Raw genomic sequence first — 72,089 nt, 5'->3', positions numbered from 1 at the left:
TCTTCGGAGGGAGTGATGACTTGAAGGTGCGAGGGTATAGTGACGCCAGCTTTCAGACCGACAGGGACAACTACCGTTCGCAGTCGGGCTGGTCTTTACCCTAAATGGAGGAGCAGTAACTTGGAAAAGTTCCAAGCAGGAAACCGTAGTTGATTCAACGCGCGAATCAGAGTACATTGTAGCGAGCGAAGCGTCGAAGGAGGCAATATGGTTAAAGAACGTCATCGTTGATCTTGGAGTTGTACCTGCCATAAAGGAGCCCATGGAGATTTTCTGTGATAATGAAGGAGCGGTTGCCTTGACCAAGGAACCGAGGGATCATGGTAGATCTAGACATATCGATAGAAAATATCACTTTATTAGACATCGTGTAGAAGAAGGACAACTCGTAGTGAAGAGGATATCATCAGAAGATAACCCAGCGGATCCGCTTACGAAGGGACTGAGTAGGGTTAAGCACTTGCAGCATGGTAGGAGTATTGGGCTGAAGGATGATATTAGTATGGATTAGATAGTAGTAGAAACGTGTAATAGATAAATGTAATTAACATTTGATGATTAAATAAAAGAGTATTATTTATGAGTAAAGTTACCGTCTTATGTTAATTGTTTAACTATTGTTTCATTTTGCATGTTTTGACTTCCAGAATAATTGATTTTATTAAGAATAATCGAATTGTTCAAATTGTCCACAATCGTTCATATGTTGGAAGTAGGTATGAATGAAGATTGTCATGAATTGGTGTGTAGATTGTCTAAATGGTATTAGACATAGCAAAAGTTTGTTGCAACGTTCATGAGTGCTTATGAACTAGTTTTGAGCATTGGAACAAACCCCCGCTTGCTGGAATCACCTTATGGAATGTGATAAAAGGGGTGATCGCAAGACGATAATATAATATAGTCTTAAAACCAAGATATATGGTTTGTTATTTGTTGATTGGTTGTACATAGATAATGCGAAACCGCATCAGTAACTTGATGTTATAAAACGCATTGTTGTGGATGGCTGATTAATGAATAAATAATGCATATAAGTCGAAGTTTATCTGTTACTTTTATCCCAAGAGGGTAAAAGCGATATCTCGGCCGCTCGATGATTTGATTTGTCTTATGTGCCGGGCCCGGTCAGAACTGAATTGATGTGTTCGATTAAGTTCTATGTCAAATGAATCGGAGATTGAGAAACCAAATGCTAGACAAATTGTTCCATAGAATTGTCAGCATGATATCTAATTGGGAGACTGTTGGAATAGTGTCTAAGGCTACAACTATATTAGGCAAGTATTTGACCCGGTTGAGCATGGTCCTTTTGGGTTGCCTTCACCATAGCAACTTGACAAGATGATTTGTAATGAGAGAAGGAATATTATTAATATATTATAAGAATAATATAAGGAATAATAATATTATTATTTGATTAATATAAGTCATAAATTAATTAGGAATTAATTTGGTGACTTAAAGAGATTAATTAAATAAAAGGGTATAAACTGTCAATTCTTTGATAGTTGCACTTTGGGCTATATATCCTTTATGGATAAGGGGTGGACGATTTCTAGGGCTAAGGATAGCCATAAAATCGTCCAAGGCTTATCACGGAAAGGATTTGGATTGCTTTGCGCTTAAGTTATCCAATTAGGGTTTAAGGGTGAAACCCTAGGAGGCTTACAAGTATAAATAGACCCCAAGGGCTAAGGAATTTCGGCACTTGTGCTTAGAGAAGAAACCCTGGCCGAATTCCTCTTCCCTCTTCTCTCTCAAATCATCCTCCTTGCTAGTTGGTGTTTGTAAGCCATTAGAGGAGTGACAATTGTGACTCTAAAGCCTCAAGGACAACAAGATCAAGCAAGTGATTCAAGGTAAAGTTCTAATCTCTGATTTCATATTATTGTTATTGTATATTAGCCATTAGAAGTCTTGGATTCAATGTATGTTCAATTAGAGAAACCTAGATCCAAGCATTAGGGTTGCATGTGCACATAGGAATGTTCATATGGCCAAAACCCATCAAGTTGGTGCAGAGAGACCGAGATCGATTGATGAGGTTATGATAGTGCGGATGTTCCCAGAGGAGTTTCCGGGTGTGCCTCCTGAGAGACACGTAGAGTTTCGTATAGATTTGGTTCCGGGGGAAGTGCCCTATCGCCTTGTGCCTCCAGAGATGCAGGAGTTATCCTCGCAACTTCAGGAGCTGCTGGGAAAGGGATTTATTCAGCCGAGTAGCTAGTCATGGGGAGCACCGTTCCTTTTCGTCAAGAAATAGGATGGTTCACTCCAGATGTGCATCGATTACCAGGAGTTGAACAAGTTGACGGTCAAGAACCGTTACCCCTTGTCGAGGATCGATGATTTGTTTGATCAGTTACTGGGAGTGTCTTGGTTTTCCAAGATTGATCTGAGATCCGGATATCATTAGATGAGAGTGTGCGAGGAGGATATCTAGAAGACAACATTCAGGACTCGACATTACGAGTTCGTGGTGATGCCTTTCGGGCTCACCAATGCACCGGCAGCATTCATGGATCTCATGAACAGAGTGTGCAGGCCAATGCTGGATCATACAGTGATCATGTTCATTGATGATATATTGGTGTATTTGGGGTCCAGAGAGCAGCATGAGGAGCATTTGAGGGAGATCCTCAGAGTTCTGAGATCGGAGAGGCTTTATGCAAAATTCTCCAAATGCGATTTCTGGTTACGAGAAGTCCAGTTTCTGGGGTATCTCGTTAACCAAAATGGGATTGTGGTCAATCCGGCCAAGATCGAGGCAGTGATGAGTTGGGAAGTGTCGAGATCCCCTACTGAGATCAGGAGTTTTCTGGGGTTGGCCAGCTATTATCGAAGATTTATTAAGGACTTCTCCAAGATCGCTGTTCCTCTCACCAGATTGACCCGGAAGGGTGTGGCTTTTAGTTGGGGCCCAAAGCAGCAAGCTTCCTTCAGGACACTTCGCCAGAGATGAAGCGAAGCTCCGGTGTTAGCCCTTCCAGAAGGGATGGAGGATTTTGTGGTTTATTGTGATGCGTCGATATCGGGACTGGGGGCGGTGCTAATGCAGAGGGGGCATGTAATAGCATACGCATCGAGGCAGCTAAATCCTCATGAGACTAGATACCCCACTCACGATCTGGAGTTGGGGGCGGTGGTGCTCACCCTCAAGATATGGTGCCACTATTTGTATGGAGTTCGGTGTACCATATACACAGATCACAAGATCTTGAAGTATTTAATGGATCAGCCCAACCTGAATATGCGCCAGAGAAGATGGTTAGATATGGTAAAGGATTATGAGTGCAAGATCCTGTACCACCCGGGCAAGGCTGCCGTTGTAGCCGACGGTTTGAGTCGTAGAGCGGAGAGTGCCCCAATTCGCGATGTTTGTTTGAGATTGAAGGTGATGACTTTGGTATTGGATACGATTCAGGCGACCCAGGTAGAGGCCATGAGACCAGAGAACCGCAAGAGAGAGCGGGTAGTCGGGTAGGTGTTTGAGTTCATTGCTGATAGCCGAGGACTCATGACTTTCCAGGGTCGGGTATGGGTACCGTTTGAGGGTGGGGCACGTTCCATTATGATGGAGGAGGCACATAGATTGAGGTTCTAGATCCATCCCGGGGGCATTAAGATGTACTTAGATTTGAAAAGAGACTATTGGTGGCCCTGTATGAAGAGGGATGTTGCATGGTTCGTTGAAAGGTGCGTGACCTGTCGCAAGGTTAAGGCCGAGCACCAGTGTCCGCATGGTAAGTTGCAGCCACTCGAGGTTCCCGAGTGGAAGTGGGAGTAGATTTCCATTGATTTTATCACCAAATTGCCGAGGAATGTGAGTGGTGTCGATGCAATTTGGGTGATAGTGGACTCGTTGACGAAGATCGCTCATTTCCTAGCTATCAGTGAGAGCTCTTCTGCTGAGAGACTGGCGGAGTTGTATGTGAGAGAGGTGGTATCATGGCATGGGGTGCCGATCTCGATTGTGTCAGATCGAGATGTGCATTTCACTTCCAGATTCTGGAAGAAATTCCATGAGGAGTTGGGCACGAGATTGCATTTTAGTACCGCATACCACCCACAGATGGACGGTCAGAGTGAGCGGTCTATTCAGACGCTCGAGGATATGCTTCGGGCATGTGTGTTGGACTTCGGAGGAAGTTAGGAAACGTATTTTCCATTGGCTGAGTTTTCCTATAACAACAGCCACCATTCTAGTATCGGTATGCCTCCCTTCAAGTTGTTGTATGGGAGGAGATGTCGGACTCCCATATGTTGGGGAGAAGTAGGGCAGCGAGTGATGGGCAGTACTGAGATAGTGCTTCAGATGACAGAGCAGATACAACAGGTCATACAAAGGTTGTTGACAGCTCAGAGTCGCCAGAAGAGTTACGCGGATAGGCGATGGTCCGAACTTGAGTTTCAGGTAGGAGATTTTGTACTCCTGAAGGTATCTCCTTGGAAAGGAGTGATTCTATTCAGGAAGGGGGGCAAGCTGGTGCCCCGATACATCTGTCCTTTAGGTTGACTGCTATGGTGGGCAGGGTAGCATATCGTTTGGAGCTACCTGCGGAGCTAAGCTAGATTCATGATACTTTCCATGTGCCTCAGCTGAGGAGTGCATAGCCGACAAGTTGGCGGTGGTGCCATTGGAGGATATTCAGGTGGATGCGAGCCTGAATTATGTTGAGACGCCAATTGCGATTGTGGATAGGAGGATCAAGATTCTGAGGAACAAGGAGGTGCCCCTAGTGCAGGTCTAGTGGAAACATCGGAGGGGGTCCGAGCTGACTTGGGATTCGGAGTTAGAAATGCAGGAGCAGCATCCGGAATTGTTTTCAGCATGAGACTTCGAGGGCGAAGTCTGGTTCTAGTGGGGGAGAATTGTAACATCCCAAAATTCAGGTATAACTATTTAACCCTTCTCTTTTGTCAAGTAGTCAAGATTAGCCGTTGAGTGGAAAATGTTGCAAATGAGTACGCTGGGCGCACTGGAGAGTATGCTGAGCGTACTGATGCACTTAAGTTGGACGCGGACTCGCCTAGGTACGCTGGGCGTACCTAGGGTTACGTTGGGCATAGCGGGCCCATATGCAAACCCTAAATTATGACTTGTGCACTATAAAAGGAATGCTAAGGCCTTGTCCTCAGCCACCGTTTTGGAGAGTGAAACCCAAAGAGAGCATTTCCTTCGTCCTAAAGCTTGTGTGTGAGTGTTTTGAGCTAAAGGTACCTTTGTGTGTTAGTAAAGAAGAAGGAGAGGAGCTTGTGAAGGCTAGGGTTTGAAGTTTAAGCTTGGATCTGAGTACTTCAGAGGAAGGAGCTTCACTTTGAGGTAAAAAGCTTAGAAGTTTCCTCTTTATTTTGGTTTCGTTATTTATGGTCCATTTCTAGGGTTTAAGTCCCAAAGGTAGAGACTTTATGAGCATGAGGGGCTCCATGGACCTAGATTTATCCCATTTCAGTGTTATGAGTGTCGTTGATCCATAAAAATCCCAATTTGGTCGTTGTTATGGAGTCATGCTTGAGTTATGATCTTTTAAATGTTCGAAATAAAATGTTATGGGTGTTGGTGACCTTTACAGCCATGCAAAGGCTTAAAGTCACCAACTTTATGGATTAAGAGGCTTAGGGGTTGTCAGATCTGAAAATTGGACGTGTGTCTTAACCTTTTAAGACCCCAAAAGCTAAGGAGTCTGAAACTGGGAGTTACGCGAGGCATAATCCCAGTACACGCAGCGTAGGGGGTCACATTCCCCGTTTCTGTAAGGTTGTCGAGTACACCCAGCGTAAAGGTTTGGTACGCGCAGCATAAATCTGAGAGTTGACTTTTGTTGACTTTTAGGGTTTGGTCAATGTTAGGGTCTTTGAGCCATGAGAAGGGTAAAATGGTCTTTTACCCTTATGAGAATGCTAAGAGAGGTATTAGTCTAGCCTTGAGAGTTGTATTGATTAGGGAGCTTATTCCATGTGATTAGGCGAAGGCTAGACCAGATTTTTACCGAGTTACTTGAGGTGAGTTTTCTCCCTATATACTTTACCTTGAGTGGTAACCAGAGTGATGTAACTGTGTATCATGTATTCTATGTATGTGATATGTAGCACTGCATTATTACTATGTGATTATGCTATGTGTATACCAGAATTTATAGAGTTAGGACCAGAAGGTCGACAGAGTAAGAACCAGAGGGTCCATAGAGAGGGCCCGTAGAGTTATAGCGTCGAGTGGCTAATATGGGTTGCATGTGGTATTTTGGGGAACTCAACAAGCATTTATGCTTACATTGTTTTGTGTTATGTGTTTCAGGTACTAGTGAGGATAGCGGAAAGGCGTCCGCATGATCAATACACACACACAAGGAGATTTTATACATTTCGATCTTGGGCTGTAATTATGAATTGATATGTGAACAATGAGATTTTATAATATTAATGAATTAAAACATGTTTTAAAAAGGCGAAAAATTGTTTTAAAATTTACGATGTTACAAACGAATTCCACTACAAGGTGTTACCCATTGAGTTGAAGCGTTTCGACATTGTATTGGGGTTGGATTGGCTTAGCGCCAATGATGTCGTGATACTGTGCAAGAAAAAGATAGTGGGGGTAAACCCGCCTGGAAAAGAGTCATTTATGGTGTACAGAGACAAGTGCAGAGTGAATTCTGGAATGATTTCGCTGATGAAGGCCAGAAAATGTTTTTCTAAAGAATACACATCATACTTGGCATTCGTGATCGATGCTAAGAAGGAGAAGAAGGAAATGCAAAGCATACCAGTGGTGTGTGACTATCCGAAAGTCTTTCCCGAAAATCTTCCTAGATTGCCCCTTGATACACAAGTGGAGTTTAGAATAGACTCGTTACCAGGAACAACACCAATAGCAAAAGCACCATATCGATTAGCACCGACAGAGATGAAGGAGCTTATGACACAAATTCAAGAGTTGTTGGATAACGGTTCCAATAGACCTAGTTCATCACCCTGGAGATCTCCGGTGTTATTCTTAAATGAGAAAGATGGGAGCATGAGAATGTATATAGATTATAGAGAGCTGAACAAGGCAACAATAAAGAACAAGTACCCGTTGCCAAGGATTGATGACCTATTCGATCAGCTGCAAGGTTCGAGCTATTTCTCGAAGATCGATCTTAGGTCAGGATATCATCAGTAAAGGTGAGAGAGCAGGATATTAAGAAGACTGGATTCAGAACAAGATATGGACACTATGAATTCTTGGTTATGTCATTTGGACTAACCAATTCTCCAGCAACATTCATGGATTTGATGAACAAGGTTTCTAAACCATTCCTCGATAAATCCGTGATAGTGTTCATAGATGATATTTTGATTTATTCAAAAAGAAAGCAAGAGCATGACAAGCATTTACAAGAAGTGTTAGAAGTTCTAAAAAAGGAGAAGCTGTATGCAAAGTTCTCCAAATGGTTTTTGGATTCAAGAAGTCCAATTTTTTGGGTCATGTGGTTAACCAAGAAGGGATAATGGTTGACCCATTTAAGATTGAAGCTATAATAAAGTGGGAATGTAACGACCCAAAAATCAACGTTAAAAATTTCATTTTTAATATAGCTAAAATATTGATACCATTTATTCTAAACAGTTCAAATCATCATTAGGTAAAGCATTTATAAGAGTTCATCCTAAAATCATTCATTGCAGAAATCATCGGTTTGTGCACTGCGATCAATCCGAGCCCTTCCTTTCCAAAACAATGATACTTGAAACTCTAAACAAACCTGTAAGCACGAAGCTTAGTGAATTTCCCAGAGCATACCACACACACAATCCACATATCATATGTCCTGCTAGCTAATAAAGCCACACACATATCACATAGGCCATGCATACATAAAACCTGTAAGAACGACATAGGTTACCCTACATGGTTTGTACCTAGGAATACCATGGGATACCCCACATGGTCTTACATCCAATGCCATGGGTTACCCTACATGGTCTTTACCTACGAATGTAATGGGCTAACCTACATGGTCTTACAGCCAATGCCACAGGCTCCCCCCAAGGTCTTCCTCGACAATATCATATATAATCAAATAGCATATCATGTATCACAGAAATATCTACACATAACACATACATAAACCTGTAAGGATGCCGTGGGCTACCCCTAGGGTCTTATACCATTGTGCCATGGGCTACCCCACATGGTCTTGCATGCAAGTATCATGAAGACAACTAGCATACTATGTATCATATAATTACTAACATACCACCAAACATAAAGCTTGCTATCGTACCACCTAACATAAAATGGGCCGGCCTTGGTGCCTTAGACCAATTAGTATGGTGAGAAGACTCACATTGAATGCAGAAGCTTCCAGAAGAAATCCTTAGTTGCTTCCATGTCCACTTCTCGAGCTTCATCAATACCAACAAGTATACCCAATTAGCAATTGGGTCCCATACGATAATGCTTACTCCATGCATGGAGTAAAATGACCATTTTACCCCTGGCCCAATATGATCCAAAACTAAGGCCCAACCCAAAACAAAAGCCCAACATTATATGTCCCTAAAATCATCAACGGCCTAATTATCCAAATTGGGCCCAGACCTTTCTAATGGACCTTATACTAAAGCCCAATATTCTCCTTAGTCAATAATCCTAGCCCAATTGACCCACGAAGCCCCATAAAAAACTTGTCCAAGAATTGGCCCAAACCGAGGCCCATAATGCGAAGTTCATTTCTATATTGGGCCACAAAGGCCCAATATGCCCAACTATTCCATTATTGGCCCAAGGATACATTCATGCCCAACAATCAGCAAATCCAGGCCCAAAACCATTAGGGACTAAATGTCCGAATTCCACAAAGGTCCAAGTCCTCCTAAGAACGTACGCCCATCGTACTTCTTCTGTACGCTTAGCGTACTGAGCAAATGGACTGTACGCGCAGCGTACTACATAGTACGCCCAACATACAGAAAAGTCATGCACAATATCCATTAAGTGCTTAATACTTGATCCAATAAGTCCAAATCATAGATCTGAGCTATACTTAACGTCTAAACCCATAAAGTCACTGACTTGGTGACTTTGCATGTCCCAAAAAAACCCAAACTCCAAAAATGGATTTCTACTTCCATATAGGTGACCCTAACTCTAGCATGAACCCATTAAGACTATCAAGATGGCAACTTTCTACATTAGGGACTCAAATAGCATCAATGGTGGCAACCCCAAGCTTCAAAACGGATTTGGAACCATAAAGCTCCATTCTTGGGACCAAAAGATCCAAAAAATCAACATGATAGATCTAAACATTCAATGGTCAAGTTCAGAGCTTTATACCTTCATCAAGCAAGAAATGAGTCACAAAAGCCAGATCCATAAGCTTCTTCTTGATCTCCATTTGTGCATCCAACTCCACCTTCTTGAAAATGAGCCAAACACACCAAAAATGGGCTCTATAAGCTGAAAATGCCACCATGAATGGTATAATACGATTTCCAGGGTTTAGAGGGGTGGAGGCTGAAGATGTGAGGGTTTGGTTATGAGATAAGGAGTTTAAATAGTGTCCAAGACCCTAAAATAGGGTTCTGATCTGACTGGTGTATGTCTAACGTACATATGGTACACCCGACGTACTCCAGGTAACATTCGCGACCATCCTGGTCATTACGCCCAACGTACTCCAATGTACGCCCAGTGTACTACCTTCTACACTAATACGCCCACCATACTCTTTGAGTATGCCTCGTGTACTCGGCTAAGCCTGAAAACCACGAAACTTCCGAAGGCCATAACTTCTTCGTTATAAGCCCGATTCTGATGATCCTTATATCCACGCAAAGGTGACAAGAATATCTACACTTCTAACAACTTAAACCTTTCTTAAGACCTTCCAAAAAAAGCCATTTTCCACAAAAGCTGGAACTGCCACTTTACCGAAATACCCCAAGGCTCCAAAACACGAACCGAACACCCGAATCACTTCTAATGCATCACCCGCACCTAAATGGGCCTAGGTATTACCTTCCCAAAATCCATAATCCTTATAATGACTGACCTTCGAGCCACAGCCTCAGACTAGAAGTCAATTTGGATCAGAGCATTACAAATCTCCCTCACTTAAATTAGATTTCGTCCTCGAAATCATGCATTACTATCCTGACATACGAGACAACCTGAGCAACACCACCACAAACCCGAGAATACCAGAACTTCACAAGGAAAATAAAATTAACCCTCGTAGGGTTCTAGAACCTGAAGATGAACGAATTCCTTGCAACCTGATCACATTTGCTCCATCTGAAATCTGAAGTTTTGAGATGGTCTATCTCCCTGACAGACTGCTCACATCGAATCATCATCGAACTAATTCTATAAGAAAATCAACCTAAATGGAACACTTTCCACCCGTAGTACCCTGAGGCTTCCAAATGGATAAAATCATCGGTCAACTGCGGCTACCGAAAACCAGACAAGCCACACACATACACCAAATCACTTAAGTTGCTCCAACTCCTCTTCCTGAGACATAACTACTTTCCTGAAGAACCATCAGGACCTCCCTGGTCATAACTGGTTTGCTAATTCTCTGGAACACTGGACACCTGCCTGATTGTTGAACCGACTAGCAACCACACACTCGACCCATGTGACCTCCGATGCGACCTCGTCTAGCAGTAGTCGCGCTACCGCCACTCATGGCTCCGTCAATCCTTCTGACACATCCATTCATCGTAACTGGAAAACCTGTTGCCACTATTTCCAATATAATAGGTCACGCTACCCGAATACCGTAATCTTGTGTCATTCCCCTTCTCCCTGGTCCTGCCATTTCTCGATTCCAACATGTTCTAGCCTTATTACTGATGGAACCAGCCCGAGTCACATTATGATGGCTTAAGCTACCATAGAACCCAACGCATTTATTACCCTAGTACCCTACATTTGATGCCCTTGGCATCCTTATGGTCCCAAATCTCATCTCATCGAACAAAATCCCGTACTGAACATGCACGAACCCCGATTCGGAATCCTTTCTGAAACGAGTCGATACCCCAATACTATCCCGAGATTCATAATACACCATAACTTCCGACGTCCCCTTCCTGACCGGTAAATAGACACCCTTAGTCGATCCCCAAGACTACAAGTCTCGCACCTGGTCCAACCACCTAGTTCCTGAGAAGTCACTATCAGGACTACCCAACCGCAACACTACTATGTTATGTACCACTTTCCCACAAGATCCTACAAAGAAAGATCCAAACCCTTGACTCAACAGTCTCTACCAGTTCCATTCCGCGTTAACATAACCATTCGGGCTCGCCTACGAATAGTCGATCGAATACTCACCTATGATCCTGATTCTACTTAAGTTGTGGCTTCCCCACAACCTCGCGAACTAGTCTACCATAGTTCCAATCACTCGAAGAAATCGTGAAAGCTATGGCTACCCCGTAGTCTCACAACACTTCCCACACTATCTGATCATTAGTGAATGCTATGGCTCCCCCGTAGTCTTACCACACCTTAACCTTAACAGTCCATTAGTGAATGTTACGGCTCCCCTGTAGTCTTACAACACTTACATACTACATGATCGCTGCCCATGTCCCTACTGCTCACCTATCAATCCATACACATCTCATCGTTGAGCTCCCATGCAGTCTGTCCTCCTAATTGAACTCAAACACTGACTGGTACTCTACCTGGTTCCCTCCCCCAACGACTGCTATATGACGCCAGAAAGACGCGGTCCAGATGTTAGGGAGTTTTCCGAACTCCCATCCCACAATATCTTGTATTTAGTCAACCCCTAAGGTCGCCTCCCCCCCCCAATGAGGATGTGAAAGGCATCCTCATCTCACACTCGCTTCCATCCTGGATATCTGAATGAATCTCCCCCACTTAGATTCAAATAAGTCTGCTCAGCATATGAGAACTGAATGATTCCCAAACCCTCTCTCATCCTGGATATCTGTTGACGGCCGGTGCTTAATAGAGCTTGAACACCATGAATAACCCTTCCAAAACAACACGATTCCCAAGAACCAGCTAACACTTCTTCGATCCCAACAATGCCAAAGACTCCAACTGCCTATACAGATATCGCACTCAGGTCTCGAAGTCCAAAGGTCGATGTTCAAATCAAAACTTCAGCAATAACTATCTCTTCCCTTGACAACCTCGGAAGCCTTTCCAAACATGATAGCTAAGGTTACTAGGATCTAGTCATAATTCCCTCGTACAAGCCCTTGTACCAATCCCGGCCATACCCAAAATGACACGCACGTACTAAAAACTCCGCGATATGTGAAGAGACGACCTTGCACTATCCCACCAAAACCCATGGCATGTTGATGGCATATAACGCTTCTTGAAGGTACGCATGGAACTCAACCCCAACCAAAGATAAAAACAATTGATACACTAACTAATGTTGATGAAAAACTAGCCGCTACTAAATACAGTCAAAGCTGGTAGGGAGGCAAAAAGGTACATACCTCGCACCCTTGCTTGTTGAAGTTCTGACCTCTCTTGTCTGATCCTACAAATGTGGGGCTCCTATCTGCTCGGGCTCTGGCTCTACCCTCTCATCCGTTGGTGATCGTCAAAATAGTAGGAACATATGCACTCACTGCTTCTCTCTGATCATCAGACAATCGACTTCCTTGTCACCCACCTACCCATGACGACAAGATGACAGACTCCCCCCCCCATGGCCAGTACCTGTAGACGTGGCCAAACCTGCTACAACTGTAGCAACCCAGATCATCGAACAGCCTTCGACAACGTCTCGGAGCAATCATGGTATATGCGGAACCCACTCCGCGAGATGCGTCCGTCTAAAGATTCCTCAAAGATTCCTCGGCATGCTGACGACCCGAGATCCAACTTGTCATCCTTCCAAAATGATACAAGTCCTTGATATCCACCCGAAGAAATCTAGACCACCTCCTCCCGTGTTACCTGGTCTTCCCTGAGGGCATGGTGTAACCCTTTTTTCTGATCCCAATGAAAATCCAAACCCTTGGAACGAACCTCGATCGTGCAGTTTCCACAAGCGTTGCACTGAATTCGGCCCTACTGGCCTCTCAAAAGCTGATCCCAACTCCTAGACCTCTTCCCGAGATGCTCCACCGTAGGCACCCGATCCGGTCCTCTGTTCCCTTGGGTATCAAATCAATCCCTACTCTCGAGCTCTAGAAATCATATCATTTAGGGTTTTGCACCCTGGCACACTCAACAGCTCAATCGTCCACAGCTGAACTCTAGTAGCTGAAGCAATCTCTGCCATATACCGGCTACCAACTACCCCCAAGATAAAATCTCTAGCTCCGAAAGTGCAATAGATCGTACCATCAATCCTTGTCATCTGATACAAGAGATCCAAGGCGAGCTCAAAATCCTGGCAGTCCTTCCGCTAACTGGATCTCCACCGGACCGGGGACCAAGCCATGGTCTATCCCCTTGCATGCTCATCCGCATTTTGCACAACAACTATCCACCATGGCCCTATCATAACCCAGCATTCTCCTTCCCGTAAGCTTCTCAGATTCTCCAAGACTCTCACCAATTCGAGTACAGTTCCTATGCTTTCAGAAATACGGGCCCAATACTACCTTCCACACCTACACATACTTTCCTCAGCAATCCTCCTGAATCCTCTAAGCCACTTACTACATCGGTATACTAAGCATTTGCTAAATAACAAGATAATCTCTACTGTAGCACCTGGTAGGTTCCTCCTAGGTTCCCAACTTCACTGAACTGCCCCACTAAGGTCACTGGAGCATATCTTAGGCTTTCCTATGTTCCCAACCTCGCCCTTCCATCAGCTGCTGAGGAACTCCCCATGTTGCCAGCCATCCACCGCCTGGATATCGTCGTATCCATTTAGTAACTGACTCCCATCACTAAAGATTTCCACAAAGCACAAAGCAAGCAGCATTCATGCAGTACCACTCTGATCCAAAGAGCAGACATAGAACATTCCGCCCACATATTGCAACTTGTGCTATCCACATCCATCCATCCTCACTATCGGCTTCCTTATGCATGCAAATTATACACAAAAAAGGATCTAACAGACTGTCGAATAATCGAATCTACCCTAGGACCACAAACAGACGAGGAACAGGAAATAAGGCTAAATCAATTATTCTAAGGCTAAAAGATCCTAACCGTATACAATTTTCAAAATATACACATTGCATTTACAAATACCAATTATCATTCTCATTCCAGCATGACATCCAATATCCTCATGGCTACAAACTCCACATATCAGGCCAACCTATTGCTAACTACTCAGCACTAGCATGCAAGTCTACCAGCTCATAGAACATATACAGTTATCTCCCCTAGCCCTAACTAGCTTGCGATTCACAGATTCATAATCAAGTCATAACAGATAACACATGTGGGTATTCTAAGGAAACTTACTCGAGCTTGACTGATTGCATGCACCACACCTTTTCTTGTCTTAGAAATTCTCCACTTAAAACATTTTTCTTTTGAAAGCTTTACAGATCCTCAGTCTGAGTTCAGACACACCCGAAAGTATGTCTGAATCCCACAAACCAAGGCTCTGATACCAACTTGTAACGACCCAAAAATCAACGGTAAAAATTTCATTTTTAATGTAGCTAAAACATTGATACCATTTATTCTAAACAATTGAAATCATCATTAGGTAAAAATTTCATTTTTAATATAACTAAAACATTGATACCATTTATTCTAAACAATTCAAATCATCATTAGGTAAAACATTTATCAGATTTCATCCCAAAATCATTCATTGCAAAAATCATAGGTGTCTGCACTACGATCAATCCGAACCCTTCCTTTCCAAAACGATGATACCTGAAACCATAAACAAACCTACAAGCATGAAGCTTAGTGAGTTTCCCAGAGCATACCACACACACAATCCACATATCTCATATCCTGTTAGCTATTAAAGCTACACACATATCACATAGGTCATGTATACAAAAAACCTGTAAGAATGCCATAGGCTACCCCCACATGGTCTTTACCTAAGAATGCTATGGGGCTACCCCATGTGGTATTACATCCAAGGTCATGAGCCACCCCACATGGTATTTACCTAGGAATGCCATGGGCTACCCCAATATCATATAATCAAATAGCATATCATGTATCACAGAAATATCTACACATAACACATACATAAACCTGTAAGGATGCCGTGGGCTCCCCACAAGGTCTTATACCATTGTGCCATGGGCTACCCCACATGGTCTTCCATGCAAGTATTACAAAGACAACTAGAATGCCACATATCATATAATTATTAGCATACCACCTAACATAAAGCTAGCTATCATACCACATAACATAAAATAGGCTGGCCTTGTTGCCTTAGAACCATTGGTATGCTGAGAAGACTCACCTTGAATGCAGAAGCTTCCTAAAGAAATCCTTAGTTGCTGCCATGTCCACTTCTCGAGCTTCATCAATACAAACCAGTATACCCAATTAGGAATTGGTTCCCATACCATAATCCTTACCCAATTACCTCTGGACCAATATGATCCAAAACTAAGGCCCAACCCAAAACAAAAGCCCGACGTTATATGTCCCTAAAATCATTAACGGCTTAATTCTCCAAATTGGGCCCAGACCTTTCTAATAGACCTTATACTAAAGCCAAGTATTCTCCTTAGTCAATAATCCTAACCCAATTGACCCACGAAGGCCCATAAAAAACTGGTCCAAGAATTGGCCCAAACCGAGGCCCATAATGCGAAGTTCATTTCTATGTTGGGCCACAAGGCCCAATATGCCCAACTATTCCATTATTGGCCCAAGGATGCATTCAAGCCCAACTATCAGCAAATCTAGGCCCAAAACCATTAGGGACTAAATGTCCGTAGTCCACAAAGGTCCAAGTCCTCCTAAGAGCGTACGCCCATCGTACCTCTTCTGTACGCTTAGCGTACTGAGCAAATGGACTGTACACGCAGCGTACTACATAGTACGCCCAACATATAGACAGCTTATGCACAATATCCATTAGGTGCTTAATACTTTTTCCAATAAGTCCAAATCACAGATCTGAGCTATACTTAACGTCTAAACCCATAAAGTCACTGACTTGGTGACTTTGCATGTCCCAAAAAAACCCAAACTCCAAAATGGCTTTCTACTTCCATAAAAGTGACTCTAACTCAAGCATGAACCCATTAAGACTATCAAGATGGCAACTTTCTACCTTAGGGACTCAAATAGCATTAAGGGTGGTAACCCCAAGCCTTAAAACGGATTTGGAACCATAAAGCACCATTCTTGGGACCAAAAGATCCAAAAACTCAACATGATAGATCTAAACATTCAATGGTCAAGTTCAGAGCTTTATACCTTCATAAGGCAGGAATCGAGTCACAAAAGCCAGATCCATAAGCTTCTTCTTGATCTCCATTTGTGCATCCAAGTCCACCTTCTTGAAAATGAGCCAAACACTCCAAAAATGGGTTGTATATGCTGAAAATGCCACCATGAATGGTATAATACAATTTCTAGGGTTTACAGGGGTGGTGGCTGAAGTTGTTAGGGTTTAGTTTTGAGATAAGGAGTTTAAATAGTGTCTAAGACCCTAAAATAGGGTTCTGATCTGACTAGAGTGTGTCCATCATACTTCGGGGAACATTCGCGACCATCCTAGTCAGTACGCCCATCGTACTCCAATGTACAGCCAGCGTACTACCTTCTGCACTAGTAAGCCCAACGTACTCTTTGAGTACGCCCCGTGTACTCAGCTAAGCCTAAAAACCACGAAACTTCCAAAGGCCATAAGTTCTTCGTTATAAGCCTGACTCCGACGATCCTTATATCCACACAGAGGTGAAGAGAAAGCTCTACACTTATAACAACTCAAACCTTTCTTAATACCTTCAGAACAAAAATCCATTTTCCACAAAAGCCCGAACTGCCACTTTACCGAATTACCCCTAGCCTCCAAAACACGAACCGAACACCCGGATCACTTCTAATACATCACCCACACCCAAATAGGCCTAGGTATTACCTTCCCAAAAGCCATAATCCTTACAATGACCGACCTTCGAGCCACAGCCTCAGATTAGAAGTCAATTCGGATAAGAGTGTTACAGGGAATAACCAAAGAGTCCCACAGAGATCCAAAGCTTTCTGGGATTATGTCACACCTCGAAACCGAAGGCGGAAACATCTCGGGGCGGAGGTGGCTTCATGTGAATATCATAACCAATGTACATAGTAAGCGAAGTAAAACACAAAACATTACATTACATAGATTTCATTACATCAGTTGAAAAGTTAAGTAGTACAAGTTTTATAGATACATAAGTTTAAACAAAAGAAAGACGTGACTTCCATTCGCTCCGTCTTCAGCAAAAGGACGCGGGGTACCTGTCTAAGGAGAACCTAAGAATACAAGCAGTTTGAAAATCAGCACAAAGCTAGTGAGTTCATAAGCGGTTTGTTTTGTGAAAAGAACGAGTTCCTTTAGTTTCCTGAAAAAGTGGTTAACCAAGAAAATCCCATATTTTCTTAAATACAAGACCGATTGAATATCACAGAGTATAGGTTAATACACAAAACTATATATTGAGAATCATGGGATTACTATCCCGAATTAGATATAAAATACTTTGATATACGTGAATTGTAGATGGAAAGTAGTTTGAAAACCATGGGACTAACATCCCGTACTAGATACAAGATAGTTTGATATACATGAAAATATAGATTGAATACCATGGGACTACCATCCCGAAGTAGATACAAGATAGTTTGATATACATGAAAATATATATTGAATACCATGGGACTACCATCCCGGACTAGATACAAGATAGTTTGATATACATGAAAATATAGATTGAAAACCATGATTGTTCTTGTGAATTGTAAAGTTTAGCTATCTGAATTGTTACCTGTTTCTGGTTACATACTACCGTTACCCAGGAATATCCTATATTTTCCTACTTGTGTGTGTGTGTGATTTGTCTCCTAAAAGTCTGATTATCCTTAAATGTACATTAGTTTTATTACGTACATAAAACTAATAATTAAGTGCAAAGTGTTCCTAATCTTGATTGCGAGTCCTTAACCATACTTCGGACTAGATATGACTCGGGCCAGGGCCAGTATCCTTTTTATGACTTTCGTCACCCTTGAACCTTTCGGTTCGGCTGTAGCTAGCAGCCAGGTGCGAGATTGTCAGTCCCGTATAGATCTATACACTCAAGTCATGTTCTCCCTCCTGGAGATTCTGGTTACAGGGTTAGTCCTCCACTCTCTTGTGCCAAGGAAGTGTTACAGAGGATGTGTCTCTAATCTTAAGATTACTCATTACTTCTCGTGCCTAAGGGAAGTAGTATCTATGACTAACTAAGTTCTAATGGTGCCTGTCCTTTACACTCGAGCCTAGGTGTTTTATTAAGGACATTACATATGTTTTATGTTTTCTAATGGTGTCTGTCTTTTACACTCGAGCTTAGGGTGTTTTATTACAGGCATTTCAAATGTTTTATGATCTCTATCAATATAAGTTTGAACAATCAATTGTGAAGTATACAACGTAACAGTATATAATAAGAATTAAAAATCGGTTTGAACAAATAACTCTGCAAGCTAAAACAATTTGTAAATAAGTTTTTAATTATTAAAAGGGTATGAATTATGAAACCATTTAATTGAAATTGTGAGTTTAAGTACAAGATATTCTTGTACTTTTTCTTGTATTCCCCCCCCCCCCCCTAAAAACATTGAAAAACCATTGAAAAAAGGGTAGGGGTATGAACTCACCGAACGCGGAATGTGACTACTAGGATGCTAAACATCGAATCGAGGCTTGTATACGAGAGAGGTTCCTATGTAATATTAAATAATACAAAAATATATCTAATTAGATTTAAATTCACTGATTAGATACACTTAAACATTCCAAGACGCGAAAACACTCCATATCGAGTGTTTGGAGTGACCCGGGTGACGTTTCTGGACATGAATGGCTAGGATATGCAGTTTATTCTTCTAGAGTAAACTCTAAGGAGTGTTCACGGCCCTATACACCCATCCCCATGAGTTTACGGCCGTAAACTCATGGTGGGTGTTCTTATGAGCTAAATGGCCTTAAATCAAATGAGGGGTGTTGCTAGGTTTAGTTCTAGGGCATTTGAAAGGGGCTAAATCAAATATATGGACTAATTGATGAGTTTACGGCAGTAAACTAAGTGTTTATGGCCGTAAACTCTCACCCACATCATTCTTAGGTGTTTTGAAGGCCAATGATTTATCACAAATGATTCTACTCAATATTACAAGCCAAGGGGTGAGTTTAGGTCATCAAATGACACATATTTAGGAGTTTACGGCCCTTGAGCATATGCTATGGCCGTAAACTCTCAAATGAAGGGTTTTGGTTATGTTTAAGGCCCCCAAATAATTTTTGGTTGGTTCTAGGATTTATTCCAAGGCTTATGAGGTGTGTAAGATGCATTTTAACACCCAAAAAGGAGTTTACTCCCCATGAAATGGTGTTTACGGCCCAAGCTTGTTCTCTGGCAGTAAACTCATGTTTACTCCTCAAATGTTGAGTTTAAGGTGTTGTAAGTCCATTCCAATAAGTCCTTAATCCATATCTAAGCTCCAATGGTGATTTGGATGGGTTTTAAGGCTAAAAAACCCCATTTACATGTGTTCACGGCCTAAGGATGTTCCAGGGCCGTAAACACATGTTTATGGTCCTATTCTATGATTTGAACATGAAAATGAAAGCTAAGGATGTTATACTAGGAGCTAGGATGATTACCTTGGTGTTTTGAGGCTTGAAATGGATGATTTTGGATCAACAAGTTGGATTTCAGGAGAGAGGTTAGAGAGAGAGAGTGAAAAGGCTCCAAATGAGTCTTAATTCACTTTAAATATGGTTTGAATTTGATACACGGTGGAATTCTACTCGATACCGACGTTAACCGATGCTTTGGGTTGCACCCGAATAAGTTGTTACCCGATATGGTCGAAACTATAATTTTTCTAATTACTAGTTTGGGACGTTTTCACATGTTTCCAACATGTTTGGATACTTACAAGGTCAAAATAAAAGTTTTAACTTAATTGACCTAGTTCGAAGACGGAATCGGAACAACTCGCTTAAGACGAGTTTTATTAACGAAACGGTTACGGCGAGGGAACAAAATTTCGGGTTGTTACATTATCCCCCCGTTAGAGGGAATTTCGTCGCGAAATTCAAGAATTAAGATACAAGTTATGGAAAAGGATGCGGATGTGTCTGCTGTATCGGGTCTTCGCACTCCCAAGTGAATTCAGATTCTCGCTTGGAACCTTCACTAACGGGACGCGACTCGGTTTCATACGCTTGATTACTTGGTCTATGATCTTAGTTTGCTCGCCCAGAAAGTTTGGGTATATCATGGTTCTCGGTCACACTAGAAGGGATTTCTATGGTTTTATCAGACAGGTATTCACTAAGAATAGAGGTGCTAGGTATGGGGTGAACGTTGCTAAATACTAAAAGTACTCGGAGTTTGAAAGCTATGGAATCAGTCCTAACGGGAATCTCGAAGGGTCTAATGTATCATGAGTTAAGTTTTCCGTGCTTCACAAAGTGCATCATGTCTTTCCAGGGTGAGATCATTAACAAGACATGATCTCCAGCCTGGAATTTCAGAGGTTTATGTTGTATATAGGCATAACTCTTCTATCGATCTAGTGAAGCTTTCTATGGGTGTCTTCGGTGCCGAACAATTCTCTATTGTTTCGATCTTAAGAGGATCCATGTGTATGTCTTCGTCGCCTACTACATGACCGGGGAAAATGGTTTAACCGAAAGGTATCAATAAGAACTCTTAGTGATTATATCGAGTCCTGAATGCTGTCTTTGAAACATGAACTCGTAGCTGATGGTGTCTTGACCTAAGGTATATCTTCGAAAAGTAGCTGCTCCCTGAAATTATTGAAGAAGTCATCTATTCGGGAAAGAGGATATGGGTTTTGACGGTCAACTCATTAAGCTGATTGAATAACTCCTGCATTTCCGCTGGGGCAAAAACGATACGGAGGTTTAGCTACGGGGTAGTTTCAGGGATTAAGTTGATACGAGACTCAACTTGGCGTTCGGGAGGAATTCTCTGAATCTATTCGGAAAGATATCCGGAATATTACAGTCTTCGGAGACGCTCTCGGGGTCTTTATTTTCTTGTTTCTTGCTGATTACATGAACTAGGAATACCTAACACTCCTTTCGCAGAAAGCTTTCGAGCTTTGATGTAGGGAATGATATGAAAATTTGGGTTAAACTTGCCACCATAAATCATGAGGGTCTGATCAGAGGGGAGATTGAGACGAATAGCTTTCCATAACGAGGTATATCAACACAATCGGGGCTCAATCGATACATACTAAAGATAACATCAAAGCTCTTTATTGAAAGTGACATCAGGTTAATGAGAAATGAATGATTACTCAAAGTAAGGACACAACGTAGAGATAAGTCGTTAACGCACTCATTCTCATGGATAACTATTTTAACGGTAAATGTTTCGGTCATTAGATGAGGATTATGTTTACGAGGATATAGGAATGAACAACTAACAGAACTTTCTTGACACTAGATTCGAAAAGGAATGCGAGCATAAGGATTGCCGAAAAGAAATGTACCCGCAATGTTGGTAGGATCAGTGGATGCCTCCTCTTGCTTCATAGCTAAAACCATTTCAGTGTTGATGACGTTGTTGGCGGTTACGGCTTTTGGGCAGTTTCGCTTGAAATGCCCGATTTCTCCACAACTATAACATGCCTGCACGACACTCGATCCGGAACCTTGACCGATTATTTGAATTGGCGTTTTGCAGTTTCGAGCGAGGTGGCCCTTCATGCCAGACCTGATGCAAACCTTCTCACGGCATGGGCCGGGAATACGATGATGATAACTACACCTTTTGCACCAAGGGAGATTAGCAGCATACCTAGTGGTAGGTGCTGGAGCTGTAGACACAGCAACAGGAGCAGTGGTAGCTTGAACTATAGGAACAGCGGCAGGATTGATGGCAACTTGGACTGCCACAGTTTTGAGCTTCTTGGAGGGTCCTTGGGAACTTTGAACCTTTCGCTTTCTCCAGAAAACTTTCTTCTTTCTCTGATTACTCTCATTTTGGTGTCCTTGATTTTCCTTATGGTTTTGAGGGTACATGCCACTTCCTGAACCACTGGACTTGCCAGGGTTCAAAATCGTCATTGCAGCCGTCACTGCAGCAGTAACAACTGTTCGAATCAGGACGAAGTCGAGCGAATATGAGTGTGACGGCGGAGAGTTGTTCTTCCTTGAGCTGGGTTCTTTCTTTGAAGACATTTCGATCTAAAAAGATTAGGAAAAAGAGGATGATAAGTCCTCTGAATTAAATCAAGAGATATGAAACAAAGGATATCTCTTTATGACAGACATATAGTTCTATTAAGCGAATAAGCAGGAATGAATTATCAAAGAAGACGTCTATCACTAAAGGAATGATCGAGAGGCAACGCTTGAATGAGGATTCTCTACAACGAAGTTGGATCTAGAAATACTCCCATAGTATTTCATGTTTCACCGCGACGACGACTCGTTGTTTGTGGTATTTGGGTAAGTTTTAGGTATGCCGCATTCCACAGTCACTCCCAAGCACATGTTGGCCGTGTCTCGAATGAATATAGTTGATCAGGCTATATTGATCCTAGACACGACTACATAACTGCTCAGGTTTAACTACAGCATACAACACCCATTTACTTATGTTCTGTTCTACTTATAGATACAATTCTCAACGGTTAGGTATACTTGTATACTTTTTGAAAATACTTATATTTTGAGGTATACTTTTAGTTTAGAGCACTTACGACCCTTAGTGTTTATAGTCTTATACCATGTAATGTTTGGTATACTTAGTTCACTATAAACATGGGCCCTGATACCAATCTGTCACACCCCGAAACCGAAGGCGAAAACGTCTCGGGGCGGAGGTGACTTCATGTGAATATCATAACCAATGTACATAGTAAGCGAAGTAAAACACAAAACATTACATTACATAGATTTCATTACATCAGTTGAAAAGTTAAGTAGTACAAGTTTTATAGATACATAAGTTTAAACAAAAGAAAGACGTGACTTCCATTCGCTCCGTCTTCAGTAAAAGGACGTGGGGTACCTGTCTAAGGAGAACTTGAGAATACAAGCAGTTTGAAAATCAACATAAAACTGGTGAGTTCATAAGCGGATTGTTTTGTGAAAAGAACGAGTTCCTTTAGTTTCCTGATATTACCAAAGTTTTATCCAAGGCTTTTCTTCAATAGCTGCTCCATTGACAGCTTTGACCCACAAGGAAGCTACTTGTACTTGGAGTGACAAGCATAAGGAAGCATTCGAGATGCTAAAGAAGAAATTTTGTGAAGCACCAATTCTTTCTTTGCCTAATGGAGTTGAAGACTTCGTAGTTTATAGCGATGCATCTGGAGTTAGGTTAGGTTGTGTTCTGACCCAAAGAGATAAGGTGATATCATATGAATTGATATAATTGAAAGAACATGAAAAGAACTACCCCACTCATGATTTGGAGTTGGCAGCGGTAGTATTCACCCTAAAGATATGGAGGTATTATATTTATGGCACAAGGTACAAAGTTTTCACTATCATAAGTGTCTTCAATATCTCTATAATCCGAAGGAATTCAACATGAGACACGGCGCTGGCTAGAGTTGCTTAAGGATTACGACTGTGAAATACTTTACCACCCTGGTAAAGAAAATGTTGTAGCTGACGCTTTAAGAAGAAAAATGACCCTTGAAAGGAAAAGGCCAAGAGCATTAAGAATCGAAGTTGTCTCAACAATTGTAGAAAGCATCAAGAAAGCTCTGGAAGAAGCTTTAGAGAAAAATGACTAAAAGGAAGAACGTTTGGGCAAAATGTTAGAGTTCGGTACAAACTGTCAAGGACTGAACGTATTCCAAGATAGGATTTGGGTACCTAAGACGGGAGGAATAAGAGATCTTCTGATAGAAGAAGCTCACAAGACCATGTACTCGATTCATCCCAGCAGCACAAAAATATATAGGCATCTGAAACCCAACTACTGGTGGTCGACTATGAAGCACGATGTTGAAAAGTATATGGTTGAGTGGGTGACATGTGCGAGGGTTAAGGAACATCATCAGAAACCGTATGGGAGTTTGGAACCTTTAACTGTACCCATGGGTAAATGGGAAGACATCACCATGGATTTTGTAACTAAACTACCCAGAACGAAGAGCGCTCACGACATGATTTGGGTGGTCGTTGATCGGTTTAATAAAAGTGCACAATTCATAGCAGCCAATGAAAAATGGTCTATGGATAAACTTGCAAATGCTTACATGAAGGAGATAGTAAGACTTCATGGTGTTCCTTTAACGATTGTATCAGATCGTGATAGTCGTTTCACGTCAAGGTTTTGGAGAAGTCTACAAGAGGAATTGGGTATGAAATTGTGTCTAAGTACAGCTTACCATCCGCAAAATGATGGTCAAAGCGAACGAACGATTCAAACATTATAGGATATGCTCAGAGCATGTACCCGGGAATTCCAAGGTAACTAGGATGAACATTTACCTTTGGTATAATTTTCTTACAATAATAGTTTCCACTCCAACATCAAGATGGTACCTTATCACGCTTTGTATGGAAAAAAGTGTCGAACCCGTCATGTTGGCTTGAAGCTGGAGAAAAGAAGTTTATGGGACCCGAAATAGTCCATCAGACTGCTGAAAAGCTGAAAGTGATTAGAGAAAGGATGTTAGCAGCTCATGATCATCAAAAGAGCTATGCTGACAAGAAAAGACAACCGATAAGATTCAAAGTTGGAGATTCAATTTTACTTAAAGTCTCACCGTGGAAGGGACTTATAAGATTTTGTAAAAGAGGAAAGTTGAGTCCAAGGTTTATTGGACCATTTAAAGTTTTTCAGAAGATTGGGTACCGAGCTTACAAGCTAAAACTACCAGAAGAACTAGATGGTATTCATAACACTTTCCACTTGTGTTATTTGAGGAACTTCACGGGAGAAGTTCCCGACATAATTCCAATTTTTGAAGTAAGGTTGGATGAAAGTAAGAGGTTAATTGAAGAACCAGAGACACTCGTTGACCGCAAGAGTAAAAAGTTACGATGCAAGATGGTCGATTTAGTGCTTATGAGATGGAAACATACGAATCTGTTAAACCTCACTTGGGAAATGACGAGTGACATGATGAGTCGCTATCCAAATTTTTTTGATAATGTATGTTTACGGGGACAAAATCATCCTAAGGCGGAGAGAATTGTAGCGCCCGTGTTTCTGGGCTAAAGCATTAAAGATGATATAATAGTCTAGGTCAACCTTTGTAACTTGTTTTGAAGTAATAAAAAAATATTATTTTAGTATTATGTGTTTTCTACTTAATTATCATGATTTAATAAATTAAGGATAAAAATAAGCGGCAAAAATAAATTTTAGATAAAGCCGATATCTATGAAGAAAGTTGTGGTGGTTGGAACAAGGATTCTGGAGATATAAAGAATACCGAAATCCGAGTTATAACGAAAAAATTTATGACCTATCGAAGTTTCGCTATAGAACCGACACAACGCTGTATGACGTAAAAAGTGAGTTTATGATAAAGTGCTTTTTAGCCTTAATGATCTAAATGAAAGTCATAGTACACGTTAAACCGAGAGTGTGCATATAAAGAATGTCCAAATCTGACTTTGTATGAGGAAGTTAAGAATTTTATAAGATTTGGCATTGCAGTATGCAGCCCAGAACTCAAATTTTTCGATCGAGCAATTTCTAGCCAACATAACCTAAATGAGAATCGAAGATCTTGTTGATTAGAGTTCAATGGTAAAAAGACAGACAAAAACAAATGTCGGATGAAGAAGTTATGATTTTTTATCGGACTTATCCTGTCCCAACCTATTAAAAATATAACTTAAAAAATAAATTCAAAATTAGCCGACGGAGTCTAAACGAAAGTTTTATAGTATAATCTCACCCAAGCGTGGATATAAATAACATCAAAAACGGATATTGTATACGAAAGTTACCAATTGATGAAGTTTAGAAAATAAACTCGTGAAGGACTATGCTCCACGTACAAACGAGTACGCCCAGCGTACTCGCACTAGCTCTGATACATGTTAGTAACTTTAGCACGTCTAAAGCCCAGATACCAAACAGAAGGCATGTACCCATTACGCCCAGCGTACGAGGTCTATACGCCCAGCGTACTTATATTTGCTCGGTCCAGAAGTGCCCACGACACAACCTTCACATACTGGATAGGTTGATGAACACGTCCGAAGTAATCCACTCTTACGCCCAACAAAGAACTTTGCAAGGAAGTACACCCCGCGTACCAGGAAGTTACGCCCAATGTAATGCTAGGCTTCAGCCACTATAAATAGAATGTGAGGCATTTCGAAAATTATTTACAAAATTTACACCTTTACACCTTTTTTTTTATGCTGCAATAACCCCCCCCCCCCCCAAGAATAGAATACCTCCCTAGCACCATAAGCAAGCCATGGAGCACCCAAAGGTCCCGAGAAAAGAGTTTTTTTAGTTGAAACTCTGGCCGCATGACGCCTGGTTTTTGAGTAAACATCCCGGTTTCATCGAAAAAGACTGTTTTAAGGGACGAAGTGCTGTCCAATCACCGTCTTATCAAGTGAGTGTGTAGTCACTTTCTACTTAAACATAGATATGAAGTATTTTCTATAAAATATGTGCTATGTGTATATATATTGTTTGTTTATTTGATATGGGTGTTGAATGGATGTTTTATTCAGGTTTTAAACTGTATATATATATATATATATATATATATATATATATATATTTATCTACAAATATGTTGGGTAAACACATGGGTAGATGAAATAGTTGATTTGTGATAAATTAATGAGAGTGCTCGATGTTGTTGTTGTTCTAGTCATATAGCGGAGTATAGATGATGACCCCAGACCTTTCTACACAGTCCAGTGGAGCACTAGCACGCTCGCAACCTATAGTTGTTTGTGAACGATGTGTTCACCGGTGTACTCCATCCCCATCACGGTTGCCTTATGGACATATATGGCTGAGGAATCCCCTTAGCAGTATTTTCCATCCCCATGATGATCCTTAGGCTAGGTCCCTTATGATAAGTTTTTAGGGACGTAAACCGAGGATAACGGAAACGGGTAATCAGGGTTATTGTTGGTTAATGAAATTAATAAATATATTGTTGGTTGATGAAATTAATAAATTTATTTATTGTGGGTTGAAAACCATATATGCTCAGCAGGCTCCCAAGCCTGACCCACTTAATTTTTTATATTACAAGGAGTGGAACAAGAGCATAGTTGGATGGTGACGAAGGATTTGGATTATATGCCAGTAAATGTAAATAACGCTTTGATAAATTTTTATCATATTTTGTTTAGGGGACAAATTCCACAACACCTTTTGAAAGATTACTCTCATTTTATTTTAAAAGCATAAACGAAACGGTCTTTTGTGGCTGTGAAAAATATGGATGTCACACTAACGTTGGAGTGATAACTGTTGTTGTAGGAGAACTCTTCAAGGGGTAGGTGGGAATCCCAACTCCCACCAAAGTCAACAACGCAGGCCCTCAACATGTCCTCAAGGGTCTGTATGGTCCCCTAACTCTGGCCGTCGGTCTGCGGATGATAAGCTATAATAAAATGCAGCCGTGTGCCCAGATCCTTGTGGAACTTCTTTTAGAAGCGGGAGGAAAACCTTACATCATGGTTGGAAACTATAGCGACCGGAACTCCATGGCAAGAAACGATCTCGTGGACATACACGTCTGCCAGCTTCTAGGCTGATGAGCTCTACGTATGGCCAAGAAATGGGAACTCTTGGTCAATTGATCCACAATGACCCATATAGCATCAAATCCCTTTGCCGTCCTCAACAACTTGGTAAAGAAGTCCATCATGATCTATTCCCATTTCCACATGGGAATCTCTAGAGGCTGCAGCTTGTCATGCGGCCTATGATCCTCGGCCTTGACCATTCTGCAGGTCAAGCACCTCTCGAAATACAAAGAGATTTCTTGTTTCATGCATGGCCACCAATAGCTCAAACTCAAATCCCAGTACATCTTAGTGGCCCCCAGGTGAATAGAGAAGTGAGACTTGTGAGCCTCCTCCAAAACATCTGTCTAACCCCACCAGAAATCGGAACCCATACCCGACCGCATTGGGTCAATAATCCTCGGCTATCCTGCACAAATCCATTGTTCTCACCCGTGATCCTCTCCAGTTTCCAATTCTCTGGTCACATACCCTTAGCCTGGGCCTCTCTAATCAAGCACACAAGTGGAAAATCCACAGATATCCTCATATATGTCGTTGAAGTGGAGGATCCAACTGGCTTGTGGCTCAGAGTGTCCGCAACCACGTTTTCTTTACTTGGGTGGTAAAGGATCTCACAGTCGTAGACCTTGACTACATCCAACCACTTGCGTTGTCTCATGCTCAGTTCTGGCTGATCCATGATGTGTCTCAAACTCTTGTGTTCCATGTATATGGTACAGCGGACCCTATAAAGATAGTGTCTCCAAATCTTGAGAGCGAATACCACCACTCCTATCTCCAGATCATTCGTGGGATATCTCGCCTCGTGCGGCATCAGCTGCCGCGAAGCATACACTATCACCTGCCCTCTCTACATGAGTACCGCTCCCAGTCCAGTGATAGATGCATCACAGAATACCACGAAATCCTCAACTCCTTCCAGGAGAGTCAAGACTAGAGCCTCACAAAGTCGCTGTCTGAGGATCTCAATCTTGTAGAAATCTATATGAATCTTGTAGAAATCCACCCTTTCCTCGTCAAGCGAGTGAAGGGTACTGCAATCTTTTAGAAATCCTATATGAATCTCTAGTAGTACCCTGCCAATCCAAAGAATCTGCTGATATCCGAAGGAGATTTTGGAACCTCCCACTGCATAATTGCCTCGATCTTGGCCGGATCGACCAAAATCCACCCTGGTTAACGATATGTCCAAGGAACTGAACCTCTCGTAACCAAAACTCATACTTCGAGAACTTGGCATAAATCAGATCTCGTCTCAAATCTCCCAGAAACTCCCAGATATGCTCCTCATGATGCTCTCTAGTCTTAGAGTACACCAAGATATGATCCATGAACATGATGACTGAGCGATCGCGCATCTTTCTGCAGAACCGATTCATCATGTCCGTAAACACTGTCGGCGCGTTGGTGAGCCCAAACGACATCACCACGAACTCGTAATGTCCATAACGTGTCTGGAACACGGTCTTCTCGACGTCCTCTTCCCCAACCCTAACCTGATGGTACCTGGACGTCAGTTCTATCTTGGAGAACCACAATGCTCCTTGCAACTAATCGAAAAGATCATCTATCCTCAGGAGTGGATATCAACTCTTCACCGTCAACTTATTCAACTCCCGGTATTCATTGTACATCCGGTGTGAACCGTCCTTCTTCCCGACGAAGGGAATCAGCGCTCCCCATAGAGAATTGCTCAGACGAATGAACTGCTAGCCCAGCAGTTCCCGTAGCTGTGATGACAGGTCCTGCATCTTTGTTGGTGCAAATCGGTAAGACACCTTGGTGACAGGGCCGCACCTAGCACTACGTCGATCCTAAACTCGACCTGCCTCTTCGGTGGCACTCCGGGCAACTCCTCCGGAAACACATCAATGAACTCCCTGACTACTGGAACCTCTGAAACCGTGGTCTGATCCCCGACCTACATATCCACCTCATACACTATTATCATGCACACCCGTGTTGAATGTACTGTCGAGTCATGACAGTTGAACAAAACCTTGATTCCAATCTAGTGCTCTCGCCGTAGATACCCAGTTCTCCCCCACTTGGGATTCAAACCACTACCCACTGACCCTCATAGTCGATGATGGCACCGAAGTGACTAATCCAATCCATACCCACAATCACACATACCTCCCCCATAGGGATCGGAATCAAGTCTATAGTGAAAGACACCCTGAAGATCTCCAACACGCAACCCCAATAGACAGAAGAAGCGGAAATCCCATGTTCGTTGGTGAAGAAGCCGAACTCCCTATTGAATGACTGAGAGACAAAAGACCGACTCGCCCCCGAGTCAAATAATACCAAAGCAGGTAAGGAGTCCACTAAGAACGTACCAAATCATAGATACAACATATAAGCATAAAACATATATAATCAATAAGATAAAGGGTAGAAACATATCAGCAACCACATATAGTGCGGGAGCCTACACCGGCTTGGTGGCTAGTAGGGGACATTGGGCCTTCATATGGCCCACCTGCTCATAATGGTAACAAAGTCTGACCCCAGAAGTTGGAGTCTGTTGCCTGCAGTCCCTGGCAAGGTGGCCCTACTTACCACATTTGTGGCACCCGCTACACGATCAGCAAACCCTTAAATGGGCATTCCCGCGCTTCCCACAAGTGCGCCTCAGCTGACCTCCAGACCTGGAATCAGCGGTCTTGGACCGCTTTGTCGTCGGCTATGACTGTGTCGGGGCCTACCTCTGCTCCCGAACTATAACTAGATCTAAAGCTCATGCCTCCTGGTGGCCTCCTGTAACTCCAGCAGTGTATCAAAACACTAGGTAGCAACAAACTAAAGAATATCGGTCTTGAGCATGCTCAGATAACGTGTCGTCTGAGCTTGCTCAGAAGCAAACTCTAGGCAAAACATCGCCCTCTCAATGAACATGTGGGTGATCACCGTCACCATCTTCGTACCCTGTCTTAGATCCAAAAACTCTTGTGACAGCCGCTTGCTCGACCCGTGGAATGTAGCGAGCGTGGAACACTTCCTTGAACTGCTCCCAAGTAATCGCAGCTCTCTGTTCATCAGTATACGACCTAGTCATCAACCTCCACCAGTCCTTTGCCCCAGACCTCAGCATGTTTAGGGCACATCTGATCTTCTGGTCAGTAGGACATGACCATGTGAAGAAACATCCCTCCAAGTTAGTCAACCACCTCATGGCTATGATTGGATCCTGAGTCCCATCAAAAGTCAGGGGCTTCGTGTTGTCGAAGTCCCGATACTGCAAAGCTCGCCTTGTCCCTATACCATCAGCCGCCACGACTGTATAGGTAGTAGTAGCCGCAGTCTCAGCAATGGCTGCGTATCTGTCATCAAAATACTCCATCATGGTGGTCTTGATAGACCCAAACATCTCTGGAATCTGACCCCGGACAATCTCGACCACCTACTCATGGATGATCTCCCTGACAGGATCCTCTGTCAACGTTGGCCTCTCCTGGACGGTAGCCTCGGGCACTATCGAGTCACCCTGACTACCCTATCTTGATCCCGATTCGGATCCTATCACAAATCGCCTTGTAACCACCATACTGAAAATATGTCAGGAAGATATTAGATAATCCGCATAAATAGTGAGGAACGAACTCCCAACTAAACCCTAGGGGTTTTGACTTCCTTGCTATGCATATGGGTCTTGTGCTTTCAGTAGTACGGGCCCATACTACCTTCCACACATACCTATATTTGTCCCATGTATCATCACAACCCCTTAAAAATATACATATGCATGGACAGCACTCAATCCTCACTCCTCGAGGAAGGCTAAGTATCTCATAACTGGCCTACTGACCCCGCACAACCCACTCTTGAAACTTCCACCAACCCTGCAGCACTCGTGTATGCTAGCCATACATAACGTTGTACGATATAGACTTTCGAATACCTAATCCTACCCTAAGCCCTTCATCGAACAAGAATAGGAAATAAGGCCAAACTAAAGATTCTCAGGCTATAAGATCTTAATTATGTACGACCATGATGCATAAACGAAGCAACTACAGTAATGATGTCAATTTCATATAAGGAAAACCCTAGGCTATCAGGTATCATATAATCAGGCAATTCTATCATGCAATTCCTGAAGACCCCTTGCCTAGTAGTAGCATGTTGTTATAAAATATCTCAGTATCAAACTATTGCATGGTATTTTGGGGTCTACTTACTGGCTCTGGTTGATCATACACTCTACATCCTCCTTTAATTATTTTGAAAACCTTTTCAAAACCAATTTGAAAATATTTCACTTAGTTTGATATTAGATTCACATGAGTGTTCCTCCAATTCACTCAAACTAAGGCTCTGATACCAACTTGTAACACCCATAAAAATCAAGCTAATTTAAAACTTTTTCAACCATTCAAAACCACTAAGTTATTACAAAGTGTTTTGAAAATAGTTTAGACATCAGAGTTATCCTAGAAATTTAGATCATAAAAATGTGAGGAGGTGCAAGATCATGCCTTCACCTTCCCGCGATCACCTGAAGTACCTTAAACACAATCCAAAATTGTAAGCCCGAAGCTTAGTGAGTTCCCCCAAAATACACGGACAACAAGTAACATATATAATAACTGCATACTATGTGCCCAATGTACCATCGGGTTGGAATGCCCCAGGCCCTCAACGATCGGGTTGGAATGCCTAAATACTATGGGTCCAATCATCCTCAGGATGGTATACCCTTGGCCCACAACCATCGGGTTGGAATACCCACGTCTGTTGGCTCTTGTACAAAGCAGTTAAGCCTCAACCACCAATCAAACATGTGCACATATATCAGATAATCACATAACAGTCTATAAATAGACTAACCGATCTAACAGATCATAACAACATAACAACATCCTATTTACCAGGATACTGATCTAACAGATCATAATGACATAATATCATCCTATCTACCAGGATAATGATTTAACAGTTCATAACATCATAATGACATCGTATCTACCAGGATACTGATCTAACAGTTCATAACAACATAATGACATCTTATCTACAAGGATACTGATCTAACAGATCATACGATACTTGAACATATAACATATCAGGATAAAAATCCAAAAGGGCTGGCCTTGGTGACTTAGACCCTTGAGAATAGTGAGGAAAACACACCTCACAAGTAGCTCAGGATGATAATGTCAACTCTCCAAATACAGATCGACACTCAATCACCTACATCCACCAGTGATCCACTTCCATAAATTTCCAATTCACTAAAATACCCCTAGAAGTCAAACTGGTCAACCAATGGTCAAATTCAAAGTCAATGGTCAAGGTAAATAGTCCATGTTGACCCAACTCGTCGAGTGTAGCCCACTGACTCGTCCAGTTCTTCCAGAACTCAAGAAATCATGAAAAACCTAGTTGACTCACTGAGTTTGTTGACAACTCGTCGAGTCCATGTGGTGTCCAAATGTCAGGAAATCCCTAACTAACTCGTTAAGCCATCTCACTGACTCGCCGAGTCCATGCAGAAAATAAAGACGGCCATCTTCATCTGACTCGTCGAGTTGACCATGAAACTCGTCGAGTCCCTTCAGTCCATTTCTCATTAAGACGCTTTGATGCTAGACCAAGGCTCCAAATTGCAGATCTAGGCTCCTAGGGCATTGTTTCCATGTAAAGTTTCAAACTTTACCTGCATGCAAAGTCTTAAATGCCATAACCAAGCTAAGGAAGAAGTTTTAGGTAAAGAGAAGGCCATAACTTGCTAAATACTAGAACTTTATAACTATAAGGGGCTAGAGGAGTCTAGATTTGATGTTACAACTTCAAATCATGTATAAAACCAGAAATAACTCCACAACAAACTAGAAATAGCCCTAAAACTTTGCATGAAGAGATCTAGCTAGAGAGAAGTCAAGGTAACGACTTGTTACCTTCGAGATGATGCTAAGATGAAATAGAAATCAGATCAATAAGCTTCTCCTTGCTCCAAGCTCTTTACACTTCAAGATCTCTTCACAAAATCCACCTTCTAAGCTTCTTAACATACAAAAATGGAGAGTAGATGTGATTAGGGTTTTCTGAGCTCAGTGGGGACGGTAAGGTAGGAAGAAGGAGACTAATGACCCTTTAAATAGGGTGTAAAACCCTAAAAATTTGGGTTTCATGCACAACCCCCTACTCGTCGAGCTGGGGTCCTCCAACTCGTCGAGTAGAAGTCATAAATCATGCAGGCTGACGAGGTTTGACACGACGAGTTAGGGCCTCCAAGTCGTCGATTTCCCTAATAAAATGAATACAAAGCTTTTAAAATTATACCTGGGATTCGGGATGTTATAGTACTATCATTGGCAAAGTCTCCGTGACAATACAGAAGGAATATTGCATGTAAGTTTAGATCTAACAAGATTCTATTAGTGGCAAGAATTTGTTATTCTTACACATGTGATAAGGATTTGGAATTGTGAAATGAGCATCATTGGAAAAGTGTTCAATTGATCTATTTCATAAAGGAATGACTATAGATAAACATAGTGTGCATGCTTGGAGCATGGGATGACCATTGTTTTAATTCAAGTATTTAGTTGATTGTTCGAAACAGTATACGATGAATAAGGTTTAATCAATATAGTCATTAAATAATAAGTGTTTTATTTATATTCAAAAGTTCTGAGACTATATTGGATTAGGTTATTCTTGTGTTTCACTTCGCATGTTTTACTTCCCGAATAATAAGATTATGCCAACAACCACAGTCAATCATACTTTTGGAAGTAGTGAATTAAGACTGTCATGAATATGACTATAGATTGCCTAAGTTCATAGACATAGCAAATGTTTGCTGCAGTGTTCATGAGTACTCTTGAAACAAGAATTTGAGTATTGGATTAAACCCACGCTCATTTGAATCACTTCATGGATTTTATCACGAGTGATTGTGATATGATAATATCTGATATTCTTGAAATGGAGACATATAGTTGTTGTTTACATGTCGTTTATGCATTGGTAATATGTAAACACATCAGTAACTTGATGTTATAAAACATATTGTTGTGTGTGATTTGATGAGTAAATAGTCAAGCATATGATTTGAAGTTTATCCGCTCCTTTTACCCTAAATGGGATAAAAGCGATATCTGTGGGCCCCTCGACGATTTAATGATGACATGCTAACTACTTGGCCAAGCCTGGACTAAGTTGATGTGTTCAATTGTAGTCTGAGTTAGTCTTCATAAATTGAAAGTCGGGATACAAACCTTGAAAAGAGAGAATGATTATAATCCATATCTCCTGTCCGTACGATATCTTGTAGACTATTTGATCACTTATCTAAAGGACGCATTACTGATAAGATCAGAGTTCGACAACAGCTTTTGAAAGCTACGATTGCTAGTCAAATTCTTAAGTTATACTTGCAATAACAGTTATTAGACTTATCCAAGTGGGAGACTATTGGATTAGGTGTCTAAGCCCATAACTATATTTGGTATGTACTAGATTTGATTTGTAGCATGATCCTTTTGGGTTGCCTTCACTCATGAAACTTGACAGGATGACTAGTGGAGAGAGAGAGAGAGAGAGAAAGTAAGATTTATTATATGAATAATAAATTGGTACTCAAAATGATTTTATTAATATAGTATCAGATTAATATATTATCTGGAAATCATATTATTAATTAGTAATGAATCAAAAATTAATTTGATATTAATTTTGGGTTTAAAAGAACTGATTAATAATGGAGTGGTTGTTTTAGAAATCATTGATAGTTACAAATTTGGGTTGATGGACTTTTATGGGAGGACTGGAGGAAATCAATAGGATGCCCTATAGAACTCATCCAAGGCTTCTATTGTGGAGCACCATGGATTGCTTAAGGCCTAAGCAAGGAAATTAGGGTTTTAATCTGAAAACCCTAACAACCACAACTATATAAACCCTCTTAACCTAAGGAATTTCAACCCTATGCTATTCTAAGAGAGCCCTTGCCAATTTCCTCATCTCTCCATCATCATTATTTTCATTGGGTGTTTGTGACTCCATTAGAGGTGCAAAACTTAGGGAACTAAGCTTCCAAGAGTTAAGGTGGTTCTTGTTATTACTACATAACAAGTGAGGTAATCTTCTAACCCTATTTTTATACATGATTTCGAAATTGTATGCTAGTCTATAGCGTTATTGCTTTGGTATTCATATTTCTATGTTCAATAGAGAAAAACTTAGATCCAAAGCAATTAGGGTTGGATGATCACATAGGAATGTATACATGCTCAAAACCCATCAATTATAACACAAATCGCATCAAATCCCTTAGCCGACCGAGGTAACTTGGTCATGAAATCCATCGAAATATGTTCCCATTTCCACATGGGAACCTCCAATGTCTGTAGTTTTCCATGCAACCTTTCGTGCTTGGCCAGAGCATCTGATAGGTCACGCATCTCTCGACATACCAGTATACCTCTCTCTTTATGCATGGTTATCAGAAACAAAGTATCAAATCCCAATGCATCTTGGCGGCTCCGGGGTGTATCGAAAATCTGGACTTGTGTGCCTCCTCCAGTACAACCTGTCTTACCCCACCAAAATTTTGGTACCCATACACGACCATACCGGGTCAATAATCCATGGTTGTCAGTAAAAAAAAACCTGTAAATATCGCCTCTGAGTCGCTCCTGTTTCTAGTTCTCTTCCTTGACCCCCTCGGCCTGAGCTTCCCTAATCATACTCGATAATGGTGAATTAATAGAAATCCTCACACATAGGCTCCCACCATCAGAACTAACCCTCTTTCAACTTAAAGCATCCATGACCACATTTTGCTTTTCATGGGTGGTACAAAATCTTACAGCCATAATCCTTGACTAGGTCATGCCGCCTACATGCCTCATATTTAGATTCGGCCGATCCATGAGATACATCAAACTCTTGTGATCCGTGTAGATGATACACTAGACCCCATACAAATAGTGCCGGCAATTCTGGACAACAAACACCACTGCTCCCAACTCCAAATCACGAGTTAGATAGCGAAACTCATGAAGCTTCAGCCGTTGCGAAGCATAATCAATAATCCTCTCTCACTGCAAAAGAATTTCCCCCAGGCTGGTGATAGATGCATCACAAAATACCGTAAAATCGTCAACACCCTTAGGGAGGGTCAACACTGGGGCCTCATATAAATTCCACCTTAAGGTCTCGAATGTAGTATGCTACTCAGGCCCCCAGTGGAAATCCACGGCCTTCCATGTCAGACGAGTGAAGAGTACAACAATCATGGAGAAGTCTTGAATAAATATATGATAGTACCTTGCTAATCCTAAGAAACTCCTAATCTCTAAGGGAGAGTTCAGAACCTCCCACTACATCACAACCTTAATCTTGACCGAATCGAACAAAATCCCATTCTGGTTAACAAGATTCCCCAAGAATTGGACCTCTCGTAACAAAAACTAACACTTCAAGAAATTGTAACATAACCGTTCTTGCCTCAAACTCCTATGAGCTCTTGAAGGTGCTCCTCATGCTACTTTCATGTCTTGTAATAAACTAAGATACCATCAATTAAAACAATGACTAATCTATCGAGCACCACCCTGCATACTTGATTCATCAAATCCATAAATATTGCAGGTGCATTGGTGAGCCCAAACGACATCACCACGAACTCATAATGACAATAACAAGTTTGAAACGCAGTCTTCTCCACGTCCTCCTCTCTAACCCTCATCTGATTATAACATGACCACAAATCGATCTTGGAGAACCAAGATGCACCCTACAACTGATCAAATAGGTAATCAATCTGCGGAAGTGGGTATCGGTTCTTGACCATCAACTTGTTCAACTCTCAGTAATCAATGTATATCCGGTGTAAACCATCCGTCTTCTCGAAAAACAAAATCGATGCTCCCCACAGCGAACTTCTCATTCTAATGAACTACTTAATAACCAATTCCTGAAGCTGAGAAGACAACTCCTGCATCTCAGGTGTTGCCAATCGATACAAAACCTTAGAAATCAGAGCTGCAATCGGAACCAAATTGATGATGAATTCAACCTGCCTCTCAGGAGGCACACCGGGTAACTCCTCCGGGAACACATTTGCGGACTGTGTCACCACAGGCACATCTAAAACCAAAATCTGCTTCCTAACTCGAGTATCAACCACATAAGAAAGCTAACCCATACAACCACGCCGAATATACTGTCGAGCCCTCGCAGCAGAACAAATGGCTGACCCAGTCCTAGTACCCTCTCCATAAATAACCAGCTCTCCCCCACTTGGGATTCAAACTACCACCCGCTGACCCTTACAGTCAATCGAATAAGGAACGCCAAAAATCTCCAAGACACGACCTTGATAAATGCTCAACGTATAAATCCCATGTTCGTTGGCGATAGAAAGACGCAATGGACATTCCAACTCACGGGAGCCATATCAAAACTCCTACTGAAGGATGAAGATACAAAAGACTGACTCGCACCTTAGTCAAAAAGCACAAGAGTAGGAAAAGAGTTCACTAAGAAGGTACCTAGCATAACTAAAAACTTAATTATACCATAAAATATCTGACAAAATAAAAAAGAGAAACATACCAGTAACAACTTCTGGTACCACCCTATACTCCTCTACACTGAGCTAGAAAGGAAGAACTCAAGCTCTCGAGGTCTCCACCCTACCCAGGTGTCCATCAGTGATCCTCAAAGTGGTTGGAAATAGAGCTTGCGCTGGCCTAGCTACGAGAAGTGGAAACTTGGCCTTCACATTGACAACCTGATCGCAGTGATAACAAATCCTAGCACTCAGTACTAGGGCATGCATACGACAGTCCTTGGCATAATGCCCCTCCTTGCCACAAGTGTGACCCCTCTATCCCCTAAATCTAGAATTAGCGGGCTTGAACCGCTTTGTTGTAGGCTGATACTGAACAAGAGCCCGCCTAAACTCCTTCGCATGAATCTCTATCTCAATCTCCTGCCTCCTCGTGGCATCCTGAAGCTCAATGAGGGTGGCATAAGGTTGGGTGGACACGAACTGTCAGATATCTGTCTTGAGCATGCTCAAGAACCGAATCACCTGAGCTTACTCTGAAGTAGCAAACTCAGGGAAGACAAGAGCCTTCTCAGTAAACATATTGGTAATCTCCGTCAACGTTTCAGTCGTCTGTTCATATCAATGTACTTTTGAGCCAACCTTTCCCTCTCCACCAGGGGAACATATCTCGCATGAAACATCTCTGAGAACTGCTCCCAAGTAACAATAGTTTTTTGCTAAGGAGTGTAAGTACCAGTCACCAATCTCCACCAATCCTTTTGTCCCCAACCTGAGAAGGTTCAGGGCTCACTTGACCTTCTAGTCAGCATGGCAAGAGCATGTTAAGAAACATCTATCCACATTAGACAACCATATCATTGACAGTCCCTGACCCATCAAACTCTAGGGGCTTCATACTGTCAAAGTCCTGGTACTAGAAAGCTCTCTCCCCACGAACCCCTACAACAACAATATCTATGGTGGCAACAATAGCAGCAGCCTCAATCAATGCAACATAGTGTTTATCAAATAGCTCAATCATGGTGGGCTTGATAGACCCAAACAGCTCCGCGATACAACTCCATATCGCAGTAGCCACATCAGCAACAATCATCTCACAAATCTGATCCTTAGACAACCACGGCCTATCCTGGTGACTCGCTAAATATCCTGATACATATCCTCTTGTGAAACATCATACTGAAAAAGAACCAATAGATGCAACAGAAAATGCCACCATTCATAGTATACAATCATCACAGAGAGGCTAAAACCTCGGGGTTTGTTACACCTTTGTTACGCGTACGTATCATATGCTTCCAGTAGTCGGGCCCATACTACCTTCCACAGCTACCCATATTTGTTCCAAGTATCATAAAAAACTACCCAACACAAAATTCACAACTAGGATATGCATACATCTTATCATCTCCATCTTGAGAGTAACTAATCATTCCTTAATAGGACTTCTACCTACATATACTTACTCATGAAACTTCTACGAACTCTGTAGCCACTCATGGATGCTAATCATACATAACACTTGATCCTATAGATAGTTAAATACTTGACCCTACCCTAAGCCCTTCATCAAACAAGAATAGGAAATAAGGCTAAATATAACATTCTTAGTCTATAAGATCTTAGTTATATACAACTATGACAGACACACTAAGAAACTACAATAATGATTTCAATTTCATCTAACATACAAGAAGCCCACCTACGCTATCATGCATCACATATCAGACAATTCCATCATGCAATACCTAAAGATCCCTAGCCTATTACTAGCATGCAGTTCTATCATAATCATCAATAACAAATAACAATATGGTAACTTGGGGTATACTTCTTACTCCAACTGATAGTACACATCACATCCCTCGTTTGTTACTTTTGAAAACAATTTTCTTTGAAAACCAAATGAAATTTTTTTTAGTTCCTTAGTTTGAGTCTGGACTCACACGAATATTCATCCAATTCTCTCAAACAAGGGCTTTGATACCAACTTGTAACATCCAAAAAATCAGAGTAAATTTAAAATTAAAAAAAAAACATCCCAATAACCATAAATGTTTACAAAACTATTATTTCAGAAGTTTTATTCAATAATCAGAGTGTTCCAAAATCCAAATAACATAAATCCGAAAGATATCCACGATCACGCCTTCACCTTGACACGGTCATCTGAAGTACGTGAAACAATAAACTGAAATTGTAAGCCAAAGCTTAGTGAGTTCCCCCAAAGTAAAACCATATAAACATATAACCAGACAGATATCGGGCCCACTACCTTTTGGTTGGATTACCCCTGGCCTACAACCTTTTGGTTGGAATGCCCCGGCCCATAACCTTTCGGTTGGAATGCCCTAGTCTGTATACTAATGGCACAAAGTAGCACCATCTCAACCCCACCATATCATGTCGATATATACATAACAAAAATCATATAACTAGAAATAGTTAAAACATATAACACGTCAGTAGACAAACAGGAAGACATACGGATCACTGCCGCATAGCAACATCCTATGTACTATGATACAGATGTAACAGATCACTACAACATAACAACATCCTATATACTAGGATAAACAATCTCGTGGGCCGGCAATGATGCCTTCCACCCACAGGTATAGAGAGGAAAACTCACCTCACAATTTGAAAAGATCGTTGAACAGAGCACTGCTCCGACTATCATCTCTACTAGTCACCTATTCATTGGAACATGAATAAAACTTAACATATAATTAAAATACCAAAAATACGTTGAGGTCAAAATTGGTCAGACCCTAGTAAAAGTCAAAAATCAACAAAAATCAATCGAGTCAACTCAACTGAGTATGTTGGGCGTACTCAGATGTATGCGGGGCGTACTCTTTCCTTGACCGAATGATGGGTGGTTGACCACATACACGCAACATAAGCTTTGTATGCCCAACGTACATGTCTGTCTCCCTTCCCTTCTCATTAAGAGCGTAATACTTAAGTCCTTACGTCCAAATTATAGATCTAGACCTAAAATGTTGTCCTTAGCCATAAAGTTTCCAAATTTATGGTCTTGCATGGCCATTAAGTGCTAAATACCAAAAATCCTAACCTCTTCACCCATTAAGGCATCCAAAATCATGAATGGATGGGTAAATAACAACCAAGACCACATTTTTATGCATCTAGACACTCCAAACGCCTGAAACGAAAACTTAAATGGATTGGAGTAGCTCATACTCATAATACCAAACTAATGGGACCAAAAGAACACAAACTTGATGGCCAAACTAGATCTAAGCATAGCTTCATAAAGTTTAGAGCTTTTTACCTTCAAAGAGTGTCCAAAGATTATATGTTTCTAGATCCAAGGTGCTCCACACTTCTAGAATGATCTCCTCTTCTTTATTCTCCTTCAAGTTCACCAAAGCACACACAACAAGCTAAAAAATTCTCTCAAATAGATTAGGGGTTGAAAAAGGGTCAAAATGAGGCCGGGAGGCCGATGAGATGAAAGAGTCTTAGGGTTAAGGATGTTTAAATATGGTCCAAACCCTAAAATTTTAGGTTTGAACCCTGGCCACGTATGCCCAGTATACCAAACGTACGCCCAACATACTCAGTATAACCCATGTACGCCCATCGTACATATATAGTTCCCAAAATTACAAAAATGCCTATGAAGGCGAAATTGTAAACAATGTTCATACTAAGGGGGTTTAAGGTACTACCATGAAATCAAGATGTTAGATAAACTCATTTAAACTAGAGGAAAACTTCACTTCATTGCGAGCATAATGAATCTAGTGTGAATAAATTAACTTAAATACCAATAGTTATGAAAAGTGTATGGAAACTTCAATCCTTTACAAGTGGAACTAATCCTCTTTAGGTGGAAGTAACCCATACAATTTACTGGTTATTCTTACCTTCGATGACTTTAAAGATAAATGTTGGGTTGATAATAAGGACCCGCATAGATTAAAAGAATATAAATTCACTAGCATATCTCAAAAGTGATACATATAAAACCAAAGGAAAAAAACCTTCTTCACATGAGAAGAAAGAAACAAACAGAAAAATTCTTATTGGAGATTATTTTTTTGATTTATTCACCAGAGAAGAGAAAAATAGTAGGGCTAACAGTGAACCTTGTACCCTAAAGTACACACATACATACAAAATTAGAGAAGATGATAGAAAACAACCTCAAAGGTGGTATTTTATGGTTTCGATATTGATGATGGTTTACGTATAGATCGATCCGACGGTGGTAGGTGACCATGTGTAGATCCATCATGCAGTTGTTAGAGTTTCTAAGGTCTTCAAAAAGATAGGATCAACATAATAATGTTGGGAAAAAAATCTTTTGTGGAAGTCATGACAAGAATGCACTTTTTTATTTCAAACTAGTAACATTTTTATACAAAAGTGAACAATGGTTGTGTTGAAAAGGAAAACTGATGTACCAAATGTACGCCTAGCGTACTCATGAGTCAAGGATTCCTCAATGATGTGCATGCAAGGAGTACACCGTATGTACCAAATGTACGCCTAGCGTACTCACGAGTCCTCCACCACCTTTTTACTTGAATTTAAATAGAATGAATCGTTAGCTCATACGTTGCGACTCAGGTGCTACACAATTTGTGCTCTTAGATACATCGTAAGAGAGAAAGAGAGAGAGAGGTGATAGAGAGAGAGAGAGAGAGAATTTAGAATGGGTGTAAGGTCTCAAACGGAAATATGGTGGGTTTATAAGTCGTTCAATCTCATGAATATCACAAGTACTTTCTGGTGAGGATGGTTAGGAGTGAAGAGGACATCACCTTCAGCAAAATCGCACCTCCAAGAAAGCTTTAAAGACGTTATGGCTCATTCGTTTGGGTGTTTGTTTTCAAGTTTTTTGTTGAAAAAGTAAAAGCATCAGCTAGAGCCTACAGAAAAAGAAAGATATGAGTGTAACAAATAGAGTGCCTCCTTTTGAGTAACTCTTATAAAATAGAATGAACACATAGAGGATGAATGTGTAGAAATGAAGGATCACCAGAGAAAGGAAGTCCACCATAGAAGGTAGCGTCTCCGGAAGTTGAAGTCAGCAAAGGAAGTGCACCGGAAAGTGAAGGTCGCAGCTAATCATGTCGTTACCTTGTGTATTCAAATTAGGTTAGATCTTTGCTTTTAAGCCATTCTTATTGATTAGTTATCTTTAGGTTAATTCAAGTGTGGGTTTCTTTTTATTGTGGACTTAATCTAACAGGCTTCATGGACTATAATTTCTCTTATTCCCCAATTTCAAGTTACGGTGTAATGCATTTAATAAGAGGGATAATGATATGGCGAAGAGTCAAATAGCTAAATGATTTGACAAAAATATTAGATTAAAGAGTTATGAGCATGAACTATATATATATATATATATATATATATATATATATATATAAGTTTTCTAAATGATTGAATTAAAAAAATGGAAGCTTTTCATAATTATATTGATTTATATAAAAAGGAGATATTTATTAAAAATCTAGTAGTTAATGAAGCTATATTATATGCGTATTATTAAGTAATACTTCTAATATGAGCTAAGTAGGGATTAATAATATGCTCATAGGAGTGCAGAGGGTTGGGAATCCATCTTAGGCATATCAACATTCTTATTCGGTGTTATCTTGTTCAGGTGAGTTTTCCTCACTGTACTTGTAGGCATAAGACACCAATGTCTGCCCACTGGAATATGTGTATTGTTATAGTGGATGATGTTATGCTGTTATTATGATAGACTTGTAGATCTATATGATTACCTGTGTTTACTGGATATGTCATAGACTGGTAGCTGTGTATGATTACCTGTATTTGTTGGCTATTGAATGTTAGTGTATATGTCGACATGTTATTATAATTGTCCAGTTGAAGCGGTCCTTCTTTGTGTTGAATGCCAAGATACCTGGGGCGGTCTACATAGGTTGTACGCCCTATGAGGCAATCCAGTCAAGCCGAACGCCCAGAGAGCGGTCCAGACAGGTTGTAGGCCATGTGTGTCGGTCCAGTCAAGCCGAAGGCTCAGAGAGCGGTCCAGTGAGATTGAAAGCTCATATATGCATGTTGTTATCTGTTTGGTATTTTGGAAAACTCACTAATCTTTAGCTAATAGTTTGATCTCTATCGTTTCACATACTTCAGAGGATAGAGGCGAGGCAAAGGCTTGATCATGCATATCATCGTGGATTTATGTGTTTTATGATTAGAGATACTTTGATTTAACAGAGTGAATTTTGAGAACTTGTTTTGCAAACTTATAGATTTTTGGAATGGTTTTAAATTGAAGATTTTGTCTTGATTTTTTGGATGTTACACATGACCTTCCTCTCAAACATTCAACGATAGCATAAAAGGGCGATGGTGACGGACAACAGTGATGGTGGATTTGAGTTGTTTTTTGTGATATATATATATATATATATACAGAGACAGAGAGAGAGGGGAGATGCTGGTTTTTCGTAGGAATGACGAGACAAATAGAAGTATAGAGAGGAAGGAAAAGGAGTGTGTTTTTTAGAGAAAAACAAAAGCAATGGGTGTTTTAAATGTGTTGTCATAACATTCGACCTATCTCAGTTGTGCAAACACAACAATTTATGCATTAAAGTATTGTATTATACAACTTCATAAAGCATAAATTGTTGTGTGTGGAGAAATTTTTTTTGTGTACGAATCACTTCCCTGCTCAAATGATCAAATTAATTAAAGAAGATAAACACATGGACTAAATCCATACACCTCAAAATTCATGCCTAGCTCAAAACCAATTGTTAATAGAAAACCACCAAAGCCAGCAGCTTGAAACAACCTATTATTCCTAAGCCAATACCAAAATTAATATGTTACAAAATGCCAAACAAACCTCATAGACACAGATGGATTAATGAAAAGTATATGAATAAGTTAGATTTGTCGTTCAAAAAAACGTCTTTGACATTTATTAAACCCTTAAAGTAGTTTTTTAATAAAAATAAACCCTTTTAAAAGTTTTTTAATGTCATCGCCTCATATATATGTTTAAGTCTTAATTTTTATGTACTTTCAATTTGTGATGTAGGTTTTTAATGTAATTATTTACTAATAAAATATTTATTTGATTTTAAAATTTTGCTTTTCTCATTTAGTCTAATATATATATATATATATATATATATATATATATATATATATATATATATATATATATATATATATATATGTGTGTGTGTGTGATGTTCAATAGAAAACCATTATTACTAAAGAACCAAAGAACCAACCGTGAACGTTGAAAATCATAATGATTAACGCCCAAAAAAATGGATGTACACTTGTACATTAAAAGGACATACATTGAATTAATTATACCAAAAAAACACACATCTTTACATAAAAACTCACATATTTTTTTCGCGTAAATTTTTTTAGGCTATGTTTTTATTTGAATAAAAACCAAATATATCGTTTTTCATAATTTTTCGTCCTCTTCCATACATATTCATGTTGACATATAAAAGTTTAAAAAAAATCGAAAAACTCACTTCGTTTTATTGTTTTACTTTCGATATTTAATGTTATTTTTATTCAAAAAAAACTAACTATAGCAAACTTTTAATTTTTTTCGTCTATTAATTATACAATATATTAAAATTATCCAACCTTAGCTACAGTAAAGTGGCTAAGGTTTGGCATTATTGGTCCTTATAGTTATGTATATTTGCTAAATTCTTTTAGCTTTTAATTTTGCCAAGACACTTTCTGGCTTTAGCAGATTCAGTCCCTCTATTTTTGGTCTTTTTTTTAATTTTATTATTAAAGATGTGAAAAATTTTAACAGTATTTGGTTGTGATTGGACCAAATTCTCAGGGGTATTTTTGTTTACACATACTTTTTTTTTTTAATCGGGTAACGTCTGTCTGTTCCACCGCATTCGCTTTTACTACGTGTTCTCCACCGCCTTCATCCTCCAATAGATACACTGCACTGCATCTTTATATACAGTTTAACTAGATGCTTCCCAACCGACCGCCTTAATCCTTCTTGGGTGTAATCCGTTTTCCCTACCGACGATCTATCGATTTTTTCTTATCTGCTCTATATTCCAGTTTTGAAACTCTGTTTTGGAAAGCTTGGAGACAATCCTTCGACTTCTCTTCCTTACCCTTCTCTATTTAATAAAAAGTCGGCTCCTTTTCCTTACAACGAACCACCGTCACCCCATTTACCGGTTCCACACTGTTAGTGAAACAAGACGAAACGAGCGGTGACCGGTGATGCCCTAATGAGTCATCGACTTCCTGACATTAATTGCTATGTGTGATCGCCTCCTGTTACAAGACACTGCAACACCGCCTCATTCAGTTAAGAAACCACTCGCTTGATCATCTCCCCTCACAACAGATCCTTCACCCTTAGTTCGCCGTTTCTTGCAAACCTAAATTCCAGATCTTTACCCTCGCTTCTATTACGTTGCTCTGTGAGGTCGTCCATGACGATGACGGATTCAAACCAGAATAAAAAACCGCCGACAATGTCGTTGTATTTCTTACAATAGGTTTGTTTTTCGATTTCATTATCTAAATCTCACTCTCTATCTCGCTTGGTACGATTTCTAGCCCTAATTTCAGTCACTTAGTTGAAGGAGCATCACCGGTTAACCACCACCAATTTTTTGGTCTAGTTCTTCAACTTAGGTACGTTTCATTCTGCCAAAACGCTTTCCATCTTACTTTCACTGCTTCTTCACGATTTGTCTTTTCTGAACGATTTTATGAGATGTGCGATTTTTGCCCTAACTTTCACTCCCTAAATCGGTGAAACCAAAACATACAGCTGGAACTATTGGTCTTCTTATCAGAACGGTCACCACATGTTCGAGCAAATGCCTTTGAGGCATTGATAATGATTGTAAGCAACTTATGACCGTCGTGCCTATGGGGTTGGTATATTTCTCAATTTTTTAATTCATTATATAGATTTTACACTCCAATTAACCATTCAGAACAGACAGCCAATCAGTTTACATTGCAAGTTCCAATTGGTTGGTTGGTCACTGATTCGATTTTTGATTTTTCAATTTCTCATAGTTGTGTGCTTATTGTTGTGTTTAGGTTCTGTTGGATAAATAGGATGTTGCTGGATGAGGAGCATTTCTGAAGGTAGGAATCAACTTGAGTTAAGGATGTTTTGAAGTTAACTGATGTTTTGTATTTCTGTCCATAGAATTCTATGATCAGAAATCACTATCTTGGAGACTAAAAAGGACAACCGCGTGGGAGGTTGTGAAAGATATTAATACCTCTACGTTTATTTTTTTATTTATGTTATTTCTTCTGATTCTTTTTGAATATTTTTTACATTGATTCTGTTTAAATGTTTCCCGTTTTTGGGTTTCTTTGCAGCCTATGAATGAGGTTACATTACCATGTATTCCATCTTATTCTAGGCAGTTAAATCTTATACTTGACATGACAGAGGTAAAAAAAGGTTCCTTTTTTTGGTTTACTTAAATTGATGAACGAGCTTATTATTAATATTTTCCTTAGAATATCAGCTTTCTTTGTTGTCAGGTTTGAGTTCTCATTTGGATGGGCTTTTACACTTTGCAATCGGCTGCTTACAAGATGGTCAGTTCTCTATTAAGTCGTAACTTTATGCCAGTTTCTCCTCATTCAATTTTTTCCTTAACTTTTTAAAATGTCCGAATGGGCATCACTCTGCTTATTCAATTTCAAAATTATCAAAATTTCCTTTTTTGGTAAATATTATGAAAATTCTTACAACAAAGCTGATATTATACACACCCATTTTCTTGATTAGGAAGAGAAGTGACAAATTTTTGCTTCTAACAACTAACATCAATGTTTTTTCCAGTCTTGTCCTTCACCTCATCAGTGACGTAGATGTATGTGGCCTGAAAACATGAAACAACACATAAGATTTAGACATGGATGCGAGGGTGTTTTCGTCTTTTTACACAAATAAGGTAAAGAAATGGAATCTGGCCAGAAAATTACAAATAGAATGAAATTCTTTTTAAAAAAAGAATATTTCACTTTTAATGGGGGTATTTTAGTCTTTTAATAAATAAAGAGAATGGAACGGATTAACATACCAACATTTGCATTAGTTAATTTTATTTACCAACTTTTATATTTCTTCGATCAAACTTTGAAAATTTCTTCTTTTGAATGAAATTGTTTGATTTATGCTATTTTTTTAAATGATTGGCACCAAATTCAGTTCATAACTGAAAAGGCTTGAGTTCATAATGTTTAAGCGTGTTTTCAGGTAATGTAACAATTTCCTGTTATGGGAGTGGGGTTTCAGAAAATTATATATAATATATACAACTAATGTATGTTTCTTTATGTTGGAGGAGGATTTTATTAGGCTAAAAGTCACTGAAGTTTTGAATTTACAGTTTAATCACTATTTGCTACGATGGAATATTGGAACGAATGGAATGCTTCATTTCATTGGAATGAAATTTCAAAATTTTGCTGCTTCCATGTATTTTGTACATAAAACCTCAGAAAATGATGAGTTCTTACAAAATGTGGTTTTACATTTTTAGGTCAGCATGGATATAGGTAATGGTCATGTATTATTCTCTCGCTACCGTTATAGGTAATCTACTTTCTCTTTCACCCGTAAGAGCATTGTACTTGAAGATGCCAAAAACGGTATTCAGGTTAGAATCAAATCAAAAGTCTGCCAGTTTTTTTATATTGTCCTGTAACAAACCAACATCATGTTAAGAATTTGAAGAAATCTACACAGGTCCCAATTGTACTTATTAGGGACAAAAATGACTATCAACTTTACATATATTTTCTTAAACGACAATTTTACACCACAGGGATAACTATCCTTTCAACTGTTTTCACTATCTTTCTACATCACTCATTCTCAATTGTGTACATTATGTAGGATCTTGATCTTACGAAACCAGTCAGTCGCACGACATCAAAAAGATTAGAGTTTGAAGTAACAACACAGGAAGTTTTAAAAAAAGATGACTTCGAGGGTAAACATTTTTGCAGCTTTAAAAATCTTTCATTTTCACTTAACGATTTTCTCATATAGTTGATGTAGAATGTGAGGTTTATTGGTTATGGTTGATGTAGCTTTAAAATGCTTCATCAACTACAACTTTCTTTTGAATTCGACAGCTCGCATTATTTCCCTTGAATATGAACCACCAAGGTCATTAACAAAAATACTATTTTCTATTTTTTATTTATTTTTAATTTTTTTGGGTAATAAACTTGACATAAAACTAGCTCTTTTTTGTATGACTAAAATGTTCAAAACAGTAGAATGCCGTAACAAGTGCAAGATTCAAGATTTCAAGATCAAAATTACTTGCCTTGATTAGGTACAATTCTTACCACAATTTTCTTGATAATACCTTGAGATAGATTCTAATTTTGCCTTGATTAGCTATATTCAAGTTATGAGGAATGGGATTTCGACTCGAAGTACATTATGTATGTACTATTCACTTCCATTTGTTGGTACACTAATTTATTTGTTTATTTTCATCTCTTATGTTAGTACATTATGTATGTACTATTCACTTCCATTTGTTTTACAAAAACAAATAAAGGTGTCCCTTTTAAATCTTAAATTTTGTTACTAGGTAACAAATTATTTATTCATGATATCAAATTCTGATTGTTTAAATTTTAAAAACTATCATAGTGATTTGTTAAAATACTCATGTAATTTCAATTTTTGTTAGCAAAAATTTATATTAAATGTTTTGTTATGTCAAAAAATGATAGTAACATGAATATATTATTGAAAATCATAAAAAAGAAAAATATAAATTAGAAACTAAATGTCCAACTTCTGTTGCAGATGAAACATATGGATCACTAGGTTCGTATGTAAACTTTCAAAAAAAAAAACAACTTATGTCTTTGATGGGTCGTACAATTTATGGATAGATGTAAATGTAATTTTGGTCAGTTTGTATATGGGAATTGACTGTTTCTTTGATGGAATTAGTGTGCTTTCTTTCTTTCTTTTTTCCTTTATTGTTTTCCCTTAAATATTACATTCTTTCATCAGAAAGGAGCATCCTTAAAATAAAAACTTTTTCATTTAAGGGTTTTGATCAATTTGAGAGATCAATGAGACAAAAGTTTCAATTTTTTTCCTGTCCTAAAAAGGCTGGACAAGACTTGCTCAAGATCTGTTCACATGTCTAAACAGGTAGTGTATGGTAGTGTATGGCTGGTCATGTTTAGTAATGGTAGTGTATAGCAATTCTTTAAGAGAGTTCTTACCATATTTTCATTTAGGAATATTAAAGATTTTTTTTCGGGATTTAAATTGTGTTTTTTCATTATAATAATCAAAATATCTGTGATTTTTAGGTGGCAATTCTTTAAGAGATTTCTTAGAGCCTATGCTACAAAGCTTGTCATGAAGCTGTCTTAAGGTGGTTTGGGGATTGTTGCAGCTGCGACGGGTATGGATGGACACATGAAGGTATAATTAACAAATTTTTTTAATCAGTTTAAATTGTTGCTTTCTGTTTTTTATGCTATTATGATAGTTATATGTCTCTACATAAAGACATCTGGTATAGTTGAAAAGGAGGACCAAAAAAATTGTTTTGTATATGTGTCTTTCTCACCTTGACTTGACAGATTCATCCAATTGAACCCAAACTCAAAGGAGGACCACAAGCTCGGGGCTCGACGAAAGAGAATAACAACATACTTTATCTGCTATAGTTGAAAGTCTAATGTGCTACAACATATTTGTGTATTTGTAAATGGGCTAAACGTAGACAATCGCAACATACTTTACTGTAGCTACCAATTAGAACAATGTACTATACTTCCAAACAAAAGCGACACCTTCTGTCCCCCGCAACGTGGGGTTACCTTTCTAGTTTACATTAATATTGACTAATAAAACCATTCAGTTTTAGATTCACACTGTGAATCCGAATTAAAATATTTCAATTTTAATATTCACAATGTGAATCTAACTTATTATTTCAACATTTTGATCATCCACAAATTAATTTAATGATATTCACATATGAATCGAACTATATTTTCATGTAATTTTATAATATTTTAACGTTTTGATTGTTAATAAATTAGTTTTGCAAAATTAACAAATAGATTTATTCACATTATGAATCTGAAGTGTATAAATTAGTTTTCAGAATTCACAATGTAATCTGACTTAATATTATTCACATTGTGAATCTAAGCAGGTTCACAAGTGAGTCTGAGTAGATTCACAATGTGACTCTGAGCAGATTCATAATGTGAATTTAAAATGAAAATGTTTTTTTTTAATTAGTATGAATCCATGTTTAAAGAGTACCAAAAAATATGAATTTTGATATATTTATTAAATTTCTTCAATAAAAATTAGACTTTAACTTTTCAATAAACAAAGAAATGAAGTGAGTTTTTTTGAAAAAAAATTATTTTATGTATACGAATATGGATCTCTATTGAAAGAGGACGAAAAATCATGAATAATGTTATATTCGATTTTTTCTTCGATAAAAAACATAGTCTTAAAATTAAACAAAACAAAAGAAGTAGTTTTTGTTATAATCCGATGCATGTGCGTATATTGTAAATGTCTACAACCTTTCCTTCTGCCATTGATCGTATTAAATCAATGATTTAATTGGTTCATTGGTTTCTTCATTAATAATGGTTCTGTATTGAATATATATATATATATATATATATATATATATATATATATATATATATATATATATATACGCACACACACATATTATAGTAAGGGTGAACATGGTGCGATTCGGTGCAGATTTTCCCAAAACAAAACCGAAAACCACAACATCGGTTTTTTGAAGTTTAGAAACCACACCGTTCGGTTTTATGCGGTTTGGTTTTTATGATACCACCACATCTTGGTTTGAAATCAAATGCAATAACCATTCATCCGACATGCTTCTAATGCTTGAACACAAGATGAATTAAATATAATATTTGATTCACATTTACATTAGATAAGAATCTGATGTAAATGATCATTTCCAAGGGTTAGTGGTGTGGTATTAAGAATCTGGTGAAAATGATGTGGCGTTGAGGTGATATCACTTTTCTAGTGTGTATGTGTGTGTCTATATATATATATATATATATATATATATATATATATATATATATATATATATATATATTATGGAGTGGTGATCCTTTCCAAGGGTTAGTGGTGTGATATTAAGGATCCGGTGAAGATGATATGGCGTTGATGTAGCGTCATTTTTCTAGTAGGCATGTAGTGACTAGACCCTTTAGCCTTATTAGGAGCTACACCCAATTCTTTGAGTCAATCCCATATATAACTGTGCGGATTCTTCCCTTCCAACCTGAGAAAATATCTTTCTTTTGTGCCAACGTCTTTAACAATGAGAGAGAAAAGAGAGCAAGATCATGTGATAGGGAGGGTTGTTGAAGCTAGTTCTCAGAGTTTTAGGAAACCATCGGAGAGAAGGAAGGTCTTAACGTGGATTACTTGTCTGGTTAGTCTATTATGTCACCATTTTTTTCTTTTTTTTTTCTATCTTTCTTTTCTATCAGATGTTGGATCACCACAAACTATCAACAACCTCTTGCTGGCGGTATGTATTCTTACCTCTATCAGCCACCAGTTGGTGGGTGGGTCTATGCATATAATGTAGAACTCCTAGGCTTTTCTGTCCCTACTTGCTTTGTATATAAGTTGTGGATGGTTTTGTTTGCTGTCATCGTGAATCACCACTGGACTGCCACTGACAACCCTTGTCATCGGTGTGTGGCAGCCTTGGATTATAATGATCAAGCATAGGGTTCTTTTTATTTTATTTATTTTTAGCATGGTACTTTGATCTAAGGGTGATTGGACCACCTTTAGCTGCTGATGCCCACATCCAGAACTTCAACAAGTGGGTGATTGGTATGGACTAATTTTCCGGCCTCAAGATCTTAATTATAGGGCTTAATGAGTTCGATTCCAATCTTAACCCATATGTTGATGTTGTGATTTCATGTGAATAATCCCATGTTTAAGCTCGTAAGCCATTAAACCATTCTTGTGCACACCTCAAAATAGCATAATAAATGACCTTCTAATCCACTAAAGGAATGAGTTTAAAGCTTGACCATTAAGTACTTAATGTCATGTGAAAAGTGTTGGATTAGATGTCAAAGCCCATATCTATTATTGGTATGTATTCGACCCAAGAGTAGCATGGTGCATTTGGGTTGCATGGTATCGAAACTATTATTAGTATTGATCAAGAATTAATTTGGAATTAATTTTGTGATCAAAAGAGACTAATTAAATATATAGGGATTTAATATGTAAATCATTCATTCTTATATATATGAGCTTGTGATCCATTGTCCTTCATGTTGGGCTTAACCCATGTGGTAACCCATGGATAATCCATGGAGGTTAAAACCCATGGATCATGAAGGAAATGAAAATTCATGCGCATTATGGTTTATATGGTGTAACCCTAATGAGCCACACTATATAAAGGATCCCACGGTTCATGAAATGACACTAGTGGATACACAAAGAGTGGGCAAGGGCCGATTTTAATAGGGAAAACCAAAGTAACCTTCTTCTCAAGTTATTCCATTTTTTGGTGGTGTTGTGTGATTCCATTTGAGGCTTCTACACTATTGGGGCTAAGCTCTTAAAGGTTCAAGACTTAAAGCTCCATCAAAAGGTATTTCATCTAACTAGAATGTTGTAGTATAGTTTCTCCATAGTATTCTTGTTAGGATGATGCTTTGGAATTTTGTATATTTACATGTATAATAGTGAAAACATAGATCCAAAGCACATAGCATTTCATGCACACCATAAGAGTGTTAGAGTGCTCAAAACTCATCAGTGGTATCAGAGCCAAGGCTTGGTTTTCAATTATACTTGATGCAATTGCTGAAAAAATCGAAAAAATGGCCTTCTGGACAGTGGACTCACCAAGTCCATGAGTAAATTCATCCTACTCATCGAGTAGGTTCATACACTCGACGAGTAGGAGGCCCAGAGTGTAGATTTTTGACTTTTAATGTTGGAATTGGACTAGAATCATTACCCTAAGCTGTTTTTGAACTTATAAACCTGTTTTTGATGTGATAATGATCATTCTAATCCAATTCAAAAGATAATTGTCAAAAGTTTCATGTTTTGTATTAGTTTAATGGTTAGGCTAATTGCATGATAATTGTTTGATTTGAATTGTCTTGTTCATATGAGTTTAATCTAGATCATAGTTTTTCTTGACATGTTTGTTTGTTTATTAGATGATCTAAACGGCCTTTAGTGGATTCCATAACTTGTCATCAAGTTATGGAAAGCCAAAAGTCTTTCTTGTTAATGAGTCTTTAAAAGTCATATGTTATGTTTTTGAAGAGTTTTTTTTCCCATAAATTCGTTTATGACATCCATAACTTGTCCTCAAGTTATGGATTTTCAAGAATCTTACCATTAAATGCCATATTAAACTCATATGTTATATATTCCAAAAGTTTTTGAATTGTTCAAAACTTGCCCTCAAGTTTTGAAATTTGTAAAGTTACACTTTTGAATACTTCAGTTCCAAACCCTAGAATTTTAAATAGTTTAAAGTTCAACCCTTATACTATTATAATATTATAGGTTTAATATTTATATATATGTATAAGAGTAAAAGTCAATCTTACCATTAGTAGGCGTCATTCACGAAGCCGGTCTATAAGGGAGGTATAAGGTTACTACCTATAAAATGACAGTTTAATGGGTGTCCACTCTCACCACCCACTTCCTTGACTGGTGGAGGGTCGTTAGCCAAACGGGTAGGATAGAACTCTAATTCTCCCATCATTAAAAGTATAATGGTAAATATAAAGTAACTAAACACTTATAAATTCCCAATATTAGTTACTTTAGGAAACTGTGAATATGGTGCTAACCCATGAAATTGCACTTTGCACCTTGTTAAGTCGATAGTGGAGCATGTTTGGTTAACGGGCACACTAATCTGGGACTGACAGTGCGTAACAAAGCGTATCTTGATATTAATCATAGATCAATGGAGCGTGTGTGGTTTACCGGCACATTGATTAGGTGGTTGTAATATTGGGTGTACCAAGCTAATTTGCATAGTTATTCACTCCTTGTTTGTGATCCTCGGCATCCCAGTCACAAACCTGAAGGACACAATCGAGATTTAAACATGCCATTGAACAGTTCAATGAATCTCATGTAACAACCTGAAATTTCAGAACTTCAATGAAGGGTTTAAAGTGTAATTTCGAGGAAGGGACTCGACGAGTAGGTACACTTACTCGCCGAGTCGGAGCGCGTTTGGGTCGCGAATTAAGTGATCAACTCGCGGAGTCGGAAGTTTGACTCAACAAGTTGGTGCTGGAATGAGAAAACCCTAATCTTAGGGATTTGCACCCTATTTAAAGGACTTTATGTCTTTCTCCCAGCATCCTATTCCCCAAGGGAGTTTCAGAAAACCCTAAATTCGTGTGAGACTTCATTGTTGATGAGATTGGAGCTTGGAAGAGGAATTTGGTGGATGGAGCTTGAGAAATTAGAAGCTAGCATCAAGGGGTTTGTATAGATCTGGGATCTACATCAGTTTGGGCACATCTCAGAGATAAGGAGCTAGTATCTTAAGCTATTTCCTTTTTGGTTCATCCTTGGTGGTTGTTTTGGGAGTTCCTTCGCTTGTTTGAGACCTATTTCGGGTTTGGAGTTTAGATCTGAGGTTGCTACTCCAGATCTAGGCTTTTGATGGTCCATAATGTCATAAAGTTTCTATTTAGGAGTTTTTGGTGAAGCTCCTTTGTCATAAACCCTAGCCATAGAGTGTTTTGTGCCTATATCTCCTTGGTTTCACGTAAAGTTTGCAACTTTATTTGAGGGATAGATTGTAGAAGAGTGGATCTATGGATTGGAGCCTCTGCATGGCTCAAAAAGCCTCTAAATAGATTGAGAACCGGAGAGACTCGGTGAGTCACATGGGTGTACTAGACGATTTGTATGAACATGTGCATGGACTCGACGAGTTGGAAGAACAACTTAGCGAGTCTGTTGAAGATTGTCTTGGACTCCGCGAGTTAGGACGAAGAACCCCAACCTCTTTAGTTAAAGCCTTGGATTAAGGTATTCGGTTGGCGACTCAGTGAGTTGGGTAGGATGGGACTCGGAGACCGTTGGACTCGACGAGTCTTGGGGTGAGTCGGCGAGTTGAGTCGTGTTCTAAGAATTTTCAGAGTATAAGGACTCGACGAGTCGACGGGATGACTCGGCGAGTAGAGTCAGTCAGGAAGTTGACTTTGGCCTGGACTTTGACTTTGACCTTCAGGGGTGTTATTGTAATTGGTTATTAATGGCAATGGTACATTGATGGAAATAGGTGTTGGAGTTTGGAGCAGTGCTTCGGGTGTGTGCTTTCGTGGTTCGATTCTTCATTTTAGGTGAGTTATCTTCACTGTACTAAAGAGTCTAAGGCACCAAGGCCAGCCCTTTGACTTGTTGTTTAGAGTTTGTTATGTTTATGTGATGATATGCTTGCTAGTATCCTGGTAGATAGGATAGTGATATAGGGATATACATGATAGCTTAGCACCATAGAGAAATGGATAGTTAAGTGATGGGTAGTTCCATTAGATCAGCACCCTGGTAGTTGGGTAGTGGTTATGAGTATAGACCTGTATTTGGTCTTTCTTTATGTACGTTAGTAGGAGGTTATCGGCGGGTTATGTATGTTGAGCAGTAGTAGAGGGTATTCCATCCCGGTAGGATGATAAAGCCCTAATATGTTGATTATGTAGAGTATTATGTAGCGACCTTTTATGTGTACATGTTTGCTAGTGTAGATTGGCATTCCAACCCGATGGTTGTGGGCCAGGAGTATTCCATCCAGGAAGGATGATTGGACTTATAATAGTTGGCATTCCAACCCGATGGTGGTGGGCCAGGAGTATTCCATCCAGATAGGATGATTAGACTCATAGTAAGTTGGCATTCCAACCCGATGGTTGAGGGGCCTGGGGTATTCCATCCTGAGGATGATTGGACCCATAGTAGTAGTAGTATTAGTTACTGTATGTATAGGAGGTAGGGTATTCCAACCCGGTAGTTGTGGGCCAGGAATATTCCATCCCGGTAGGATGATTGGACTCATAGTATGTTGGCATTCCAACCCGATGGTTGAGGGGCCTGGGGTATTCCATCCTGCGGGATGATTGGACGCATAGTAGTTATTTTTGTACGTGTAGGTGTATGGGCATTCCAACCCGATGGTTGTGGGCCGAGAGTATTCCATCCCGGTAGGATGATTGAGCTTGTAGTATGCAGGCATTCCAACCCGATGATTGACGGCCAGGGGTATTCCAACCAGAAGGTTGACTGGACCCATAGTATGTTGTTTTTTGTTGTATGTGTATGTTCATCTGTGTATAGGTACTTTGGGGGAACTCACTATGTTTTCGGGCTTACAGTTGTGGTTTATTGTTTCAGGTGCTTCTGGAGATCGTGGCAAGGCGAAGGCGTGATTGTACCGCTCCTCATGTTTTATGATCTATGTGATGTGGTTCTGGGGAAATACCCTGATGTTTAAACTATTTTGAAAACAAATGTATGAACTTAATGGTTTTTAAATGAATTAAAATGTTTTAAATTGGTTGAAATTTTTGGGTGTTATGAGTTGGTATTAGAGCCTTGCTTTGAGTGAATTGGAGGAATATTCGTGTGAATCTAGTCTCAAATCAATGAGATATTTTTAGAAATAATTTTTCAAAAGATTTTCAAAATAAGTAAAGGGAGGACACATAGGGTACGATCAGCCGGAGCCAGTAAGTTACCCCAAAATACCATACAAGTTATTTGTTTATGTGATATGTTAGAACAACATGCTAGTACTAGGCTAGGGATCTTCAGGAATTACATGATAGAATTGCCTGATTACATGATGCCTGCTAGCCTAGGGTTCTCTTTAGATGAATTGACAACATTACTATAGTCATCTAGTGTATGCATCACGGTTATACATAACTAAGATCTTATAGCCTGGGAATGTTTAATTTGGCCTTATGTTCTATTCTTGTTTGGTTGGGAGCTTAGTGTAGGATTGAATATTCAAAAGTCTATGGGGTCCAGCATTATGTATGACTAGCATACACTAGTGCTGCAGGGTTGGTGGAAGTTTCATGGTAGGGTGAGTTGTGGGACCGGTAGGTCAGTATGAGATATTCAGTATTCCTCTAGGGGTGAGGATTGAGTGCTTGCTATGTATGTTTGTGCTTAGGGCATTGTGGTGATACTTGAGACAAATATGGGTAGGTGTGGAAGGTACTACTAAAAGCACAGGACCCATACGCGTGTCAAGGAAGTCACAACCCCTAGGTTGTTGGTTAGAGGTTAGTCCGCGGTGGTTATGCAAAGTATCTAAGGATCTTATTGGCGTTTTTTTCATTATAGTGATTACGAGACGTCTCGGGGAAGGATCTGTTTTGGGATCGGGATCAGGAGAGGGTGATCAGGATGGATCAGTACCACCCGAGGTCATTGGTCAGATGAGCACGGATGAGTTGGATGCCAGGATTCGCGAGATCCTGCTTGATGAGGTTGCTGCTATGTTCCAGGCTGAGTTGCCGGAGATGTTTGGGTCGATCAAGACCGCCATGGTTGAGTATTTTGATGAGCGCTATGAAGCTCTTGCAGAGACAGCGACCATGGCAGCCGCAACAGCTGTGGTAGCGGCAAGGAGAGGAGCCAGCCGGGGCTTTCAGTATTGGGATTTTGACAATATGAAGCGCCCAACATTTGATGGAGTTCAGGATCCGATTGTTGCTACGAGATGGTTGTCAGACGTGGAGGGATGTTTCTTCACATGTGCATGCCCTGCTGATCAGAGGGTGAGGTGTGCTCTGAACCTGTTTAGAATCGGGGCGAAGCATTGGTGGAGGTTGACCACGGGACCGTATTCTGACACACAGAAAGCTGCGGTTACTTGGGACCAGTTTCGAGATATGTTCAGTACTCGTTATGTTCCACGGGTGGAGCGGGAGAGATTGACTCATGAGTCCCTGGAGATGAAGCATGATTCAGAGTCGGTGATGGAGATCACTAGGATGTTCACTGAGAGGGCGATGTTTTGCCTGGAGTTTGCTTCGGAGCAGGCTCAGATGTCCCGATATCTGAGTATGCTCAAGAGGGACATCAAGCAGTTCGTGTCCACACAGAGGTGTGATACCTTGTTGGAGTTGCAGGAGGCCGCTATACAGCATGAGTTAGAGATTGAGCTCTAGCTGAGAGAGTAGAGGCAGGCCCCGGTGCACTCGCAACCTGCACCGAAGCGGATGAGGGTTGCAGATTATAGGCAGGGAGGTCCGAGAAGTTGCACTTGCGGGAAGTGCAGCAAGGTGCACGAGGGAAGTTTCCGTTCTTCTTCGGGGTGCCACTAGTGTGGCAAGGAGGGCCACATAGCCAGGGATTGCAGGAGTCCGACTTTGTTTTCATTGTGATTAGGTGGGCCATATGAAGGCCCAGTGTCCTCTGCTGGCTGCCAGGTTAGTGCAGGCCCCAACGCCAGCCACTTTGAGACTTACTGATGTAGGTCAGGGTCGAGCAAAGCCTCTGAAGGCTCCAGGGCGTGCTTATTAGCTTGTGGCCGAGGAGATCAGGTTAACGCCAGAGGTGTCATCCGGTATGTTTTCTGCCTTATCTCATTTATGTTGTGATTATGAGATGTTGTTTCTTGCATGAGATATTAAAGTGTTGTATGTGTTAGAGAAGAGCTAGTATTGAGGCTTTAGAGGGATAGTATCCGGTGGGGAATTCAAGAGAAAGAAAGGTCATGATTTGGGAAATTGGAATTTTCAGCAGGAACTCAGGTTCACTTAAGGTTCGGTGTATTGGTTTGGTTCGAGCAGCGCGTTAGCTTCGCCGCCAGTGGATGGTGGTTAGTGACCTAAGTGGGGGAGAATTGGAAACTCTCGGATGAGCCGCTGGTTGTAGAATGTTGCTTAAGACAGTTTGAATGTTGGTCATTGGAGAGGTGCAATGAGGCGGTTCAGTTATAGTAAGGACTTTGCATGTGTCGTGGGTCTTTGAACCAGTAGTGAGGATGCTGTTGCACGATGGTGGCTAGTGGGGTTGTCCCCGAATAGTGGAGATGTCGAGAAAATGCAGCAGGCTATGTATAGATTGCTAGCTAGGCGATCAGTCTCTGAGTATGTATGCATGTTCTGAGTTATCGGTGTGCGCCGCTAAGGGGTGATGTATAGCAAGGTTCTGTCATCATGGCAATGTTGGATGATGCGTAGGCATGTTTTCAAGCTCCTTGGAAGAGGAGGAGTGAGTGGCTCACTCAGTTGTGCCGAACCGAAGGGTTCGAGAGTAACTCAAGGACAAGATCCTTGGTTCTGAGTGCGGTTGTAGGCTTGACTTATGTATGTGGAGGTATTCCAATATGGGGTATTCCACCATGAGGATGACCGGGCCCTATGATTGATTGGACCTAGTGTGTTTGGCATTCCAACCTCAGGGTTGATTGGGCCAAACATACATGAAGATGTGAGGGTATAGCGTCCTAGGGATGACCGGACCCATTATAGGCGTGCCTAGTATTCCAGCCCGAGGCTAATTGGGCTAGGTGCGAGTGGTTACGCGTTATGGTAGGTTGATGGGTTATGTGAGCTGAAGGATGCAACATCCTGTCAGAGCGTAAAGGATAGAACCAGAGGGTGGAACAGGATTCGTTCCAAGTTGCAAGTTATGAGGGTTATCACCAATTTTGGGCGTAGTAAGATGGATCAGTGTCTTGGCGGAGCTTAGAGGGTGTTTGTGGTATCTAGCATTCGCAGGGCGCGAAGGTGTGTTCCTGTTTTGAAGGGATGGTATCATCGGGTGATACGTGGTTAATATGTGGTGCTATTGAGTTGAAGTCCGATGGTTGGCTTGGAGTAGTGGCAAGGATGCCACATGAGAATAAGCCATTTTAAGGGAGATGCAGAAGTAGGGTTTATAAAAAGCTGAGTTGATTATGAAATCGGAGTCTGCAGAGCAAAGGGGTCAGTTCTGAAGCCTATGTTGTAGTAGGCTTCGAGGACGAAGCCTAATTTAAGTGGGGGAGAGTTGTAACATCCCGAAATTTAAGAAGTTTAATGAAGGGTTTAAAGTGTAATTTCGACGAAGGGACTCGACGAGTAGGTATGCTTACTCGTTGAGTCGGAGCAGGTTTGAGTCGCGAATTAAGTGATCAACTTGCCGAGTTGGAAGCTGGACTCGACGAGTTGGTGCTGGAATCAGAAAACCCTAATCTTAGGGATTTTCATCCTATTTAAAGGACTTTAGGTCTTTCTCCCAGCCTCCTATTCCCCCGGGAAGTTTCAGAAAACCCTAAATTCGTGTGAGACTTCATTGATGAGGAGATTGGAGCTTCGAAGAGGAATTTTATGGAAGGAGCTTGAGAAATTAGAAGCTAGCATCAAGGGGTTTGTATAGATATGGGATCTACATCAGTTTGGGCACATCTCAGAGCTAAGAAACCAGTATCTTAAGCTATTTCCTTTTTGGTTCATCCTGGGTGGCTGTTTTGGGAGTTCCTCAGCTTGTTTAAGACCTATTTCGGGTTTGGAGTTTAGATATGAGGTTGATACTCTAGATCTAGGCTTATGATGGTCCATAATGTCATAAAGTTTCTATTTAAGAGTTGTTGGTGAAGCTCCTTTGTCATAAACCCTAGCCCTAGAGTGTTTTGGGCCTATATCTCCTTGGTTTCACATAAAGTTTGCAACATTATGTGAGGGATAGACTGTAGAAGACTGGATCTATGGATTACAGCCCCCGCATGGCTCAAAAAGCCTCTAAAAGGATTGAGAACTAGAGAGACTCGGCGAGTCACATGGGTGTACTTGACGAGTTGTATGAACATGTGCATGGACTCAGCGAGTTGGAAGAACAACTCAGCGAGTCTGTTGAAGATTTCCTTGGACTCGGCGAGTCTGTTCTTGGAATCGGTGAGTCGGGAAACAAAACCCCAACCTCTTTGGTTAAATCATTGGATTAAGGTAGTTGGTTGGCGACTGAGTAAGTTGGGCAGGATGGGACTCGGAGACTGTTGGACTCGACGAGTCTTGGGGTGACTCGGCGAGTTGAGTCGTATTCTAAGAGTTTTCAGAGTAGAAGGAGTCGACGGGATGACTCGGTGAGTAGAGTTAGTCAGGAGGTTGACTTTGGCCTAGACTTTGACTTTGACCTTCAGGGGTGTTATGGTAATTGGTTATTAATCTCAATGGTCCATTGATGGCAATAGGTGTTGGAGTTTGGAGCAGTGCTTCAGGTGTGTGCTTCCGTGGTTTGGTTCTTCATTTCAGGTGAGTTATCCTCACTGTACTCAAGGGTTAAAGGCACCAAGGTCGGCCCTTTGAATTGTTGTTTTTAGTTTTTTATGTTTATCTGATGATATGCTTGCTAGTATCCTAGTAGATAGGATAGTGATATGAGGATATACATGATAGCTTAGCACCCTAGAGAAAGGGATAGTTAAGTGATGGCTAGTTCCGTTGGATCAGCACCCTGGTAGTTGGGTAGTGGTTATGAGTATAGACCTATAGTTGGTCTTGCCTTATGTATGCTAGTAGGAGGTTACCGGCGGGTTATGTATGTTGAGTAGTAGCAGAGGGTATTCCATCCCGGTAGGATGATAGGGCCCTAGTATGTTGATTCTGTAGAGTGTTATGTAGTGACCTGTAATGTGTACATGTTTGCTAGTGTAGATTGGCATTCCAACCCGATGGTTGTGGGCCAGGAGTATTCCATCCAGGTAGGATGATTGGACTCATAGTAGTTGGCATTTCAACCCGACGGTTGAGGTCCCTAGGGTATTCCATACAGAGGGATGATTAGACCCATAGTAGTAGTAGTATTAGTAGTTACTGTATGTATAGGAGATAGGGCGTTCCAACCCGATGGTTGTGGGCCATGAGTATTCCATCCTGGTAGGATGATTGGACTCATAGTATGTTGGCATTCCAACCCGATGGTTGAGGGGCCAGGGGTATTCCATCCTGTGGGATGATTGGACCCATAGTAGTTATTGTTGTACGTGTAGGTGTATGGGCATTCCAACCCGATGGTTGTGGGCCGAGAGTATTCCATCTCGGTAGGATGATTGGGCTCGTAGTATGCAGGCATTCCATCCTAATGGTTGAGGGCCAGGGGTATTCCAACCAGAAGGTTGAGTGGACCCATAGTATGTTGTTCTTTGATGTATGCGTATGTTCATGAGTGAATAGGTACTTTGGGGGAACTCACTAAGCTTTCGGACTTACAGTTGTGATTTATTGTTTCAGGTGCTTCAGGAGATCGTGGCAAGGCGAAGGCGTGATCGTACCACTCCTCATGTTTTATGATCTATGTGATGTGGTACTGGGGAAATACTCTGATGTTAAAACTATTTTGAAAACAAATGTATGAACTTTATGGTTTTTAAATGAATTAAAATGTTTTAAATTGGTTGAAATTTTTGGGTGTTACATGTCAAAGGATCTAGGAGTTTCAATCCAAAAAAAACTTAATGAACAATTTTGTTTTTCATGGTGAAAATTGGTAAATCGTCATTTACCTACCTTCAAATATTTTATAGCTTGGATTACGGCATCCCTCTTCCAAGTTATAAAATATTGTGTTGGGTCCTAGTCTTAACATTTCATATTGGGTGTTATATTAAGGACTTTAATCAACTAACTTGAATTTCTTCCATTGTAGATGTCTAGATCGGACAACTATGATCTTCCCAAGTCTCTTGGAACAAGCTGTCCTAATGAAGATGATGTCACGTGGTTGGATCATGGAAATCATACTTCTCTTCCTCCACCTCCTCCAATTATTCTCTCTGAACCACAAGCTTGAAGACTTGAAAAATTCAAGGTCACTCAAGCCCTACTTGCAATGAAACATGAAGATGGAAGGCCTGTGTGTACTCACTATTGGAGATGAAGTCACATATCGACAGGCTGAGAGTGTTGGGTCTCGAAGTCTCAAGGAAGTTGGCTGTTGACTGGGTTCTTCAATCACTTCCTGAGTCATATAGTGAGTTCATTAAGGACTACTATGTGACATACCACGACATGACCCTTATACATCTTACCTATTTGCTTGTTGCTGCTGAATCAACAATGTTTTAGCGCACTGGAAAAGTAAACTTGGGTGGAAGATCTACCTCTCCAACTTCCATGGACATTGACAATGGTAACATTGGAAGTCCAAAAAAAAATTCTCTTCCCAATGGAAAGGGTTGGCCATGGTCAACCTGGTTGACCAAATGGTAGAGAGAAAGGCTAAGTCAATGATAGTCCTGTGTATCATTCCCAAAGAGTATGTATGTTTTTACTGTCAAGAGAAGGGGCATTGGAAGCGAAGCTGCCCTGACTACTTGAAAGAAATTAGAGTCAAAATTTGTGACTCTGCTTCAGGTAAGTACACTATCTAACTTTGTTAAGTTTCTAATTTTTGATTCTTAATACATGATGTGACTAGGTTGCATTTTGACGTTTTGTAGGATCAAGCAAAGGGAAGGAAGCTTAAAAGAAGAGTATGTTGAATCTGATCGCGAAGATGGATTTCAATCGCATGGTTCGATGATCGGATTTTTGAGCTACTGCTTGGGAGTTATGATAGATTGCTAGGAAATATGTAATAGCATAGTTTTTCACTTGTAATTACATTGTAAGGAAAAGTTTTTCTACATTTTATAAATAAATAAAATGTTGTTTTAGTTTTATTTAAAATCTCCTTGCAATGACATTTATGAAAAATTGATGTTTGTATGTTTCTAGCAATATTGAAAATATGAATTTGATTCTTTCATTTGTGGTAGTGTCTAAACTTACTAAATAAGGAAAGATTTTCATCACTCAAGTTTCAATTGGACAAAAACTTGGAATCATGCATGTTGTATTGTATGATGAATGAGAATTTTCATCTTTGGAAAATTAAGACTAATTCGTTGTTCACATGCATATGTTAGTCAAGTGAAGGACTAAGGGATCGAGTACACATTCTTGTGCACTGGTCAAGTCCACCACAAAGATCAATAAGACTATGTCATGATTTACTAAAGTTTAGTAAATATGGTTATACTTACAAGTTTAAGTATAATTCTAAAACATTAGAAGAGTTTCAATGTATGGCGGAACGAATGGGAAGAATCAAATTAGGAAGAAAGATAAAAGTTTCTCAAATCTGAAAAGATGGGAGAGTACTTTAGTATCATGTTTTATGATCATTGTAATGATTATGAAACCATATCAAAATTGATCCTCTAAAGACATCTTAATGCATTCTTATGGCTAAGAAGAGGAGTCATGAATTGTTGAAGTGGTTGAATCAATAAGATGAGTCATACTTCGTTCCAAAAAAAATTCTTAGAGTTATACTCCAAGATTATAACTTGAGTGAAATATCTTCAAGAAGGTTTATAACACTTGTCAAATGTAGAGTAAAATGTTTTCTATTCTTGTACATTTGAAATTGGTAACTTGTAATGTTTTGGATAAAACAAAGACCAACTAAGGCCAATTGTGTGAAGTGTTTGTCTAGATAAGAATCCGCACTAACTCTTGAATATTTGTTGTCAAGTAATGGTATTTGACAAAGAGCAACTTATATGTCAAGAGGTCAGTGGGAGTCTTAAAGATCCTGAAAGAGTTTCAAGAAGTAATCAAGAATAAAACATGCTGTTTATCACTAGCACACGACTTGAGGTTTGTAACCTATCGTGCTGACATAATTCTTGTTTCTGTGCCTATTCTGGTAAAATTGACTACGTATGCGAGTTCTATGAGTTCTTAATTGTGTGCATAACAACTTGCAAGCAATGGTATGGCATTGTGCTGCCAGGTGGCAAAAAACTAAGATTAAACAAGTTCAGCCGATATGTGTTTGAATTTGTTACTAACCTTGTCTTGTGATTATGGTTTTGAGAAATTCACATGGATAGGAACACATGCACCATATAGCCTAAGTGTTATAAGGTTTCTCTCCAATTCATGAAAATGATTGTGAGGAAACGCTTTCAATAAGTAGATTTTAAGTAGATAGCAATTGTGGGATTTGCATTCTCAAATTCGATCATGATTACGGCATACCTCTTCATGGTTTAAATTGTCAGAATGGAAAAACGTCTAAACATTGTGATTACGGCATCCCTATTCATAATTGTTTAGACACACATATGAGCTATCTAAGGAAAGGTGTAAGAGTTTGAGAAGCCTAGATAAAGTTTTATCGAAGCATCTAGTATCAGAAATCTGAACTTTGGTAATGAAAGTCAATGAAGTATTGATTTCTAGAAGTCCAACTGATTTCTGAGTACATATCAAAGCTGGTGGGAGCATAAATGTTATGCTAGTAAGATAATAATTATATTGCTAGTGGGAGCATAATTAATTATGGTAAATATTGCAAGTAAGCAATGTTAATTGTAGAAAACAAAAGTTTCAATTCGTGAAGTTGCAAGGGTTGAAAAAGTTGTTTTGCTATGATTAAGGGAGATGAATTCATACTTCATTTCAAATCTAAAAGCTTAGATTGTGAGATTTCAATCAAATTTAGTCTGATTACATTATTTGCATTCTAAAATTCGATTATGATTACGGCATCCCTCTTCATAATTCGAATTATGAGAACATGACAAATTATAAAATATTGTAGCAAAAGATTGGTCAAGTATCATGTCTTTATATGAGACATCATGAATTGTGTCTCGTATGCTTTGGATATAGGATCGATCGCATATGCTATAATATTTATCAGTTCTAAATTTTCCAAATACCTAGGGCATTAAGAGGGAAAAAGGAATAGAAACGGATATGACTGAAATGATTAAGCAATTATGGAGGACAATATGAGGTTTACCTAAGATTGTTTTCTCGTGGACAGTTGGAAGTATAGTGTAAAATGTTGGAGAGGGACCATATTGACATATTCTAAAAAGAGGCAACTCTTGTTTAGAAGTAAGAGTTAAAATGGGAAAATGGAAATGGTTCCATAGGAGGAAGTTATTCTTCAAATCTGTGTATGATTAGAAAAACTTAATGCAAGAAGGATGTTTAAAGGAATGTACTTTGAATGTAAGACTTCATATCCATGGAATTGATCTCCTTTGGATTCAGTTATTCTTGTGTTTCACTTTGCATGTTTTGACTTCCCGAATAACTAAGTTATTCAAACCATCCACGGTCGATCATACTTTGGAAGTTGGTATTGAGGCAAGACAGTCATGAATGAGTCTGTAGTTTGTCTGAGACAAAGTGGCTGCAGTGTTCATAAGTGCTCCTAGAATGAAATTCGAGTATTGGATTCAACCCACGGTCATTTGAATCACGTCATGGATTTTATCAAGAGTGATCATGAGACGATAATATCTTATATTCTTCAAACGAAGATGTGTGAGTTGTAGTTACGAGTTGGTTGGACATTGACATATGTAAACACACCAGTAACTTGGTTGTTATAAAACATATCGTTGTGTGTGATTTGATGAGTAAGTACAAGAGAGCATTTGGGTCGAAGTTTATCCATTCCTATTACCCTTGGAGGGATAAAAACAATATTTGGGGGCCCCTCGATGATTTAGTGATGACCGTTCAGTTTTAGATTCACACTGTGAATATGAATTACAATATTTTAATTTTAACATTCACAATGTGAATCGGATTTACTATTTCAACATTTTAATCATTCACAAATTAATTTAATGATACTCACATATGAATCGAAATATATTTTCATTTAATTTTATAATATTTTAACGTTTTGATTGTTAATAAATTAGTTTTGCAAACTTAACAAATAGATTTATTCACATTATGAATCTAAACTGTATATAAGTTAGTTTTTAGAATTCACAATGTTAATTTGACTTACTATTATTCAAACTGTGAATCGGAGCATGTTCGGATGTGATTCTGAGTAGATTCACAATATGAATCTGAGCATATTCATAATGTAAATTTGAAATGAAAACTGTTTTTTTAATTAGTATGAATCTATGTTTAAATAGTACCAAAAAAATATGAATTTTGATATATTTATTAAAAAAATTCAATAAAAAGTAGGCTTTAACATTTAAATAATCAAAGAAATGAAGTGAGTTTTTGTGAAAAAAAAAATATTTTTTGTATATGAATATGGATCTCTATTAAGGACGAAAAATCATGAATAATGATATATTCGATTTTCTTTTCGATAAAAACATGGCCTAAAAATTTTAACGAAAAAAGAAGAAGTTGTTTTTGTTATAATTGTGTGCATGTGCGTCTATTGTAAAAGTCTACAACCTTTCCTTTTGCCATTGATCATATTAAATCGATGATTTAGATTGGTTCAGTGGTTTCTTCATTAATAATGGTTTTGTCTTGCATATATATATATATATATATATATATATATATATATATATATATATATATATATGTACACACACACACGCACATACATATTATAGTTAGGGTGAGCATGGTGCGATTCGATGCGGCTTTTGCCCGGAGCAAAACCGAAAACCACAACTTCGGTTTTTTGAAGTTTAGAAACCGCACCGTTCGGTTTTTATGTAGTTTGGTTTTTATGATACCACCACATCTTGGTTTAAAATCAAATGACATAACCATTCATCCAACATGCTTCTAATCCTTGAATACAATACAAATTAAATATAATATATGTTTCACATTTACATTAGATAAGAATATGGTGTAAATGATCATTTCCAAGGGTTGGTGGTGTGGTAATAAGGGTCTAGTGAAAATGATGTGGCGTTGAGGTGATATCACTTTTCTAGTGTGTGTGTGTGTATATATATATATGTATATATATATATATATACATATATATATATATATATATATATATATATATATATATATATATATATATATTATGGAGTGGTGATCATTTACAATGTTCAATGGTGTGGTATTAAGGATCCGGGGAAGATGATATGGTGTTGATGTAGCATCACTTTTCTAGTAGGCATGTAGTGACTAAACCCCTTAGCCTTAATAGGAGCTACACCCAATTCTTTAAGTCAATCCCATATATAACTGTGTGTATTCTTCCCTTCCAACCCGAGAACATCTCTTTCTTTTGTTCCAACGTCTTTAACAACAAGAGAGAAAGGAGAGAGCAGGATCATGTGAGAGGGAGGGTTGTTGGAGCTAGTTCTCGGAGATGTAGGAAACCATCGAAGAGAAGGAAGGTCTAAACGTTGATTACTCGTCTGGTTAGTCTATCATGTCCCCATTTTTTCTTTTTTCTTCTATCTTTCTTTTCTATCAGATGTAGCATCACCACAGATTATCAACAACCTCTTGCTGGCGGTATGTTTTCTTACCATTATTAGCCACCAATTGGTGGGTGTGTCGATGCATATAATGTATAATTCTTAGTCTTTTCTTTCCCTACTTGCTTCATATATAAGTTGTGGATGGTTTTGTTTGATGTCATCGTGAATCACCACAGGACTGCCACCGACGACCCTTTTCATCAGCGTGTGGCTCCTCCCGCCATCAAATGGCACCATGCCATGGTTGGATATTTGAACTTGCAGCCTTGTTTTATAATGATCAAACATAGGGTTCTTTTAATTATTTCTTTTTATCATGGTACTTTGATCTAAGGGTGTTTGGACCACCTTTAGCCGCTAATGCCCACATCTAGACCTCCAACATGTTGGTGATTGTTGTCGACTAATTTTTCGGCATCGAGATCTTAATTATAGGGCTTAATGAGTTCAGTTCCAATCTTAAGCGATATGTTGAAGTTGTGATTTCATGTGAATCACTACTAGAAAAACAGCCTTTTACGACGCTCATTGCGCGTCGTAAAAGGCTCAGACGACGCGCAAATGCGCTTCAAGGAAGGCCCTGTCATAAGAGAGGCGACGCACATTTACGACGCTCATTTACGACAAGAAATTACGACGCGCGTTTACGACACGCAATGCGTATCAAGGAAGGCCCTGTCATAAAGGAAGACGACACGTATTCGCGTGTCGTAACCTTACCACGCGCGTGTTAATGACACACAATGCGTATCAAGAAAGCCCCTGTCAAGAAAGGCCATGTCATAAATGAAGATGACACACATTTTTGCGTATCGTAAATTTAAATATTTAAAAAAATATATATATATTTATATATTTATTAATTTTTAAATTAAATTTGCATTTAATGTGTCATAATAGAAATAAAATACCATATACAAAAAAATACAAACCATTGAATAAACTTTAATGTCATACAATTCTAATTCTTACAATATATAAATTTGCATTCATCTAATCTACTCTATGTTTCATACTAACAATTGAAATGAAGAATACAACACTTGCATTTTCAGCATCTTATCTCTTTCGGCTTGAGCTTTCTTTTCCACTTCTAACTCGATAGCTATTCGCTTTCGTCAACCCTGTAAACACAACACAAAATCACTTGTCATTTTCATTCGCTTTCCAATTTCCGTTGTGTGTTTTCCTATTTCCTTAGTTTGTGTACAATGGAGTAAGCAAGTGTGTATTGAAGCACCTTCCATGTAATAGTACCCCCTTGACCAATACTAGTATCAGAACATAAAGCACCTTTCTGCACAAAAAACAACAATAAGTCAACATGTCAGTTGCAGCCTTGTTTCTTCTTCTTCCTCTGAACTCATCTCTTGCAACCATTGCTCTAAGCCTACTCTGAATAGATACAACAACTCCTTGTCAAAACACGTACAACCGGTTTCAATCAAGATACTTAATCAATCAAAAACTTCAACAATTAATTTATTTCCTTATTAAAGTTAGTTCTTTTACAGCTATATGTTTGAAGATATAAAGAAAAAAAATGTCAAAGGAGAATAAGGAAATACTGAATGGTAGAACCTCATTACTGTTATGCACACAATTATTCAAACCAGACTGCCAAATTCTAACAACTTCTCCAACTGTTATGTTTTCAATCCTGTCAAGCACAATTTTTTCACAAGTAAGGAAGAAGCATGGAAATATATAAAAGTGGGCTTCTTGAATTATCCTTCACTATAATAAATAGATAAAAATTGTATAATGAAAGAAATACACACACACGAAGGACCCCTAATCACCTGTAGCTTGCTAGGTTGGTCAATCTCACGGTAAACAAAGAAGACTCATACATCAGATGCTCGCAACATTCTCAGTTCATCTTCGCTGCCTAGCTTCAAATATATATCTTGACCAAGTCTATTGGTGAATGTCATAAATGGACGCACACTAAATGCGAGCATAAAAAACAAGTATGTGTAACAAAAAAAGTTAAATACCTCTTTCTTGAACCCTCATTTGTGCCTGCACCCTTTGCATTCTTTGAAGTTGTTCCAGACTTTGTTGTTGCTTAAGGAGAAGTGATCTAATCAGTATGTTCACTTGATCAGTCTTTATAAGCTGATTTTCTGGAAAAAGATATCTTTATAAGTTATTTGAAATTTTTGTCATGTAATTCACATATAGTAAAGATAATTTTGTTAAAGATGACCTCTCGGTGTTGTGTCATGATCAGTGATGATACATTGCTACTTCTTTCATTCAATCCAAATCATTATTAGGGAAACCAGAGATCAAAATCCAGCATTCAACTACACA

General features: G+C 39.5%; 1 long non-coding RNA gene across 21 annotated transcripts; it reads left to right on the top strand.

Annotated features, from left to right (window-relative positions):
* The first annotated feature begins 46,331 nt into the window (after positions 1–46,331).
* On the top strand, positions 46,332–51,370 carry LOC145097596 (uncharacterized). 21 transcript variants are annotated; one of them, XR_013704428.1, is made up of 12 exons: positions 46,332–47,109; positions 47,249–47,354; positions 47,527–47,574; positions 47,639–47,694; positions 47,818–47,892; positions 47,986–48,042; positions 48,290–48,401; positions 48,993–49,445; positions 49,546–49,624; positions 49,738–49,796; positions 50,803–50,917; positions 51,079–51,370. It is a non-coding gene; the product is annotated as an uncharacterized LOC145097596 (long non-coding RNA). The 21 variants fall into 21 exon arrangements; XR_013704424.1 differs by having other exon boundaries at positions 48,993–49,109; positions 49,349–49,445; positions 49,546–49,796; positions 50,803–51,370; XR_013704420.1 differs by having other exon boundaries at positions 50,803–51,370.
* Positions 51,371–72,089: the final 20,719 nt, after the last annotated feature.

This window comes from Lactuca serriola, chromosome 4 (assembly GCF_051521515.1).
Source record: "Lactuca serriola cultivar US96UC23 chromosome 4, Lser_US96UC23_V15, whole genome shotgun sequence".
Taxonomy (NCBI): domain Eukaryota; kingdom Viridiplantae; phylum Streptophyta; class Magnoliopsida; order Asterales; family Asteraceae; genus Lactuca; species Lactuca serriola.
This window is presented reverse-complemented; position numbering and strand designations above follow the sequence as displayed.